The 72,089-nt window shown below is 37.7% G+C and overlaps 2 long non-coding RNA genes across 2 annotated transcripts; both read left to right on the forward strand.

The window, feature by feature from the left end:
- The first annotated feature begins 923 nt into the window (after positions 1 to 923).
- LOC132346735 (uncharacterized) lies at positions 924 to 6,453 on the forward strand. Its single transcript, XR_009496651.1, has 3 exons — positions 924 to 1,111; positions 2,250 to 2,376; positions 6,357 to 6,453. It is a non-coding gene; the product is annotated as an uncharacterized lncRNA (long non-coding RNA).
- A 5,513-nt stretch (positions 6,454 to 11,966) lies between these two features.
- Positions 11,967 to 54,108, forward strand: LOC132346734 (uncharacterized). The gene is made up of 6 exons (XR_009496650.1): positions 11,967 to 12,738; positions 13,615 to 13,665; positions 14,565 to 14,690; positions 47,034 to 47,120; positions 51,362 to 51,603; positions 53,803 to 54,108. It is a non-coding gene; the product is annotated as an uncharacterized lncRNA (long non-coding RNA).
- Positions 54,109 to 72,089: the final 17,981 nt, after the last annotated feature.

A 72,089-nucleotide genomic window follows, 5' to 3' on the forward strand; every position in this document is an offset into this window, starting at 1 on the left:
CCCAGCATCAGAGTCTTTTCCAATGAGTCAACTCTTCTCATGAGGTGGCCAAAGTACTGGAGTTTCAGCTTTAGCATCAGTCTTCCAAAGAAATCCCAGGGCTGATCTCCTTTAGAATGGACTGTTTGGATCTCCTTGCAGTCCAATGGACTCTCAAGAATCTTCTCCAACACCACAGTTCAAAAGCATCACTTCTTTGGCTCTCAGCTTTCTTCACAGTCCAACTCTCACATCCATAGATGACCACAAGAAAAACCATAGCCTTGATTAGACAAAACTTTGTTGGCAAAGTAATGTCTCTGCTTTTGAATATGCTATGTAGGTTGGTCATAACTTTCCTTCCAAGGAGTAAATGTCTTTTAATTTCATGGCTGCAGTCACCATCTGCAGTGATTTTGGAGCTCAGAAAAATAAAGTCTAACACTGTTTCCACTGTTTCCTCATCTATTTCCCATGAAGTGATGGGACCGGATGCCATGATCTTCGTTTTCTGAATGTTGAGCTTTAAGCCAACTTTTTCACTCTCCACTTTCACCTTCATCAAGAGGCTTGTTCCTCTTCACTTTCTGCCATAAGAGTGGTGTCATCTGCATATTTGAGGTTATTGATATTTCTCCCGGCAATCTTAATTCCAGCTTGTGTTTCTTCCAGTCCAGGGTTTCTCATGATGTAGTTCGCATACAAGTTAAATAAACAGGGTGACAATATACAGCCTTGACGTACTCATTTTCCTATTTGGAACCAGTCTGTTGTTCCATGTCCAGTTCTAACTGTTGTTTCCTGACCTGCATCCACAGTTTATTGTGATCCACACAGTCAAAGGCTTTGGTATAGTCAATATAACAGAAATAGATGTTTTTCTGGAGGATGAGATCCTAATAATAGGCTAACTGCCCTTTTAAGAATTAAGAGACCAGAAATCTAGTCCTTTCTCTTCATTCTATGAGGTCACAGTAAGAAGACAGCTTCCTGCAAGCCAAGAAAGGCGCTCATCAGGAACTAAATCAGCCTGCACTCTGATCTTGGGGATCCAGCCTCCAGAACTGTGAGAAATCAATGTCTACAGTTTAAGGCACCCAGTTTACGATATTGTTACAGAAGCCATTAACAGGTAACGTTTATCTGGCATACTACCTGTCCACTTCTGTGACACTTCTCCACATTATAAAGTGTTTATATTAAAGTATCTATTTATTGCTTTAGCTGTATTTCTTTGCTTAGTCTTGCAACACCGCTTTCATTGCTTTTGTTTTTAGTCTTTACTACCAGAAAGGACAGATTTTTTACATATATATGTAAGAATATTTACTTCTTAATACATACAAAATTTATCATTTTAATCTCATTAAGTTGCTTTAAAATAAGGTGTCTTTCTTAGAGCATAAAGTAAATAGCAGTAACAAAATGTCCCTTAAGTGATTTTTTCTTAATTTAAAACACAGATTTCAAAGTATCCCATTACATAATATGCAGTGGGAAACAAAAACAACTGATTGACAGGCAAAAACGTGTATTTTATTCAGGAAAAAAAAATCTTCCAAAGGCTCCATTCTTTTTTTTTTTTTTTTTCATTCTGTTGTTGTGGTTGCCTAGAAACCAGGACTAGGCTCATGATTTAAGGGAGTGCAGTTTTATGTCTTTTTTCCCTCTAATACAGAAAGAACACTGCACTAAATATCACTCAAAATTAACACCATTTCATTAGAACTTACTGACACTTCCCTCTGGGTGGTTGTACAGGCAGACCTGCTGCTGGCTATCTTTAAAACTAAGGACACAGATGTTTGTTAACTGGCCAGCAGTGGGTAGCCAGTTTTCTGCCCTCTTCTAAACCAGAGTTGACCCTCTTCTATTTTTCAGGCCCCCAGTCTCCGAAGTTTTGTGCCTTGCAAATCTGCAAGTTATAAACTGTTTTGCAACTTTCTTTACAACCACAGCCTTATGGGTTGGACTGTTGCAAATTATTTTTAAAACAGTGTCTCTAGTAACAAAGAAAAATGGCAAGGACTACACAGTGAAAGGTGAATATCATTCCATTTATCTTTTCCTATGTACCTGACTTCTTATCAAAGTATAACTAAAGGTACACTGTTCAGAAAACTCAAGTCCAAATGTGCTGGTTATGAAGAGCTAAACATAATAACATTGATAACAATTCTATAGAGGACGTGCTATTTGGATTCATGTGAAGGACACGTGATCTGTCATTTAGTTCTATTGTGTTCAAGTGCTTTTTCTTCCTGTTTCAGATGATGCCAGAGATTAAATTTAACCAGGCTTTAGCTCTGTCCCCAAGGAAAGAATGATTTGTGTTTGAAATGATCTGCTGGTACTGAGGACCTGGAATGGTCCAGCTCTGAATTGCTAGTTACAAAGGTGTGTTTCAAATCAAATGGGACTTGATAAAGCCATTTGACAAAGAGAGATTAGCATTAAATCCGAATGTAAACAGCTTAGGCAAAGAGTAAGACAATGGAGGGCAGAGGGAAGCTGATTAGTAATTCAGATTTTATCTTGGCTGAAAAGAGACTGATAGCTAGAGTCCTGGCAATCTTCACCTTGTGTTGACCATCTGTACTGTGAGTTCCCCAGCAGAGAACCAGCTCATTTGGGGACAGGAGAGCAGAAGGGCATAGCTTCTCATAGGAGAGAGAAACCAAAAGCCACGCTAAACGCCATCAATTAAAAGGCATTAGTCCTGTGGGAGCTGCCCATTAAGAGTGTTGAGCATGCACAGATGCTGTTGCTGAGTGCATGACACCAGTAATTAGGTATCACAAGTGGGAGGACTTCACACACTATTTAGCAAAAACACTGCACTGTTTTTGCATAAACTTTTGCAGTAACTTTAATTGCAGTGAATTTTGCCAATGTTGGTCAAAAGAAATATCTCCATTTTATAACAGCCAGGACTGTTGCTTTCTAATTAGGTTTAAAACACATCACAAAATAGATGAGATTACCAAAGAGAAGAGTGGCAAAAAAGAGTACTGTGCTATTGTAAGTGCATTAGTTATGATAAATGTCTATCCTCAGTCCAGAAAAATTAAAGCCCAATTTATTCTTATACATTTTCATGTTCTTTGTCATTGCTGGCTGATGGCTTGTCTTTTGAGTGCATCTTTAACGCTTTAAAAATAAATAAAACAGAACTTGAATCTGCATCTCAATTGCTGCAGTGCATTTTTAGCACTACTATAATATGTTCAAGAAATTTTTTTTTCATTTAAGAAACTGATTCCTTTTCTCATTTTTAGTATCTCCCTCTCAAATTCTCTTTCTCCCTCTAATATAGTGTTGTGGTGTTGTTGTTGTTTTTACAAAATTCAGAGGAAAAAAGATAAAATTATTCTAATTGATACAGAATCTATGGAATCTATAAAAATGGGTTATTGAGAATAGGCCTTCTGTGGACTAACCTCATTTTTCTGAGAAGCATCACACATACAAAAGACCCTTTTCTTCCTTCCCTGATGTCTCAGGGAAAAGGTAATGAAAGGGTAGAATCCTCATCCTATTCCTGAAATCAGGGCTGTATAAATACAAATCTGACCATCCTAAACAGGACACTCCAAACCTCTCAAGGGAGTAGGACGTGTAGTATGCAGATTACCAGAGACAGGCAGAGTTCATTCAGGCATCCCCGATGCTTCCTTCCTGCTTCCCACGCGTCTCTGTAAGAGTACGTTACCCTCATTAGAACAATCTGTACAAGCCCCTAGGTCTCTTCGGAAGAGCATCACAGTAAGGGAACAGAAATCAATGGCAAAAGCTTCAAGAAGACAATCAGGCAGTCCCTAGGACAGTGAGGAGGCAGGAAAATAACAGCTTGTAAAGCTTGACAAGCTCGAGTCAGATGCAGCTTCAGGACTCCTGTTGCTTGGTGTCTGCATCCTGAAATAAGAACATTGTTCTTAAGGGATGGCCAGGGCCCTGCTGTCTTCATTTAGGATGCATAAAGCTGCCCAAGGTAGAGGCCCAGGGTGATTTAGAGAGTACATTTCTTATAGAAATGAAAACCAGACCTTTGGGAAGACTAAATATAAAATAAAATAAAATACCTCAGAATCTGCAGGTGTATGTGCATGTAGAAGTGAGTGCATGTCTGAGTCTGTGTATTGGGACCCATTGATGAGCTGGGTGTAATCAATAATCTAGCAGCCTTGCACAGAGCTATTTAGCTACTAGTCTAGGAAGAGAAAAAGAAAGTGGACTGTGCAGGCAAGAGATAAGTACAGCCCGTGATTTTATTTTTTTATCTATTTTATTTTTTTTATCTATTTTATTTTTTTATCTATTGTTTTCCAAACTAAAATTATCTTGCTTTTAAAAATTGCATTTCAAATTTTATGTACTTTGAGTCCTTTTTCAGAAATTAAGATTCAAAACTTTTCTAATATATATAGTGTATATTACTTTGCATATATATATAAACATTTCTAATATATATATAGCATGCATGAATATATATTACTATATGTTGCATAATATGTATTAATAGATATATATTCAAAAACATGAAAGGCAGTCTACAAATTCCTAATTCAATAATAAAAGATTGCAAATGATGTTCCAAAATTTCCTTCTGCAAGTTATGAGTACAGAACAGAAATTGAAGTGCAACCTAATTGCTGTGAATACAAACATATTATTTAATTGACTTGGTATTTGTCTAATGATTAGTCTTCTCACCAGTTGAAAGAAGCTATCAGCACTAAAGAAACAAAAGTATTTTTGATCCTATGAGGCACAAGTTACTAAAACTATTCCCTCTTGGGAGGAAAGTGCTTGTCCATATGAGGTAAATTATCTCTCCAAGGGAGCCAAATAATCATAATGCTTTTCAGAGGCCAAGTAATAATTCAGAGACAAGTAAAATTTTTTCATGGCAAATATGAGTTTAGGATGTTGATAGATTCCCCCAAGCCTTTCACACTAGAAATGTAGCAAATGGTCCAATAATTTGATATTTCTAAACAGAAATGAGTTTACCCAACATGTAGCTGGTTATTAGAGATCATAACAGTCTTGGTGATAGGCATTTGCTGGCTCTGTAGGTGTGCACACAGAGAGGCTTACTGACAGCATTTAAAATTTTAAAACCTAATATATTAGGATATGAACTACTCAACATCATGTATGCACATGCATACACACTCTGATCATTGAGTAATTGCACACATGTCATACACAGCCACTCCCTCTCAAGGGCACAGCTAAAAACTCTCCCATCATTTAGTCAGAAGTGTTGCCACTTGTCATCAAATATCTTTCTTTCTTTTCTGTCATGGAGCTAACTACAGTGGATGCTGAGGTGATAATAGAAGAATATTTGGTTTTCCAGCTTCTTTCTTAGGGTTATTTATTATTGGATCAATCTCACTGTCAGGCCTTCCAAATACATTTACAGATCATTATAAGACAGGGAGGGCTGGCATGCTGCGATTCATGGGGTCGCAGAGTTGGACAAGACTGAGCGACTGAACTGACTGAATCGATAGGGCTGATGGGCAGTTAAGTCAGTGGGCAGTGGGTACCTCAAATGGTCACTGAGTTTTCTCAGCCAGGACATTTGGTTTCAGTGCAGTCAGTGAAAAAGAAAACATAGCTGAGTCTTCAGTAAAACTCAAGACACAGTCTTCCTTCAAAATTATACTTTGATTGAAATGAAAATGTTTAAAGCCAAAAAAGCCAAATATATAGGAGAGAAAATAGTCCATGTTCTCAAGTAAAGAAAATATATCAATTTATCACATACTGTTTATTCTTCTGGTTTGACTTCTATTTTTTATAAAAGTTAAAGAATTTATAGACATTTTTCAAAGCAACCTGAGAAATTATTGCAAATTCATCTTGGGCACTGGCCCTGAATGTAAAATAAAATTTAAAAAAAAAAAAAAAAAAGGAAATGTATTTAAATGAGTAGTAGCAGAGAAGGCAATGGCACCCCACTCCAGTACTCTTGCCTGGAAAATCCCATGGATGGAGGAGCCTGGCAAGCTGCAGTCCATGGGATCGCTAAGAGTCTGGACACTACTGAGCAACTTCACTTTCACTTTTCACTTTCATGCATTGGAGAAGGAAATGGCAACCCACTCCAGTGTTCTTGCCTGGAGAACCCCAGGGACAGGGGAGCCTGGTGGGCTGCCGTCTATGGGGTCGCACAGAGTCGGACATGACTGAAGTGACTTAGCAGCAGCAGCAGCAGCAGCAGCAGCAGCCAGCAAATGCATGATTTTTATATTAAAACTTTAAAAATGCTATAACATCATTACGAATTATTATAGAGTTTTTCTTTCTTACTAATTAATTTATTTATGCCTAATTTATTCATCCTTAATTTTCTTCTTTTGCAGGTCCTTGTATAAGAGGATTGAAAACTTAGGAAACTTACCCTCTTTATTGGACAAATAGTTAAAATCAGAAGAAATCAATAAATTTTAGAGTATTGAAGAGATTGTGAAATTTTTCCTTAAAGCTTCTTAGCAGATCATCATGTTATATCACATTTATAGTTTCATCCTGATTTACTATGCTATACTTCCACTAATTTGGGGAATATGAGTTCACCATCAACTTCATCTTATTTTCTCATCCTCTCCAAATAGCATTTTCTTGTAATTCAAAAAATCTCTTAAAATGTTAATAGTTCAAAATGTTCTGGAATAAACTCTTTTTTGATAAAATGGCACAAATGATCATCCAGAATAATAAACTTGTAAGAATCATCAGGAAAAAAAAATGAAAGAGTAATGAACATGCATATATTACCAAATATTTAGAAAGTATTGCAAAGTTTTAATAATTGAGAGTGTGGTGGTCCTGGTATTGTGACACAGGTAATTATAAAACTAATGTAGAACAGTTGAAGCATTTAAATTTAACAGAAAATGGTAGTAACTTAATAAATGATGTAAATATGGTGGTTGTAAAAGTTGACCAGTGGTGTCCAACTCTTTGTGACCCCATGGACTGTCCTTGGAATTCTCCAGGCCAGAATACCAGAGTGGATAGCCATTCCTTCTCCAGGGGATCTTCCCAACCCAGGAATCAAACTCTGGTCTCCTGCATTGCAGGTGGATCCTTTACCAGTTGAGCCACAAGAGAAGCCCAAGAATACTGAAGTGGGTAGCCTATCCCTTCTCCAGCAGATCTTCCTGACCCAGGAATCGAATCGGCATCTCCTGCATTGCAGGCGGATTCTTTACCAACTGAGCTATGGTGGTTAGCCATTTATATAAACAATTCAGCCAGTTTCTTCACCTTACTTTTCATAGGTTTATAAAAAGCCATGTGATTCAATGATATAGAGGTAATTTCAGTTCAGTCGCTCAGTTGTGTCCGATTTTTGCAACCCCATGAATCGCAGCACGCCAGGGCACCCTGTCCATCACCAACTCCTGGAGTTCACTCAAACTCATGTCCATCAACTCAGTGATGCCATCCAGCCATCTCATCCTCTGTTGTCCCCTTCTCCTCCTGCCCCCAATCCCTCCCAGCATCAGAGTCTTTTCCAATGAGACAACTCTTCTCATGAGGTGGCCAAAGTACTGGAGTTTCAGCTTTAGCATCATTCCTTCTTAAAGAAATCCCAGGACTGATCTCCTTCAGAATGGACTGGTTGGATCTCCTTGCAGTCCAAGGAGTCTCAAGAGTCTTCTCCAACACCACAGTTCAAAAGCATCAATTCTTCAGTGCTCAGCCTTCTTCACAGTCCAACTCTCACATCCATACACGACCACTGGAAAAACCATAGCTTTGACTAGATGGAACTTTGTTGGCAAAAAAATGTCTCTACTTTTGAATGCTGTCTAGGTTGGTCATAACTTTCCTTCCAAAGAGTAAGCGTCTTTTAATTTCATGGCTGCTATCACCATCTACAGTGATTTTGGGGACCCCCCCAAAAAAGTCTGACACTATTTTCACTGTTTCCCCATCTATTTCTCATGAAGTGATGGGACCAGATGCCATGATCTTAGTTTTCTGAATGTTGAGCTTTAGGCCTACTTTTTCACTCTCCTCTTTCAGTTTCATCAAGAGGCTCTTAAGTTCTTCACTTTCTGCCATAAGGGTGGTGTCATCTGTGTATCTGAGATTATTGAGATTTCTCCCACCAATCTTGATTCTAGCTTGTGCTTCTTCCAGCCCAGCATTTCTCATGATGTTCTCTGCATATAAGTTAAATAAGCAGGGTGACGATATATAGCCTTGACTATTTTGAACCAGTCTGTTGTTTCATGTCCAGTTCTAACTGTTGCTTCCTGACCTACATACAGGTTTCTCAAGAGGCAGGTCAGGTGGTCTTGTATTCCCATATCTTTCAGAATTTTCCACAGTTTATTGTGATCCACAGAGTCAAAGGCTTTGGCATAGTCAAGAAAACAGAAATAGATGTTTCTCTGGAACTCTCTTATTTTTTCATGATTCAGCGGAAACTGGCAATTTGATCTCTGGTTACTCTGCCTTTGCTAAGACCAGCTTGAACATGTGGAAGTTCACGGTTCACGTATCACTGAAGCCTGGCTTGGAGAATTTTGTGCATTACTTTGCTAGCATGTGAGATGAGTGCAATTGTGTGGTAGTTTGAGCATTCTTTGGCATTTCCTTTCTTTGGGATTGGAATGAAAACTGACTTTTCCAGTCCTGTGGCCACTGCTGAGTTTTCCAAATGTGCTGGCATATTGAGTGTAGCACTTTCACAGCATCATCTTTCAGGATTTGAAATAGCTCCACTGGAATTCCATCACCTCCACTAGCTTTGTTCATAGTGATGCTTCCTAAGGACCACTTGACTTCACATTCCAGGATCTCTGGCTCTAGGTGAGTGATAACATCATCATGATTATCTGGGTCATGAAGATCTTTTTTGTACAGTTCTTCTGTGTATTCTTGCCACCTTTTCTTAATATCTTCTGCTTCTGTTAGGTCCCCACCATTTCTGTCCTTTATTGAGCCCATCTTTGCATGAAATGTCCCCTTGGTATCTCTGATTTTCTTGAAGAGATCTCTAGTCTTTTCCGTTCTATTGTTTTCCTCTATTTCTTTGCACTGATCACTGAGGAAGTCTTCTTATCTCTCCTTGCTATTCTTTGGAACTCTGCATTCAAATGGGTATATCTTTCCTTTTCTCCTTTGCTTTTCGCTTCTCTTCTTTTCACAGCTATTTGTAAGGCCTCCTCAGACAGCCATTTTGCTTTTTTGCATTTCTTTTTCTTGGGGATGGTCTTGATTCCTGTCTCCTGTACAATGTCACGAACCTCCATCCATAGTTCATCAGGCACTTTTATATATATATTTCCTCTTTTAGAAAACCATCAAACATTTATTTTAAAATAGGTTAAGCATTGATAAATTCTTTTGGCTTTGACCTGTCTGAGAAGTTCTTTATCTTTCTTTGTGTTCTAAATAATAGTCTTGTTGGATAGAGTGTCCTAGGTTTCAGATTTTGCCTTTTAACCCTGAATATATCATGCTACTCTCTTCTGGCCTGCAGTTTCTACAAAGAAGTTAGCTAATAGCCTTATTTGAATTTCCTTATATATAATTCTGTGTTTTTTTCTTGTGGCCTTTAGAATTCTATCTTTATTTTCAACTTTTGCTGTTTTACTTACCATATGTGTGATATGGGTTTGTATGGATTCATCTTTTTGGGGTTCTCTGTTACTTCTACTCATCAATATCTATTTTCTTCTTCAGATACGGGATGTTTTCAGTCATAACTTTTCTCAAATATATTTCAATCCCTTATTCTCCCCTTTCTACTTCTGAGACATCTCGTATGAGAATGTTGAAACATAAGGTTATCCTAGAGATCTCTAAAACTCTTTTCACTTTTTAAATCTGTTTGTCTGTCCACTGTTTTGATTGGTTGGTTTCCATTATCTTCTAGATTACTTATGCTTTCTTGTGTATCATTTTATCTGTAATTCATTCCCTCTAGTGTGTTTTTTTTAATAATTTTAGCTAGTGATTCATTAATTTCTAATAAAGTCTTTTTAATATTTTCTATTTCCTTCTTAAAATGTTCATGGTGTACCTCTATTATTTGCCTTAACTCAGTTAACATTTTTTTTTTAATTATTGCTAATGCTTTGAATTCTTCATCTGATAAATTGTTTATGTCTGTTTTATCATTTATTTTTTCATGGCTTTTCTTTTGTTCTTTTGATTGAGAGCAATTTCTCTGCCTTTTCATTTTGCTTAACTTTCTCTGCCTGTATGAATTAGGTGAAACAGTTACCTCTTGCAGTCTTGAAGGACTGCTCTTATGTGGGAGCATCTTATGTGGGAGACTGTGCATGCCCAGTGCTTTTGGTTGGAGGGCTTGATTTGATGTGGACATAAGTCACATCCTCAGGATGTGGTAGAAGCTACTATCTTGGTAAGAGGTGGGGCTGGAGACAGAGGAGCTAGAGCTGAAGCCTGGGATAACACAAATTTCCTCTCTTCTCAGTGGCTGTCACCACCCTAATGGTGGTTGGATGTGATCCCAGATTGTGAGCAGAAACTCTGGGACTGGGCCTAAGCTGACTCTATTCAAGTATAAGCTTTCTCCTCCCCACACTGGGACCATTTGCTCCAGAGGAGGGGAGAGCAGGATCAAGTAGATCTCCTGTGGGATCTCACCTATGTCAGCCTGCAGACAGAGGTTAATACTCTGCCTGGGCAGTACCTACAACTATTTCCCTTCTCCACTCAGGTGCAGCCTCCCTTGCAAGTCCCCTTTGCTTCTTACAGAAAACAACTGCTTCCAGCCTCTGATACCCTACCCTGTTATGGAGCCACACCACAGAGCAGGTGAACTGTCTCTGTGTGTTGGGGCTCAGTGGTCAGCTGCGGTGGAGCAGCCACTGTCTGAGATTTGGGCTGCTTCCTACACACTGCTTCAGTCAGGGCCAGCAGTGGCCATTGCCATTCATCTCAGCTCCAAGCTGGGGCTAGGTCTCCTGTATGTCCCACAGTTGAGACTTATTTCGGGTTGCAACTCCCTAGATCCAGTGTGGTGCTGTGACACGGAGTGAGAAATGTTGGAGCACTCACTTGTCACTGGCTGGGGCATGCTGGAGGGGGTTGCAAGAAACATGGCAACTGGCAACCCTAGAGTACCCTCTACCCACTCTCCTTTGGGAACAAGTCAGCACATGCATGCTCTTCACAAGCACAGTCCAGTTTCCCACAGTTCTCCCATTAGTTCCCATGGTCCTCCAACCAGCCAAAGGGGCTCATCCTGTCTGTGTTAGTACTCAGTCTATGGCTCCCACTGCTCACTCTCCAAGGCGGATGTCTGCACATGTATTCTCTTTTTCCCTCTGGGTCCCCTCCCTAGGGCACAGGTCCCAACTCAATCACTTCCCTTCTCGTCCTACATGATTGCATAAGTATCTTCTCATAGTCTTGGTTGTACAGCAGTCATTCTGCCAGTTTCTAGCTATGTGTCAGCTATGTTCCAGCTGTTTCCATCACCCGTTTCAGTGATGACTGTTTCACATGGAGATGTATTTTTGATGTACTTTTGGAAGGAAGGTGAGCTCCACGTCCACTTACTCTGCCATCTAGATAATAATTCTGAATCTTTTCAAGTAATTTCAAGCTATGGAATATATCTATTCACTCAGTAAATTTGATTTACCCCTTTTGAATATGAAGATATCCAGAGATGCTGGAAATATGCCTCTGAAAGTCCACCAAATCTATTAAAAAAAGAAAAAAAGAATAGTTCATTATAGAAAAATTATATCACATGCAATATGTTCTAAAGATTGACTTAATTGTTCTAATTATTTTAAATTATTTTTAAATACAATTTTAAAAATTAATTGTGCTTTTTAATGAAAATTACATATTATTTATTAGAATGTCTCACATGACAGCTTACTCATTGAAGAGAGTCAACTGCTCAGAATTTGCAACACATATGTTATTTAATCATTTTCTCTTTAATTAATTTTGGTTATATTAATCTCCTGTTATTTCAAATGAATGTCTGAATTTCCATTTCAAGTAAGCTTTCAAATGATAATGCATTTGTTAAATAATCTCAAGCAATTTGTAAAATTTATCTATAGATGACTCTTGTATATCCATAGTAGCTTATTAATCATATAAACATAATAGCTACATTTAGACAAGATGAGAAACCTTGCCTTGGTTGTCTATTTTTAGCCAACACAATGACTTAATTAAATCACTCTATAGTTCATTCAACTGACTGACTTGATGTAGAACATATACGGTTGAAATAATGAACAGATAGGCTGAGGCCAAAGTAAACATTGGGGATGTTTGTGTGAATGCATGTGCCTGTATAAATGTGTGTTGAGTACATGTCTTCATATATGTGTATAGTCTGTATCAACACAATTATGCAAAAAGTTACTGGAAAAGATGTATGTTCCTGTATTGATTTATTTCAAGATTCCACCCTATGATTAGTCATATATTCTCTTAGTGATTCATGATAGGATAAAAGATTGATATTTATCCCCACTGCAATTTTTCAGAAATGTTATGTACTAATATAAAATGTCTTGTTACCCATCAAGGTTTGAATGTCACCTCAACCTGTTTCTGGCTGAAAGACAGTACTTAAAATCCCACTATCAGTGATTCATTATTTGAGTTAACAGCTTTCTCCTGTTAAAATAAGAACACCCTTGTGGAAGAGAAACATGCTTTACAGTATCCAGCTATTAATAAAATGGATAAAAATATCTTTGATTTCTATATAATATCCAAAAGGTCAGTTTATCAATATTCTAAACTTATAGCAAGTAATAATGGAAGACAGTGTTTATAGTTTTTGTAAGAGAGAGGCTAGAAAATCACAGAAATGGGTGGAAAATTGACATGAATGGGGCATGGAAGTAAGAGGGTGAGATTACTTGGAGGTAATGTTTAAGGGGAACAAGGGTCAAGGTTGGTGGGTGGCAGTCAGGTGTATAGTCCAGACAGCTAGAAAAACAGGTTATAAAGCTGGAGGAGAGAATGCCAAAAGCCACAGTAGCATATTTATTTAATCTAGTACTATCTTTGCAAGACTGCATACCATGATACTTAGGGAAGGAATAAACATAATTATTAATATTATTTATATTCTGCTACTCTCCCTGAGAAATTGGTAGATTTGCAAATGTCTTCTAGCAGGAAAACATAACCATTAGAAAAGCTAATTAAAGTCTGAGATTTTATTTGGCTTGAAACCTTCACAGGTGTCAATCTTTCTTAATTAGGAATACAGTGAAAAAAAGCATCCATATTACTCTAAGCCATTTCATGCACTGTGAAATTGCTTTTTCTTCTCAAGAAAATGTGAAGTTATTTCTTTTTCTTAACACATATTCCAGACATTTTAAATGTATATTTCTTCGAAGAGCTGCAAAATCCACAGCAGATTTCCTTGAAGTGTTTTCAGTTTTGTAAATAAGTAGACAAATAAAAATGCAAATCTATATTTGTGTGTAAATATGTTTAAGGAAAGTTTGTATAAGGATAGATTTAATATTCATGACATATATATAGGAATCATCTATGTGAATATATATGATATATACATGTAATGTGCACACTATTTTTTTTTTCTGTTGAAATATCACTTATTTTTGTTGTTTCTCTAAGGAGCTAAGATTACTTTATGAATATGTAGTTAACCTTCAGTATTTTTTCAAGGTAAGCACCATTAATTTCATACTTTTTATGTTAAGGAAAGAAAATCATCAAATATATAATAACAGCACAAGCTGTTTATCGTCAACCAAACAAAGGACATTTTTACACACTGAACATACAAAGTTCACAAATAACATAATGTGATACACACATTTCTTATGTGTGTGTGTTTATATATATAGACTGACTTTTAGCACTGAAATACGTCTGTATTTTCAAATATAAATTTGTTGACAAGGTCTTTAAAATTATTGAACATTAGAGATTAACCACATTTTTGTGATACCATTCCTATTTTCTGTTATGTATGTAACCATGTCTTGGAATTTTCTGTTCTTTGCTCTGAATCAAAGGGGAAAAGTCAAATTGGTGAAGAATTCTCAGTGGGCAATGAAACTTTACAGCATGTGTCTGGAAGTTTGCAAAATTAGTCTGTAATCCAGTAAGATTATAGTTATGGACAGAAGCCAGCCATTGGTTTTGAATTAAAGACAGTGCAAGCAGAAAAGATAACCTTAGGTCAGAAGTCTGGCAGAAGCAGGAAGAATTTCTCACGAGCCTTGTCTTCCCCAACAGCCTGTGCTCCCTACTCCCTGTAGGTTCCACCTGAAACTATGTCATTCTAAGCCTTTATAACTCCATTAGGAAGAAAATCAGTCTGGTGAGAGATTAGTGAAGAGTACATAGATTTTGTAGTGACAAACAAAAATCTGAATTTTTTACTACCACTTGCCAGTGGAGAAATACTACATAAATTATTTGGATTCTTGCCTGCAATACCAAGATGATAATATTTACTTCATATGGTCACTATGGAAATTTGATACTATAATTCACATGAAATACTTAGCACATAACAAGTTCTGAAGAGATGTTATTTTTCTCCCTGATTCCTGCAGAAGAGAAGAGGAGGAAAACCAGTTTTTCATCAAATGAACTGGACAATAGAATATGGACGAGGGAAAATGATTAAGCAGCAGGCAAATACAAAATAAGAAATGCTATGAGTGAATGTATGAGACTGGGTAAGTCACTTCAACTTTTGCAGTCACAATTCTCGGGTTGCATTGAAAATTTCTTCTACCACTAATCCAGTGAGCCTGGAATTTGTGAAGATAGATGGGCAAGAGAGAAGAAGGAAATGAAAGATGTTTGTTAAACTCCTTCCAAGTGAGAAACAAAGTGCTAGTTATTTTATTCACAATAATTATTGATATATTTAACAATATTTCAAGTATATTCAATGGCTTGTGTAGTCACATGTCTGGAAGGTATGAGGGCTGAGATTATAAATCCAAAGCTCTCAATTTCTAAGAAGGTGGCTTTTCTTAGGGGCATGCAGCAGCTTCATCAGGAAAGATTTTCAAAATGTACCTGTCAATGCTGTACACAAAATGCTTAATTTTGTATTCTTTGAGGTGGGAAGCTTGATATAGAAAATGTATTTAAAGATGACCCCTTCTGACTCTGATACTTCAATATTCATCTAAGATAAGCAAATATAAATGATAAGGCAAATTAGGAATATTGGGTGGTAATCTGGAAGGTCAGAGGGTTGAATTGGCTCAGTCCTAGTTAGTGGCTGGGAGGTAGCAAAGAATAGTGTTCTGATGAGACAACATAAAAATAAATTGATCAATATATTTTATATGCATAATCATGAGCACCAGTCAGGTATATTCCTAGTTATAAGGCCAACAACCCATAATTTAGAAGAAACTATAAAATTTCATTTATATTTTTAATATTGATGACTTTAGTTAAGCAGAATAAATTAAAATTAAAAAGCATTACTTTAAAATATTTAGATAGTGAATTTAAAGAGCTATACAACATTATATTTTGATAGCTTGCTTTCTCATTTTAACTTTAGTATGCAGAATCCCTGGATCAATTGACATTTGTTTATTCAATTAACAAAAATTAGAAGTCAATCAGGTAGATAAATATGAATTTGCCTGTGGATATAGACTGAAATGTGAGACCAGGAAGGTGACAAGTTTCATCCTGTGTGCAAACTTGATTAATTATTGATGGCTCTGGAGCAGTCAGTTAAGGAATAATTCTGGGACTCCTTGGCCAAGCTGGAGTGCAATGATTGGTTCGTAATATCTATTCAAGCAAGTAAAAGTTGGTGGTTTGTTTTATTTAAAACCTCGTCTAAACTCTTACTTTTATAACTTGACTTATATGTATGTATGTAAGTAAAGTTTTCTATGTCAAATGAAGAAAGTGATCAATACAGATATAATATCACTTGCCCTCTGCATTTTGGATGAGGAAAAGGTGTATTATGTGACCAATATCTCACATGATAATGAGGAAAGCAAATAAAGATCCTATTCAGATCTGATGAAGTATGCAAAATTAAGAGCAAAACAAACAGCAGTTAATAGAGCACTGATGCTTACATGAAGGCCAGGAAATGATGATAATGGTGATGAAGAGTACTACCAACAATTACTGAGATATTTCTATCTGCCAGCCACTGAATTAAGAAGATTTAAATAAACTGAAAATCATTTTATTTAATACTTACAGGGACTTCTTGAGTTACTGACAAGTATGCTCATTTTTCAGGTGAAGAAACTGAGATTTTGAAAGTTTAAGTTAGTTGCCTAAGGTTCACGTTATATTTAAATAACTTGTTCAAATTTGAAAACAGAGCCTGGCTCCAAATCTCTTATTTATTTAGAATTCTATTTAGATCAGAAAATTCAGTGTTCAAAAGTTTAAGTTGTCATTTAGATAAAATATTGCAGAGTTTTAGATAGGATATGGATTCATAGTTTGGTTCTGGCATATATTAGCTTTGTCATTGTGGAGCTGGCCAACTTTTTAAGTCTCCTGACTCTTCAATAATAAGAAGGGTACAAAAATATCCATCTTATGAGGATGTAATAAAAATTACATGAAATGAAATTGTTGAAAGCATGTAGCATAATCCCTTATATTTAATAAACACTGACAAAAGCAATACAAATTTTAGCATAATTGTACAATTGATTAAGTATAATTTGTCATAACCCAGCTAGCTTAAATCATAACCTGCCAGATGAAACTAGTGGTGACCATAATTTTCTTTACACAGCCCTCCTTTTTAAACCCTTAATGACTTTAACTGAATATGTAAAGACCTTTAAAACTGGTCTTCAGTCTCTTGATCTCAGAATTCAACAAGACTTTTTTTTAAGTGTTCATAATCAAAAATTTCTATGAATTTTGATGAAAAACATCAGTTTTCTACTTTTTATTAAATAATAAAGATTTATTTTCAATATAATGGCTAGCATATTTATCTTGCTTATTTTTTATATCTGGTTGATTGAATCACAATTTATTTACTAAAACCTGTCCTGATTACAGATCTACTCAAAATTATATTGCATTGAAAAATTAAGAGATATCATCATTAATACTGACCTCCCTGAAGACACAACATACCAAGGTGTTCCTAGCATACTGGGTCAAATGTGTCTTTGCTACTATCTGTAATGCACAACTTCTTATGCTTATTTATGAATACGTCTTGGACTGATGTTTCTGTTGATGTCTTTGCTAGGAAATGGCATGCTATTTCTATCAGGAAACTGTTTCAGTTGCTACTTATCAATAGCTGAATTACAAATTGATTCTCCATCTAACCCTAGGTAATAAAAGGGTGTCCTTATGCAGCCCCTTTAATGAAAGATTTCTAGTGAGCAATTAATAATGTGATTTTCAAGAAGATAATTGACTGTAGTCTAGCAGATGGAATTTACAATTTTTTCTGTCCTACTTATGTTTGACTTGGCCGGACATCTTGGTTAGTATTAACATAACTCCTCAGGGTTTTTTAACATATTGTAATATAATCTATATTCTATATTTTAAATGTAGGTTTTTTCTTTTTTTGAAAGTGCCAGCACATAAAAAGAGTGAATGTTAGACTAAACCATAGTGATAAAAATGACAACAGCAAGAAATGCTACCTATATAAGCAATGTACTCAACTTTGCTCTTCACTGATGTGTTTGGGTCTGCGATGTAAAATCTGGGAGTGTGTGTGTGTGTGTGTGTGTGTGTGTGTGTGTGTGTGTATGTGTGTCTTGGAACATTCAGACTAGTATCATTTGGAGGTACTGAGGAGTAACTATAGTGACAGAAAGGTGCAGAGTAAGAGCTTCTTCTCAGTCTCTAAAATGCCTGCACATGTACAAACATCAGCAAAACATGGTGCAAATATATGGTTACAGCAAAATAGCGTTAAAATAAAGACAAGGATATAAAACTTTTCATGTATTTGTTTTCACTATGTCTGCATTACTAAGTAACTGAAAGGAGAAAAGAATGAAGGTGTAGAGAAATCAGCTACTACGTATAAGACAACAGAGATATCAGCAAATCACATTAATCCTGACACGGTCACGTGACTGTGTCTTCTGAACCAAAACACAAATTGCATCAACAGACTCAGATTCTTCCCCTAAGCATCCTAGCCCCACAGGGGACAGAGGGATCCTAACCTTTCTCATCAAGCTTTGAGATTGAATTTTCCAAGATGTTCATGTTCCTCCAATCAGAATTTCTTTTTTTCTATTCTATGCTAAAGCACTCTTATCATATGCATATTATTGGACTTAATGTAAATGTCTTATTAAATTGTAAAATTTAAAAAGTTGCTTTTTTACAATTTTCCACGAATTTTTCACCTTTATAGGCAAATAAACTGAGGTTTTGACCTAGAATTTATTTTAAAATATCCAATGAAAGAGCTTATCAAAGCCCCATTATTTATTAGAATATTCTAAATATCCTGAATTTCCAAATGGTTGATTTCCCACTTTGAGCAAAACTGTATGTCTGTTTTTCCTTTTTTTTCTTATATTTCTCATGCAGAAATTGGTACCTTGGTCAGATATAACAAAATTCTCATTTGCCTCATGATTTTATAAGATATTTGCAAAGTGAAAATTTCCCTTTAAGTTGTTAATGGGTAAATCCAAAGAAAGACAAAGCAATTTAGTAACATTGTTACAATCAGATAAAAATTTGCCTCTGATTCAATCCCTTCAAGCATTCAGTTGAATCTCCATATATTACCTTCTAACTGCTATTTTATTTTACTTACTTATACCTCAGTTTATTCCAGAAAGAGTTTTCAATGGCATTCAATCTTGTGAATCCTAAATTGTATAAACAGAAAATTTAGTTTGCCCCTGTACCTCTCTTAGACTATCTGAAAAGAAAAGGGAAAATAAGAGAGAAGCTTCTATGAAGTAAAATTTATCTGTATTGCTCTTTTTCTGTCTCATAGTTGCAGATCTTTTTTACATAGCCCTTAAGTCACCCCCTTGGAGAAGGAAATGGCACCCCACTCTAGTGTTCTTGCCTGGAGAATCCCATGGATGGAGGAGTCTGGTGGGTTAGTCCATGGGGTCGCAAAGAGTCGGACACGACTGAGCAACTTCACTTTCACTTTAAGTCACCCAGCCTCCCAAACAAGGTGGTTTGCTCTCAGCAGAGACAAAAATAAATCTTTTTTGAGTAAGATAAAAACCTAGGAAAGCCTCTAAAACCCATGGGGATTATGATTTCTCAAGATAATGTAAGCATGATCATCACAGATAATGTACTAAATATCTGTAACTAACTTCGGAGAACGTTACTTTTTTAAGTTATTAACTTTAGAGAACGGGTTGAGATGATGAGAAATACTGTAAATCAGATTATAATTTGATTTGCATAGGTAGGAAATAAAATATAGTAGTCAAAGCTGAAAAGTTAAATAATAAAGAAACAAAATATAAATATGTGATATTATTCATATTGATTAGCTAATAAATGCTTCCTGATGAAACAAAGAATTAAGTGTATGACCATTCCTATCTTCACTAGACTTCAAGACTCAATAACTCAAAGCTCCAACAGGGCAAGGACTGTGTTTACCTTGTTGAAAATCCCAGCCTTAATTGCTCATCCTACCCCAGGCATCTATCTAATTCTCAAGAAACGTCTTGTAAGTGGATTAATCAACACATTCCTCACCCACTTTCCCTCTTTTTTCTTCTGTTTATATATATTTTTGCATATTATCTAACTTCTAGGAGCTCATTTTTTAAAATCAATACCTTCCCGCTGACTGATATTGCTAAGGATTGCTGGAAATCATTAACCAATTGTGAATTGGGGTCACTACCAACTCTTAGTCTTTAACCTAAACTGGAAAGCCTTTGCAACATCCCCATTGAACTTCCTTCCCACTGAGGCTATTTCAAATTCTAGTGATCTTCCTCCAGCTCTTCAGATCCCTAATAGCCCTCACTATCAAAAGGTGACTTCTCCCCCTTCTTTATGGGACAAAATAAACACCAACATATACAAACTTCAATATCTCGACACCCATGAGCATTGTTTCCATTCTATCTCAATCTATTCTATCATGATAGAATTCCAAAGCAAAACAAGAAAAGCAGAAAACATCAACTAAACATTTTCTGACATCATTTTCCCCTTGTCGAGTTATCAATCTTTCATAGATAAGCTTCTCGAAGTAATCATTAAATTTATTTGTTTCATTTACCTTTTCTTTACTTCCTGGCCATTGAAGTACTCTCCTTAACCTTTCAAAGAAATTCTAGTCGAAGAGATTTTTTTGACTTAACCTTGACTTCTCCGCTATCTTTGGTTTCACTAGCAGGGGATTTTTTTTCCCTTGAGACACTTTTTATATTTTATTTTAGTGACTATATGCATTACAACTTATCTTCCTATTTTCCTGATGTCTCATGTTAATCATATATTTATATTATATATAACATATATTTATATTATATATACATACATATATAGATACGTATGTATTATATAGGCTTCCCAGGTGGAGCTAGTTGTAAAAAACCTATTTGCCAAAGCAGGAGGCACAAGAGACTTGGGTTTGATCCCTGGATCTGGAAGATCCCTTGGAGGAGGGCATGGCAACCCATTTCAGTATTCTTGCCTGGAGAATCCCATGGAGAGAGGAGTCTGGCGGGCTTCAGACCATGAGGCTGCAAAGAGTCAGACAAGACTGAAGTGACTTAGCATCACACATGCAGCATGCATGCACACATACACACACATAATTCCACTTACATTTGTATTTGATGTCCCCTGATCACTAGATATACTTAGTGAATGCCCATAGTCATGTCTTCATCTATTACTTGCACGTTGATCATCCCAAGATCCATCTTGAACTGCAAGAAGACATTCTTTGCCCCCAAACTGATTTGCTCAGATGTCTCACATTACCTTAGCCTCAAATGTTGAAAAGCAGCTCCCCTTTGCACTCTAAACTTGCACCTTTTGTCTCTATTTTCATTTGATAACAGTATACAAATAAGAAACCAGGGGCGATCTTGAGTCTTCCTGGTTCCATATTTCCCTTGTCCAGCCAACAAATCACTTTGATTCTACCTACAAACTACCACTTGAGTTATGAATATAACTAGTTTTAATATTCTCACTGTTGCCACCTTAATTTCAGCTCTGACCTTGTCTTGTTTGGATTCCTGTAACAGCCTCCTGGCTGGATTCCTTCTTTCTAGTTTTACTTTCCTCTAATCCATTATTTACACTGCTGCCAGAGTGAGCTTTCTAAAATGCAAATCTAATCATGTCTTTTCCTTGCTCCAAAATCTTATAATGACTCCCATAGCTTTCATGATAAAGTCCAAACTCCTTAGCACAGAAATATAAGGTATTTTATGACTCTTGAGAGATATTGGTATTTTAAGACTCTTGAGAGTTCCTTGGACTGCAAGGAGATCAAACCACTCTATCCTAAAGGAAATCAGTACTGAATATTCATTGGAAGGGTGGATGCTGAAGCTGAAACTCCAATACTTTGGCCACCTGATGTGAAGAAATGACTCATTGGAAAAGACCCTGATGCTGGGAAAGATTGAAGTCAGGAGAAGGGGATGACAGAAGGTGAGATGGTTGAATGGCATCACCAACTCGATGGATATGAGTTTGAATAAGCTCTGGGGGTCAGCGATGGACAGAGAGGCCTGGCGTGCTGCAGTCCATGGGATTGCAGAGTCAGACACGACTGAGCGACTGAACTAAACTTTTTTCTCCCTGACTGTCTTGTATTGAACAAAGGCCGTTCATAAGAAGGGTCCCCCCTGCTCCAGCCTTCGCCGATCTATGACTTGACGGTTCCCCACCACTCAATTTCCAAGTAGTTTTCATTCATCTTTCAGAATCCAGTTTAGGGCATCCCTCATCCCAGAAGGCAAGTTGTCTTGATTCCAGTCCAGTTTAGAATAATTTCCTTCTTTCTTTTCTTTTTTTTCCTTCTTTCTTTTCATTGTATAATGCTTAGCAAGCTGTTGAATCATATCATATTTCTGGGACATATTTTTACTACTTGAAGACAAGATGTGAAATGTATAGAATATAGCTTATTTTTCTCTCTTGTATCCTATACATATTTAATGAAAAAATGAAAGAATGAAAAACTCCAGACAAGTCTGGTAACTACATTTACATATCTGTTAGGGAGCCAAAGGAGACATTCAAAGGAAACATTCCTAGCTCTAACAGTTACCAGTTGTGTGACTTCAGATAGCTACAGAATTTCCTGAAACTGCAGTTATTTCATAGAAATAGCCCATCATTCCTAACACATAATGGAAGCTAAAATGAGGTAATTCAGAGGAAGCTCTTATGACTGTGCTTTAAAAAATGCTGACTCACAATCCTCACCATCCAGTGGTTACATGGGCAGATATGTTTGGCCATAGTGGTTGGTAAGTACAGATGGACATAGTTTTCTGATATAAAGACAAACTTCACAAAAGTTTTACGTTCCCTATAATCAAACAGCTGCCTTGTGAAAGTAGTGCAAATGTACAGTAAGGGAGACAAAAAGTGTCACAGTGTATCAAAAATAAGAGATTTTAAAGGACAGGAATTCAGTGTGATTTAAAATGTGGTATGGTGAATAGAAAAGGAAATTATGACTTAAAGGAATATCAGATCTAGAAAAAGCAATGATAGTTCAAGTTATACCATGTTTATCAACCTATACCTGGAATTTGCAATCCACTCTGAATTTAAGTGAGAGGAGAGGAAAAACATGTGGATGATAAAAATTACAAAAACCATTGAGGTGAAAAATGCTGAAAGGGAACTGGGAGAGTTCAGCGTGGATGGAGGAAGGCCACAGGTGAAAATTACAGCTGTTTTCAGAAATTGTAATGTGATGTGTGACCTTAGGGGATGGGATTTTAGTTCTGGCTTACTGATTTATAAGCAATGTGAGCTTGAAGAAATATCAAACATCCCTAAATTTAAATTTCCTCATTTGTAAAAGGGGAAAAGAATAACTGTTTTTTTTATGTTGTTGGGAAGGTGGAATTAGATAATATATCTAAAGTTGTTATCTTGGTGACTAGCATTTAAAGAATGGCAAAGTTTGAAAATTATTTCTAACAAGAACTTTTAAGCTTATTCTCCATTAAACTATAAAATCTCCATCAAAAGAGAGATACCGGTTTTACACAAGGTAGTGTTTTCCAATTGCTGGAGGTGAGAGTGCTGACTTTGTTGTTATAACTCAGTAATTACTTCTTCAGGGAAGCCTTCTTTCAAATATCAGTTCCCTGTGCTTTTCCTTCATAGCATTTTAACTCAGTTGTTGTCTCTTATTTATGAAGCACATCTCTGCCGTTTAGGTATAATCTTCCATGGAGAAAGGATTATTCATACTTCATTTTACTATTGATTTCCCAGAATCTTACACGTGAAGGTTTGAAACAGGGTAATTTTTAAGTAGTATTTCTTGAAACACTGAACAAAGGGTGCATGAGGAAATTAATACACTCATATTCAAGTAATATTTCTTGACTTAATGAATGACTGAGGTGAATGTCAAAGCTATTGTAGAGAGGATTTAAGAATTTGCGAGTGGTTAGACAAATTACTTGCTCAATTCTTTCTAACACCAAGATTCATTTAAACTTGAGTGAGCTGCTATCCTTAGAAATTTCCAATAAGGCTTGCTCTACATCCATCAGAAATAATTTAGAAAAGAGTCCTTCACTGCTTAAAAGGTTGGATTAGGTGGTCTTAAGTCCCCTTCCAACACTGACATCCAGTGAATTATTTCATGATTACTTTAGCCATGAATTGAAAAAAAAAAAAAAAATTCTACAAAATGCAGGAAGAGCTACCAACAAAGAGTAAGCATGTTCACAGGTTTAAATAAAGATCTGAAATAAATGTCTCTCTCTCTTTCTCAAGTGGTTTGATTAATTTTAGTTCTGAGATATAATAATTATTGTGATAGCTTTTGCTGTATAAAGACTGGCATCTTAGGAAGTTGATCATCTAAGTAAATTACCATTTCAGAAATGATAAATTAAATCTACTAAAATTTTTCATTAAGTCAGAAATAAGAGGTAGCTGTATCTGGTCACTTTCTACTTGCAGTTAATGTAGGACAAGCTCAGTAAAGTTGATGCAAACTTCTTGAGCCTTGCTACAATTCTGAAATAATCCCAGAAGGGGGATGTTTTAAGTAGATGACTTTTGTTCTCAAGACTTTTGGTCTCCACCTCTCCCATTCTCCCCTCATGCTTCAGGAAACTGGCATTTCTATATAAATGACTTTATGCTATCAAGAAAATATCATACATGCTGATTCCCTAGTTCTTATGTTCCCTGAAGCTGAAATCTGTGCTGCATGTAAGCAGAAAAATATTTTAAAAAAGAGAGTCTGTGCATATAAATTAAGTGGAAGTAAACAATTCAGCTGTCACAGAAAAGTTTCATGTATGATTACAGAGATATCCTGTGAAATCCAGGACTCACATTCATGAGTTAGGCTGTACACTTTTCTCCAGCTTGAAATTATTGAATTTTGAGGCTGGATAACTCATTGCTGTGGGGGACTGCCCTGTACGTTGTAGGCTGCTCAGCAGTATCCTCAGCCTCTTCCCATTAGATGCCAGTAGCATCTCCTCCCCTCAGTTACGACAGTCAAAGCTGACTCTAATCTCCATAGATGCTTCCCAGAAGACAACGTCACTCCCAGTTGAGAACCACTGTTTTAGAGGAATGGAAAGAATTCCCCAGTCTAGGATAGTTCCCAGCATTAAAGCTGTAACAACATTAAGGACTATCTCTGATATAAGCAAGGAAGTGCCCTAGGTCTAGTCTCCCACTCTGAAGCCCAGTGGTTGAAAGTAACTCCACTTAATTTCTCAAGGGAACCAGATCCAAATATCAAATTATAAAGAAACACTATGAGTTTTGATAACAATTCCCTCTTCTGACACCATCCTCCCCACCAAAGGCAAAATCAGCTTGTTTGTATTTAAGTATGGTATACTTTACAGTTTTAAGTCAGAACATTCGTAACAATTTTTATAAAGTTCTTATTTTTTCCCATGCCAACAAGAAAATGTGAAAGTTAATAGAATACAATGGTCCAATTTCTTTCTGACTAGGGTTCTCTGGAGTATGTGTGTGGTTATGTGTGCATGTGTGTGTGTGTGTTTATTTAACGTAATTTTGAAAATGAAAATGGTACCCACTAACTTCCTTTTTTTTTTTTTTCTAACCTATTACAACCAAGTGTTTGCTTCTGGGTTTCTCTCATGAGGTAGTGAGTGGATTAGGGGAAGATTTAATACATTCGTTGCATAGCACTTGTATTTGCTTATGTCAGATAACAAAGGAAAGGTTTCCTAAAGGTAGTTGGTAAATGTCCCGTGTCAAAAAACTCCACTATAAACATTCTGCAGTTTAATTTCACATGCTACTCTATTCCATATGTGCTTTATTACTCTTTCAAGGAGTTCAATACCAGACATGAATTCTCTGCAAAAGGCTAACCAGTAAGGAAAATAAAACTGACAAACAAAAGCACTGAAGCCTTAAACAATCAGAAAAAGTTTAGATTCTTCTTATTTTTAGTGAGATTTGTAAACAACTTCAGATTTTTCCATACTCAGCCTCCTTTGAGGTTTGTGTCTTCCTTACATAATTATTCTTATAAAATTCTGTTTATGTTATTCTTTTATATATCCAAGATGACCTTGACTAATACCAAAAAAAGAATGTTGTTTAGTGAATGTTTGTTATGCTTACTATTGGGGAAGAGAAAATTCCCAGGGATGCATAGACCATAATCAGTATAAATTGGGCTTCCCAGGTGGCTCAATGGTAAATAATCTCCTGCCAATGCAGGAGATGCAGGTTTGATCCCTGAGTCTGAAAGATCCCCTAGAGGAGGAAATGGCAACCCACTCCAGTATTCTTTCCTGGAAGATTACACGAACAGATGAGCCTGGGGGGCTACAGTCCATATGATCGCAAAGAGACATGACTGAGCATGCATGCCCACAGTGTAGATTATATACCTTGTAGGTGATTTGGTACATAAAACAGGCGATTTATATTTTATAATTACTTCTTTACAATAAAATTTGTTTTGTTTTTATGGAAAAAGTGAAAGTTTCAGTTACTCAGTCGAGTCGTGTCTGACTCTTTGTGACCCCATGGACCGTGTAGCCCACCAGGCTCCTCTGTCCATGGAATTCTCCAGGCAAGAATACTGGAGTGAGTAGCCATTCCCTTCTCCAGGGGATCTTCCTGACCCAGGAATTGAACCCAGGTCTCCTGCATTGCAGGTGGACTCTTTACTTTCTAAGCCACCAAGGAAGCCCTTCATAGAGGACATATTCAATTTATATTTTTCTCTGATCCATGTACCTATTTGGCAACTCGGAAGGAAAATCAGATGGCAAATCCTGCAGCACTTCTGTGTTACGACCTGGTGCCCCTAGCAATTGACCCTCTTGAGTGTAAGAGGCAAAGCAACACATTTTGTGAATTCTTCTTGCTCGGATTATTGGTTCAGCCTTTCTCTGCAAAGTTCAATGAGGTTCATTAGCTTATCTGAAGAGAATGGAACCAGTCCTTTCGAGACAGCTCCTCTCTGTGACTTTTCTAATTAAACCCCTTCCATCAGATGAAGAGCTGCCCTTTTTACTTGACAAACATTTGTTCTAATTTGGCCTTGCTTGATTTTTCAGTGCTTTTAAGTCCCTCTCCCCTTCTCTATACCCATCAGCATCTGTTAGTCAGAAGATCACTCTGGCTGACATTTACCCTGAATGTGCTTGCTTATTAAAATATTTCAATGTTAGACAAGCTTATCAGTTGAAAAATACAATATAGTTCCTGGACACTGGTGGAGCTCAATTTAAAGAAGGATTTTGTTGTATAGATGCATATTTCTTATTTTTTATGAGGTAAGATTAAATGTATTCACTCATACACATAGAGTCTATGGGAAGCAGAGAAATAATATATTTAGTAATACAAACTGCAACCTCTCCCTCCATTTGATCTTACGTGGAAGAGTTATAAGTTGTCTAGGTAAACATAGGAAGTAAGCCTATGATTAAAAGGAAAATAACCTAAAGCAAAAGGACAGATCTTATTTGAAACTAAAACTAAATAATCAGGATGGCATCTGACCAACCTGAAAGGAGTTGAAAACTTTAAACTGAATTAAAAGTTAAAAAAACATTCAAATTCCCAGCATTTTCTGCAAACCTCGAAAATACTAACAAAAGTACCCAGATATCTGGGTGACCTCTGGCTAATTCTTCAGAAAGACTCTTCTTCATAGACAAAATGATAGTATGTAGAGTTAAGTGCTTACCTAGGAGCAAGTGAACAGCTGGGGCTTTGGGTGTTCACCCTGGACTTCAGAAAGATATACTCTGTCAGTGACAAGCCTTGCTACATTCAGTTTATTCTCCTATTTTCTTTAACACTATCCAGTGCTATTAGCTTGCCAGCCATGTAGTCTGTAAGTAATAGGTTGCAATAGCAGCTGAAATTGACAAGTGCTTAGCCCAGAGCATGGAGTGAATGTAATTCATAGGGTTCCCGAGTTAATTTCCAATACCTATTTCATCAAGTCACACTGATAGATGGCTGCCAGCATCTTTTGGTTTTATCTGTAAATCCCTATGTCTTTTACTGCCATCATCTCATTTTTTTAATACATTCCGTCCCTTGCATTTGTTCCTCCCCATTTCCATAACTTCAAATGGAGCTTCTCTCTAGACACATCAGTCATTTAGGTTAGAGGCCCTTGCAGCTAAATGCAAGACCTTCAAATGTTATTGAAGTGTATTTTTCCATGTGGCCCTGTTTAAAATGATGTTTCTTTAGGGACTACAGGGTGAAATATGAAGTTATCTGGGAGAGTAAATCTGAGATGTTGGACAGATGGTGAAGCATCAGTGCATCCACAGAAATGCATTTCATTTTTATACAGGGGACACTCTCAATCAATTTTGGCTTGAGAAAACAGTTGCTGGTATTGCATCAGTGATTTTCTTTTATTTTTCTTTAACAGATCAATAGTGAAGCTTAGAATTCTCTAATATATTTTAGGTAAATTCTTTAAATAAATGTGGAGCAAATACAAAATGGGAAAATTTCTTAAAGATTAAGAATTTATTGAAAATGGAACATAGGTTACCACTGAAAGATCACATGGAGCGATTGTTGGTAAAATGTAAAACTCTGTTACTCTATAGGATGGGAATTTTCATTTCTCACCTAAAATGTGCTGTGGGAACAACATACCTTTTCTAAAGTTCTTATTTAAACTTGGTAAAATGACTTTTTTCACTGACGTTCCAAAGCTTCCATTTACACTGCATACATTTGACAGCCTTTAAATTACCCATCTCAATCTTCTTCTATTTCCTTGAGTCCTGCTCCAGCTGCCACAATCCTCAAGGCACTGGTTACATCTAGCATTTGCAAAAGAACATTTAGAATATTAGATATCTTATCTATTGTGAAACAGCTACTTAAAATTTTTCAAATGAGAATCCAACAATATTTTGGTGTGTGCCATTCATTTATGGTCAATGTCCCAGACAATGTCTTCTGTGCTATGGTTATGATTTACCATTTAACAAACGCTTGATAGATTAAGCTAAAACTGATTTCCTCAGTCAATAGAAAATATAAACAAACTTGGAAAAATACATCAAATATATGTATATATATATGGAGTGTATGTAAAATTCAGAATCATTTGAATTATTCAAACATCCATTCATATCACTACAATTATGTAGTCTCCACAATTGTATGAAAAATGTGCTAAAGTGCTATTTCTAAAATTTAAGAAAGACTAATTCTTTATGACTCGTTGCTCTGTACTTTGGGAATTCCAGTGAAATCTGTCTACAAGGAGAAACATTGCTTTGGTGACAGTATTGGGTACTAGAGGGGATAACTTAATGATGTAGTTGCTAGAGCACAGGTTGGTAAATTTTTTCTGTGAAAGGCCAGATAGCAAGCATTTTCATCTTTGTGGGCCATGTGGTCCCTAATCCAGCTACCCAACTCTGCTGCTTAAAGCCCAAAAGCAGCCATAAGCAATTCATAAACCAGTGGGCATGACTGTATTCCAGTTAGACTCTTGAGAGTCCCTTGGACTGCAAGGAGATCCAACCAGTCCATTCTGAAGGAGATAAGCCCTGGGGTTTCTTTGGAAGGAATGATGCTAAAGCTAAAACTCCAGTACTTTGGCCACCTCATGTGAAGGGTTGACTCATTGGAAAAGACTCTGATGCTGCGAGGGACTAGGGGCAGGAGGAGAAGGGATGAGACGGATGAGATGGCTGGACAGCATCACTGACTCGATGGATGTGAGTCTGAGTGAACTCCGGGAGTTGGTGATGGACAGGGAGGCCTGGCATGCTGCGATTCGCAAAGAGTCAGACATGACTGAGTAACTGAACTGAATTGAAGTGAATATAAGTAGAGGAGTGAGTGTTATAGTCTGAGTGTTTGTGTTCCCCCAAACTTCAGTGTTGAAATCCTAATGCCTGATGTGATGGTATGAGAAAGAAGGGCCTTTGGTAGGTGCTCACATGGTGAAGGTGGAGCCTTCATAATGGGATTAGGGCTCTTAAAGAAGAAATCCCACAGGGCGCCCTAGCCCCATGAGGATACAGCAACCCATAGGCAGTCAAAGGAGAGGAACTTTGCCAGAATGTGAGCATGCTGGTGCTATCAGCTTGGAGTTACCAGTCTTCAGAAATGTAAGAAATAGATTTCTGTTGTTTAGCCACCCAATCCATGGCATTTTGTGGTAACAGCTCAAACAAACTAAGATTAAGGATTTCCTACACACTGCTTTAGAATTCAGGTGGAATCACACATACCGAGATTTGAAGCTTAACTTTCTCATTTACTAGTGTAAATGAGACTTGTGTGATTTATGGAAAATTCCCTCACACTTATCAGCTTCTTCCTCTGTACTATGAAGATAAAAATAACACCCAGGATGTAGAGTTTTTAAATGAGAAAGTATCTTAATGTCTGTAATATGTTGTTAGTGGTCATAAGTGAAAGACATTGATGCCAGATGAGGGTAGTGACCATCTACTTCGGGGACATTGAAGATCCAGGGAAGAAAGAATGGTTCAGAATGACACATGCAGAGGGATCCATTTGGATTTGCTAAGGATAGTCCTGGGAGCCAAGCAAAAAGATCTCCACAAAAGTCAGCAGCTCCTATTTAATGATTTTAGAATTCTGTAATGAGAGACCCGTGGAACTCAACATTGATGTGGGAAGAATATTGCAATACTTCACTCATTCAGAGTAATTGAGGTGGAATCCTTTCTGGATCATTGCAAAGTCTGAATTATATGATGCTTTTTATAGAAAGAGGTTTTGTTGTTTTTCAGTACATACAACAATTGGCAAAACATCCAAGAAAGTATTGCCAAGTAGACTTCCTGCTGGCATGTTTAAGTGGAAAACTGAGATTCATTTAAAATTAGCATAGCATTATGTGTGTATGAAAATGGCCCAAATAAAGTTCCTGAAATCAGTTTGTTTTCTTAGGCTAGTTAGATATTCTCCATAGTTTATTATATGACAAAAATAAACAAAAACAGGCAGTTTTTAATCTTTGTGCTTCCTCAGTGGGATTCTTTTCCCTGCACATTTAACTTGTTTTGACTTGAACTAATAGCTAAAACATGTCCTTGGAATCCCAGCATTTCTCAGGCAGCTCTTGCCTTATTGGCACGTGGAATTCCTTCCCATAATTCAAAATAGACTGGCAAGCCGTTTTGAACGGAGACCTACTTCTTGCTAAGTGTGAGTGTTCATAATAATTGCAAGCAAGTATTGTGTTAAGAGTTTAATAGAGTGTATATCTCAAACCTTATATAAATCATTATAGATAGCTGTTCTTGTCATTCCTCTTTCTAGTTTGTAATATCTTTTTACAGGCATTCAATTTTAAAGGAATTATTCTAGGTAAAATTTGACCTTCTTATGGCCCAGATTGGTGCTAGATTTTTTTCCTTCAAGCTCGTTAAAAGCTTTAAATAAATGGAGACTCCATTCAGTACATATTCATTTAGTCAATAAAATTTTGCTGAGTCACTATCGTGCCACTAGGGGCCAGGTATGGAGAATATAAGAATGGCTACATATTTTTATTTTCGGTGGGGTTTTCCTTGAAGGCATGGGCTGTGTCATTTTAAGCCTTGGGGACCTCTCTGGAGCCACTTTAACTAGAAGGTTGGAATACTCCTCTAACAACTTCTGCTCAATGATCCCTACCTTCACTGTTGCTAATTTTCTCCCTGTATCCCACCAAAACGAAAATCTAGGTTGACTGTTCTTGTGTGAGGATGAAACTATCCTTCTAGTCATCACTACTATAGCAAATAAACCAGCTTCCTTGGCACCCTAACTCTATGGTCCTTGGTTATTAGTTTTCTCCTTTCTTCTTTGGTCATTACACTTAAAAATATTCTTATCATAATTTTTTGTCTCATTGTAGGCCATACTGTCTTGCATCTAATTCTATATTTCTCTTTTATGATGGCCACTTTTCACTTATGTCTGCCTCCTGAAGTAAACAGTTTTTTTGACCCAGCTTTATTTGCCAACAAAGGTCCATCTAGTCAAGGCTATGGTTTTTCCAGTGGTCATGTATGGATGTTGTTTTCATTCTCCTATTGCACATCCTCATGAGACAGATGTTACAGTTGCATTTTACTTTCTCTTGGTTCAAGTTTAGAGAAAGAAAGAAAACACCTCTTCAAGGTACTCCAACAAAATCCCTGGGATAGGCAGTAAAGGGGCCATTTTAACAGTAAACTGTACGGCCAGAGTAAAGGAATGCACTGCCCTACCTAAGCCTAAGCTGCCTTCCATTCAAATACTCCACTTGAAAACTGGAGCTAGGTGTTGACAAACAGAGATCACAGGCTCTTAACAGCAATAAATGGGTGACTGGATACTAATGTTAGACCACAGACAATAGACAGCCACTAGGAGAAAACTGATTGCAAATTCATGAATTATTTCATACCCTGATCATTAAAGATAACTGAGTAGCAATCATTGACAGGAGAATGCTGGATCCCACCAAAAAAAGATACCCCACCTCCAAGGGAAAAGGAGTAGCCCCATCAAGATGGTAGGAGGGGCAAAATCACATTTAGAATCAAACCCTGTACCCTCCAGAGATGCTTGGAGGGCTCAAAATCTTGTGCACATCAGGACTCACCACTCAGACTGAGCTACACCTGCCTTTGAGTGTTTGAACATCTCCTGTGGAGGTACAGGTCAGCAGTGGCCTGCTGCAGGGGCAGGGACTCTGGGTGCAGCAGACCTGGGTCTCACACAGCCTGTGGCATGAGCCCTTTTGGAGGAGGTCACCATTTACCCCACCATAGAGACTCCAGGACTTATACAGGACTGGGGCAAAAGAAGGTTGAAGGGCAGAAATAAAACCTTGTGTGCACCAGGACCCAGGAGAACGGAGCAGTGACCCCACAAGAGACTGACCTAGACTTGCCTGTGAGTGTCCAGAGGTCTCGGGTGGAAGCTTGGGTCAGCGGTGGCCTGCTGCAGGGTCGGAGGCACTGAGTACAGCAGTGCATGCACAGGACTTTAGAAGGAGGACTCAATCATCTTCATTACCTCCACCATAGTTTGGTCTCAGGTCAAACAACAGGGAGGGAACACAGCCCCACCCGTCAACAGAAAATTGGATTAAAGATTTACTGAGCATGGCCCTGCCCATCGGAACAAGACCAAGATTCCCCCTCAGTCACTCCTTCCAATCAGGAAGTTTCCATATGCTTCTTATACTTATCCATCAGGGGGCAGACAGAATGAAAACCACAATCACAGAAAACTAGTCAAACTGATCACATGGACCACAGCCTTGTCTAACTCAATGAAACTATGAACCGTGCCGTGTAGTGCCACCCAAGACGGACAGGTCATGGTGGAGAGTTCTGACAAAATGTGGTCCACTGGAGAAGGGACTGCAAACCACTTCAGTATTCTTGCCTTGAGAACACCATGAACAGTATGAAAAGGCAAAAAGATATGACACTGAAAGAGGAACTCCCCAGGTCAGTAGATGCCCAACATGCTACTGGAGAACAGTGAAGAAATAATTCCAGAAAGAAAAAAGAGATGGAGCCTAAGCCAAAATAATGCCCAGTTGTTGATGTATGTTGGTGATGGAAGTAAAGTCTGATGTCATAAAGAACAATACTGCATACAACCCTGGAATGTTAAGTCCACGAATCAAGTTAAATTGGAAGTGGTCAAAGAGGAGATGGCAAGAGAGAACATCAATATTTTAGGAATCAGTGAACTAAAACGGACTGGAATGGGTGAATTTAACTCAGATGACCATTATATCTACTACCATGGGTGAGAATCCCTTAGAAGAAATGGAGTAGCCATCACAGTCAACAAAAGAGTTGGAAATGCAGTACTTCTGGAGACAATCTCAAAAATGAAAGAATCATCTCTGTTCCTTTGCAAGGCAAATCATTCAATATGAGAGAATCGAAGTCTATGCCCCAAACATTAATGCTGAGGAAGATGAAGTTGAATGGTTCTCTGAAGACCTACAAGACCTTCTAGAACTCACACACACACACACACACACACACACACACACACAAAGTTGTCCTTTTCTTTAAAGGGTACTGGAATGCAAAAGTAGGAAGTCAAGAGATACCTGGAGTAACAGGCAAATTTGGCCTTGAAGTACAAAATGAAGCAGGGCAAAAACAGAGATTTGCCAAGAGAATGTACCGGTCATAGCAAACACCCTCTTCCAACAACACAAGAGATGACTCTACACTTGGAAACAACCAGATGGTCCATACTGAAATCAGATTGATTATATTCTTTGCAGCCAAAGATGGAGAAGCTCTATACAGTCAGCAAAATCAAGACCGGGAGATAACTGTGGCTCAGATCACGTACTCCTAATTGCCAAATTCAGACTTAAATTGAAGAAAGTAGGAAAACCACTAGATCATTCATGTGTGACCTAAATCAAATTCCTTAGGATTATACTGTGGAAGTGACATGTAGATTCAAGGGATTAGATTTGATAGAGTGCCTGAAGAGTTTGGATGGAGGTTCGTGACATTGTACAGGAGGCAGTGATCAAGAACATTGCCAAGAAAAAGAAACGCAAAAAGGCAAAATGTTTGTCTGAGGAGGCCTTACAAATAGCTGAGAAAAGCAGAGAAGCTGAAGACAAAGGAATAAAGGAAATATATACTCATTGGAATGCAGAGTTCCAAAAAATAGCAAAGAGAGATAAGAAAGCCTTCTTCAGTGATCAGTGCAAAGAAATAGAGGAAAACAATAGAATGGGAAAGACTAGAGATCTCTTCAAGAAATCAGAGATACCAAAGGAACATTTCATGCAAAGATGGGCACAATAAAGGACAGATATAGTATGGACTGAACAGAAGCAGAAGATATTAAGAGGGGCAACAATACATAGAACTATACAAAAAAAAATCTTCATAACCTAGACAACCATGACAGTGTGATCACCAACCTAGAGTCAGACATCCTGGAATGCAAAGTCAAGTGGGCATTACGAAGCATCACTATGAACAATGCTGGTGATGGAATTCCAGATGAGCTATTTCAAACCCTGAAAGATGATGCTGTGAAAGTGCTGCACTCAATATGCCAGCAAATTTGGAAAAGTCAACAGTGGCCACAGGACTGGAAAAGATCAGTTTTCATTACAATCTCAAAGAAAGGCAATGCCAAAGAATGCTCAGACTACCACACAATTGCACTCATCTCACACACTAGCAAAGTAATGCTCAAAATTCTCCAAGTCAGGCTTCAGAATGTGGACTGGACACAGAATGTGAGCACAGGATGTGAACTGTGTATTTCCAGATGTTCAAGCTGGATTTAGAAAAGGCAGAGGAACAAGAGATCAAATTGTCAACATCTGTTGGATCATTGAAAAAGCACAAAAGTTCCAGTAAACATCTACTTCTGCTTTACTGACTACACCAAAGCCTTTGACTGTGTGGATCACAACAGACTGTGGAAAATTCTTCAAGAGATGGGAATACCAGACCACCTGACCTTCCTATTGAGAAATCTGTATGCAGGACAGGAAGCAACAGTTAGAACTGGACATGGAACAACAGACTCCAAACAGGAAAAGGAGTACGTCAAGGCTGTATATTGTCACCCTGCTTATTTAACTTCTATGCAGAGTACATCATGAGAAACGCTGCATTGGACGAAGCACAAGTTGGAATCAAGATTGCCGAGAGAAATGTCAATAACCTCAGATATGCAGATCACGCCACCCTTATGGCAGAAAGTGATGAAGAACTAAAGAGCCTCTTGATGGAGCTGAATGAGGAGAGTTTAAAAACTGGCTTAAAGCTCGACATTCAGAAAACTAAGATAATGGCATCTGGTCTCATCACTTCACAGCAAATAGATGGGGAAATAATGGAAACAGTAACAGACTTTATTTTGGGGGGGTTCCAAAAATCACTGCCTATCGTGACTACAGCCATGAAATTAAAAGACATTTGCTCATTGGAAGGTAAGCTATGACCAACCTAGACAGTGTATTGAAAAGTAAAGACATTTCTTTACCAACAAAGGTCTGTCTAGTCAAAGCTTTGGTTTTTCCAGTAGCCATGTTGATGTGAGAGTTGGACTACAAAGAAAGCTGAGGGCCAAAGAATTGATCCTTTCGAACTGTGATACTGAAGAAGAACCTTGAGAGTCCCTTGGACTGCAAGGAGGTCTAACTGGTCAATCGTAAAGGAAATCAGTCTTGAATATTCATTGGAAGGACTGACGCTGAAGCTGAAACTCCAAACTTTGGCCACCTGATGCAAAGAACTGACTCATTTGAAAAGACCCTGATGCTGGGAAATATTGAAGGCAGGAGGAGAAGGGGGCGACAGAGGATGAGATGGTTGGACTGCATCACCAACTTGATGGACAGGACTTTGAGCATACTCTGGGAGTTGGTGATGGACAGGAAATCTTGTCATGCTGCAGTCCATGGGGTCACAAAAAGTCAGACATGACTGAGTGACTGAACTGTACTGAGCATTTTTTTTAATTAATTAGTTTTTTATTGGAGGATAATTGCTTTACAGAATTTTTTTTTTTTCAAACCTCAACATAAATTAGCCATAGGTATACATATATCCCTTCATTTTTAAAACTCCCTCCCATGTCCTTCCCCATCCCACCCCTCTAGGTTGATACAGAGCACCTGTTTGAGTTTCTTGAACCATATAGCAAATTCCCCTTGGCTATCTATTTTACACATGGTAATGTAGCCATACACAAAGGTACACGCTAAATGGATCAAAGACCTAAATGTCAGACCACAAAATATGAACTGAACTTTAGCACATCACTTAACCTCCCTAGTCCTTAGTATTTTCCTTTTGGAAATATGATTAAACACAATTGGTGATAGCATTGTCTTAGGTAATAAAACCACATACATGAAAATACTATGTATGATGAATTTACGAATTTATTATTATTAGTGGTAGTATAATTTATGCCAAGATGATTGAAATACTTAAATTTCAGAAATGGAAAGAAGACCCAACCAGCAGAATTTTACTGGAAGCATAAATAAGAGGTACTGGTAATTTAACACTTAGACAAGTGGTGAGGTTTAGATCCAAAGAGTTTTAGTTTGAAGGACATTGACAATATAGTATGGAGAAAGGCATAAACTCAGAGTAAAATAGATAAGAAAGTACAGGGCAAGGCCATGTGGTAAAAATTTTGGAACTTGCTTTCAGAAGATCAACACAGAATCATGAGAGAAAGTAATCTACTAAGCAGACTTTATCTTTTAAGACTCAGTGCATTGAAACATGTATAATGTCATGTATGAAACGAGTCGCCAGTCCAGGTTCAATGCACGATACTGGATGTTTGGGGCTGGTGCACTGGGACGACCCAGAGGGAGGGTATGGGGAGGGAGGAGGGAGGAGGGTTCAGGATGGGGAACACAGGTATACCTGTGGCAGATTCATTTTGATATTTGGCAAAACTAATACAATATTGTAAAGTTAAAAAAAAAAATTAAAAAAAAAAAAAAAAGACTCAGTGCAGGTATCGTGCCTCTCCACTGTCTCTATCTGTAGTTGGGATATGTCTTATTGTTTTCTCTGTTTTTTCCACATCTATCTATCTCTCATCTCTCTCTAATCCATTAACTTGGACTGGCATAAGAGATTACGACATTTTGGGTGGCTTAAACAATAGACATGTGTCTTCTCTGTCTGGAGGCTAGAAGTGCAAGACCAAAGTGCCGTCAGTGCTGGCTTCTGGAAGGCCTCTCTTGCCGGGTTGCATATGGCCACCTCGATGCTATGTCCTCACATGGCCTTTCCTCTGTGTGTGTGATGAAAGAGAGGTCTTTGGTGTCCATTCCTCTTCTTATAAGGACACTGGCCCTATTAGATTTAGGCTCACACTTACAACTTTTTCTGCTGCTGCTAAGTCACTTCAGTCGTGTCCAACTCTGTGTGACCCTGTAGATGGCAGCCCACCAGGCTCCCCTGTCCCTGGGCTTCTCCAGGCAAGAACACAACTTTATTTAACCTTAAATGCATTCTTAAAGGTGCTACCTCCTAATAGAGTCACACTGGGGTTTAAGGTTTCAATATAGGAATTTTTGTGGGGCAGGGTTAGGGGGCATGAACAATTTAGTCCCTGCCACTATCTAGTATCTGTCTCTTTTCTCCCTGTAGTTCTTAAAACTACTTTGTAATTGATTGCTATTCTCCTATTTTCCTAAAGTGTATTGACCTTATCTAACTCTTTTTATATTTTTAACTCATAGTATATTTCTTGGTATGCTGTGGTGTTCAATTAAAAAAAAAAAGCTGGTTGGTTCCTTGACTTGAATTGATAATACATAAAAAGCTAACCACAAGAATTCTTTCACTTTTGTCTACTAGCGTGAGAACTGATATTGGCCTTGCTGATATACCTAACCACCCTTCTCTGTTATCAGGCTCCTTCAATATCTCATTCAATAAACTTGATGGATTATAATATTTCCCCTGGGAAATCACACTCTGTCTTCCATTAGAATCTGAAAGTATTTTAAAACCTAACATATAATTTTGACTCTTTCTGGCATAATTCTTCACATTTTGTAGAGGTAGAAAGAAGTAAAATTATTAAAAAATATATAAAATAAATTTATTCAGTAAAATTGTATGTTTCAGAGATCTCTCTCACACACATACACACACATTTTAACCTACCTAGAATTTTTCAGACAGGAATTCCAAATTAGAAGCGTCAGATTCAAATAAGCAAAATTCTGAAGCACTGAATGAGTAGGCAATCACATTCTGGTAATCTTTTAAGCATCTGATACTTGTGAAGTGTAGTACTATGCTAATCACTTTTCACATTGTGAATTGCTCTTTTCGTTAGACAGTAAATTTAGAGACTTTTTTCCCCTAACCCCCCAAATAGTTTAAATTTCTTTCAAGGAAGCAATGAAATCATACTTAAAGACTTATACCGATATTTGGTTTGTCAACATTGAGTTAAGCCACTAGATTATCTAACCCTTTAGATTTCTGTTTGTTAGAAGGGTATGTGCAACCCACTTTTAAACATATGCAACCGGAATACTTTGGAGGTTAATTACGTTAAAAAATCTGCAAATTGCTTGGGGTTGGAGGCTATATAAATATAGCTGTCATTCTTTTCCTAGGACCTGACCACACTCCTTTTAAAAGCAAAAGATTTTCATCTTGTTTTCCAGAAGCATGACCTGTGTTAGCAGTCATGGTGCTTTATAGCATTGATGCAGCTGCCTACTGAACTGTTCAGAGCACCTTTCGATCTGGAAACTTTGATTACATTTTATGATCACTCTCCTAAGGTCAAAGAATTTGATTTGCATCCATCAGGCAAGAAGAAAGAAAAAAAAAAACTTTCTGAAGCATTATCACCAGCTTATCTTAGGTGAATTCTTCCAATAACGTGCTTCATACACATTCAGATTTTCATTACTTTGAATGTAGATGTTTTGTGTTAATATTTTTAGAACTAACTGACGTAAAATCATGAACTTTGTAGAACCTAGAATTAATACAGAACTTCAATGTTACACGGCTTTAGGTCTTGGAGAGCCATTGACATTTTGAAATGTTTCAGAAAGCAGAAGTACTTGTTTGATAAAACCATGTAGCCACACATCAGACAAGCATTATGTAAAGGGCATGGAGCTTGGTGGAGACAATATAATTTAGGCTGCAGATGCTGTGCTAACTTCCTCCTAAGATTTGGAGAATCATTTCGGGAGCCATACCAGAAGCTGTCTACCAAGCCACATGTGAGAAAACTTAAAACAAATTAAGTCTTGGAACCACTTAAATCTAATGCTCTTCACTAACTTTATTAGACCCGAATGGAGAAATATTTGCTATTTGAAGCCTACCACAGATATAATAAAAACTGGAAAGCTATGGAAGTCAAAAGGTATCAAGCCCTGCTTGCAACTTGACAAAGAAACAAACAGGAGAGGGTCAGCAGCTATTTCATGCCCTAGGAGACAGAGAAAAGATGGAATTTAATGTATGAAGGATGGCTGTTCACAAAGTTTCATTTGACTTGATGCAACTCGATGTCAAATTGTGGCAAGAGTAAAGAATGTCAGTAAAGCTGAATTTTATCTAATGGTTTATGTAGTCTCTTTACAAGGTCACCTTAAGTTTCACTACAGAATTACCAAGCTTTCCTATTTTGTCAGAATACCATTACCACCTCTTGCAACATCTATAACATTTTTTTTTCAGAAACAATTTTCTTGGGAGTATTTATGCCACAGACCTCCATATTTAATAAAGATGTCTCAGTAAACTTCAAGGCATTTCCCAACCCTTCATTTTGGTTGGCTTATTCTACAGTTAATTGGCAATCAATCTCTGTCAAGATAAGCAATTTGATCTACCTTAATGGAGTAGCAAGTTCAGTTGGGAAGTGATAAAAACTCATTTCATTTTAATATGACCTACACTGCAGGTATTGTATGGGTTAGCACAGACATTCTGTTTGTTTTTATGATACAGAGAAAGAAACGCCCAGGCTTATCATAAATGTTCTGATACTATATTTACATATAAAATGTAAATTAGCATGGTATATAATTACATATTAATTAAAAATCATTGGTCTAGCATTTATTGATGCCTAGAACCATGCTATAATGTGGTGAGTGTCTGGGATTTTAACAGATGAAAAGGCTATGCTTACTTGTCAATCAATTCAGAAGTCTCCATAGGAAAACAAAGGGGACATGCTCTGGGATTGGTAATGGCCAAGACAACTTGAGAGTCTGGATAGATAGCAAAACTAGCTGCTGTGGCATAGTTATGACCCCTGAAACGTAACCAAACATACCCACTTCCTCCATACTGCGACTTAATTGATTTTGTTACAGGAATCAGTTTCTTCACGTTGCATGAGAGGAAACTGTTTAGGTGACAGTCAAGAGAATATAAATATAGCCCAAGTGCAGCCTGAAAGGATAAGAAAACAATGATAATCAAAAGACTTCTGTGACTTCTCCACTCTTCTGGCAGTTAAGGTTCCGAGCTTCCACTGCAGGGTCACCAGTTCAACGCCTGGTCTGGGAGCTAAGATCACACGTGCCACATGACGCAGAAAAAAAGAGAGAGAAAGAAAAAAAATATTTGCCTCGACATAGAGTTGTTCCAAAATAAAAGAAGTGAGAGGCAAAAGTCATGAAGAAATTGGTTAGTGTGAAATATGCAGCTCTGCTGCTGCTGCTGCTAAGTCGCTTCAGTCGTGTCTGACTCTGTGCGACCCCATAGATGGCAGCTCTGAGTGGGTATTAAATATCGAGTTCTAGAGAAAATCCTATTATATCACATTGTGAGTTGAATTACTAGGGATGAAATATCTACATAGTCAATAAACAAAGTAACTTATGGATATCATGTATGCACGTCACTTAAAGACTCCTGTTTGGTATATGTGTAGGTATGAACTTCATAGCCAGGAAGAATGACTAGGTATCTAGTGATTTATGCAGTGCCAAAAATTATAGTTGCATTTTTGTTTTCTTCTTATGCTCTTGGTAATTATTGTGATGCATTTAATGTATTTAATATTGAGTCCATGATCAGGAATACAATCTATACCTTATTTATTTATTTAGAAAATTTAATGCTAGTTGAATTATTAAATGTAAATGACTCTCAGAAAGGCATAGAGTCATTTGGTTATATTGGGGGGGTGTGTGTGTATGTGTGTGTGTGTGTGTGTATATGAGAGGGAGAGAGATGGAAAGAGTTTGTGTGCTGTGCTTGTGTTTGTATTCATATCATTTGAGGTTAATAGCAGGTAACAATCCCAAGTGTTTGCATTTGTGTAATTTTAGAATATTTAGAAACAGATCAAGCAATCAAATTAAATTATCTCTGTCAGAACAACTAACATACAAGACTGTAGACTTGGCATTTTGGATTAGTTTTATTGAAACAATAGTTAGGGTCCTGAGACTTTGTACATGTTCAGCTTCATAAATTGGCTTAGCAAATCAATGGCATAAATTATTAATTTTACAGTTTTTCCAGTCAACCAGTGATTCTTCATCTGTGTTTTGCTACATGCAAATCCTCAATAAATTGTTTAATTCCAGTGTAAGAGGATTCTTGTATATGCATAAAATGCAGGAGACTAGCTCTTTAAACTGAGTTAAATAACTTTATTTTGTTTTATTGAAATACTTTCATAAACAACAAAACATGTTTTCCTTCTTCAAACTCACTCCAGAAAAACAATTCAGCTTTTTGACTTTTTAAATTCTGTACCTTAAAATTATTTTATATTAAATAACATATGAAAGTATATAGCATATCATATATAATAAATTAGAAGGTATTCCTATTATTTGATTTTCCTATTTTAATTATTATTTCTAGCTTCATCAATAACTATCCCTCCAATTTTGTATACTCACAAGAATAAACTTAGTCCTGATTTATTTTTTCCTGTATGGCTCTTTTCTTAGCAAGTCTTACCAGTATTGTGTGGAACACTTTTTCCATTTTCCTTTTGTTTTCATTATCAAAATCACTGGTTAAACTCTAACTGCAGCAGGTGTATGCATTTTCCCTATCCTTTCAGAATATTTAACACAGAGTCCTTTATAACTTTCATCCTTGTATTAAGGTTCTCTAGAGAAACAGAACCAACAGGAGATTTGTTGAGAGGAATTGGCTCATACAATCATGAAAGCTGAGATTTCTCACAAACTGGCTGTCAATAAGGTGGAGATTTAGGAAGACCAGTAATGTTAATTCAGTTCAAGGGTGGAGATGTGAGAACCGGAAGCCTGGCATGCTGCAGTCCACAAAGTCTCAAAGAATTGGACACAACTTAGCTACTGAAAAAGAACAGAAAGTGGAGAGTCAGGAGGACTGGCGGTGCTAATTCAGTTCAAGTGTGAACACCTAAGAACCAGGGGAGCTGATGATTTAAGCCCCAATTTGAGGGTCAGAGAAGATAGAATAATATGTCTCAGCTTTCCTCCTTCTGCCTTTTGTTCAATCCAGGTCCTCACTGATAGAATGATGCCTACCCACACCCTGCAGTATGCAATCCGCTTTATTGAATTCATCAATTAGAATTACCCTTAAAGACAATGTACAGAAACAGTGTTTAATCTGAGCATCTATCACCCACTCAACAACATAAAATTAACCATCAAAAACATATCTGCTTTTTAACATTTTACCCAGGTTTCCCCTTAAGTATAAATTTCAAATTTCCTCTTATGACTCTTGTTGAATAGCTTATTCATAATCCATAAATTGTAAGTGACGATTTTTCCATGAAGCACTCCCTGCCTTGAATGAAATTCAGTTCAGTTTAGTCAGTTCAGTCACTCAGTCATATCCGACTCTTTGCGACTCCCATGAATTACAGCATGCCAGGCCTCCCTGTCCATCACCAACTCCTGGAGTTCACTCAATCTCACGTGCATTGAGTCGGTGATGCCATCCAGCCATCTCATCCTCTGTTGTTCCCTTCTTCTCCTGCCCCCAATCCCTCCCAGCATCAGAGTCTTTTCCAATGAGTCAACTCTTCGCATGAGGTGGCCAAAGTACTGGAGTTTCAGCTTTAACATCATTCCTTCCAAAGAACACCTAGGGCTGATCTCCATTAGAATGGACTGGTTGGATCTCCTTGCAGTCCAAGGGACTCTCAAGAGTCTTCTCCAACACCACAGTTCAAAACCATCAATTCTTCGGCGCTCAGCTTTCTTCACAGTCCAACTCTCACATCCATACATGACCACTGGAAAAACCATAGCCTTGACTAGACGGACCTTTGTTGACAAAGTAATGTCTCTGCTTCTCAATATGCTATCTAGGTTGGTCATAACTTTCCTTCCAAGAAGTAAACATCTTTTAATTTCATGTCTGCAGTCACCATCTGCAGTGATTTTGGAGCCGCCCCGCCCCCCAAAAAAAGTCTGACACTGTTTTCACTGTTTCCCCATCTATTTCCCATGAAGTGATAGGACCAGATGCCATGATCTCAGTTTTCTGAATGTTGAGCTTTAAGCCAACTTTTTCACTCTCCTCTTTCACTTTCATCAAAAGGCTTTTCAGTTCCTTTTCACTTTCTGCCATAAGGGTGGTGTCATCTGCATATCTGAGGTAATTGATATTTCTTTTGGCAATCTTGATTCCAGTTTGTGCTTCTTCCAGCCCAGCATTTCTCATGATGTACTCTACATAGAAGTTAAATAAGCAGGGTGATAGTATACAGCCTTGACATATTCCTTTTCCTATTTGGAACCAGTCTGTTGCTCCATGTCCAGTTCTAACTGTTGCTTCCTGACCTGCATATAGGTTTCTCAAGAGGCAGGTCAGGGGGTCTGGTAATCCCATCTCTTTCAGAATTTTCCACAGTTTATTGTGATCCACAAAGTTAAAAGCTTTGGCATAGTCAGTAAAGCAGAAATAGATGTTTTTCTGGAACTCTTTTGCTTTTTTCGATGATGCAGCGGATGTTGGAAATTTGATCTCTGGTTCCTCTGCCTTTTCTAAAACCAGCTTGAACATCTGGACGTTCACAGCTCATGTATTTCTGAAGCCTGGCTTGGAGAATTTTGAGCATTACTTTCCTAGCATGTGAGATGAGTTCAATTGTGCGGTAATTTGAGCGTTCTTTGGCATTGCCTTTCTTTTGGATTGGAATGAAAACTGACCTTTTCCAGTCCCGTGGCCACTGCTGAGTTTTCCAAAGTTGCTGGCATATTGAGTGTAGCACTTTCACAGCATCATCTTTCAGGATTTGAAATAGTTCAACTGGAATTCCATCATCTCCACTAGCTTTGTTCATAGTAATGCTTTCTAAAGCCCACTTGACTTCACATTCCAGGATGTCTGGCTCTAGATGAGTGATCACACCATTGTGATTATCTTGGTCATGAAGATCTTTTTTTGTACATTTCTTCTGTGTATTCTTGCCACCTCTTCTTAATATCTTCTGCTTCTGTTAGGTCCATACCATTTCTGTCCATTATTGAGCTCACCTTTGCATGAAATGTTCCCTTGGTAATCCTAATTTTCTTGAAGAGATCTCTAGTCTTTCCCATTCTGTTGTTTTCCTCTATTTCTTTGCATTGATCGCTGAGGAAGGCTTTCTTATCTCTCTTTGTTATTCTTTGAAACTCTGCATTCAGATGCTTATATCTTTCCTTGTCTCCTTTGTTTTTCACTTCTCTTCTTTTCACAGCTATTTGTAAGGCCTTCCCAGAAAGCCATTTTGCTTTTTTGCATTTCTTTTTCATGGGGATGGTCTTGATCCCTGTCTCCTGTATAGTGTCACGAACCTCATTCCATAGTTCATCAAGCACTCTATCTATCAGATCTAGCCCCTTATATCTATTTCTCACTTCTACTGTATAATCATAAGGGATTTGATTTAGGTCATACATGAATGGTCTAGTGGTCTTCCCTACTTTCTTCAATTTAAGTCTGAATTTGGTAATAAGGAGCTCATGATCTGAGCCACAGTCAGCTCCCGGTCTTGTTTTTGCTGACTGTATAGAGCTTCTCCATCTTTGGCTGCAAAGAATATAATCAATCTGTTTTCAGTGTTGACCATCTGGTAATGTCCATGTGTAGAGTCTTCTCTTGTGTTGTTGGAAGAAGGTGTTTGCTATGACCAGTGTGTTCACTTGACAAAACTCTATTAGTCTTTGTCCTGCTTCATTCCGTATTCCAAGGCCAAATTTGCCTGTTACTTCAGGTGTTTCTTGACTTCCTACTTTTGCATTCCAGTCCCCTATAACGAAAAGGACATCTTTTTTGAGTGTTAGTTCTCAAAGGTCTTGTAGGTCTTCACAGAACTGTTCACCTTCAGCTTCTTCAGCATTACTGGTTGGGGCATAGACTTGGATTACTGTGATATTGAATGGTTTGCCTTGGAAACGAACAGAGATCATTCTGTCATTTCCAAGATTGCATCCATGTACTGCATTTCGGATTCTTTTGTTGACCATGATGGCTACTCCATTTCTTCTCTGAGATTCCTGCCCACAGTAGTAGATATAATGGTCATCTGAGTGAAATTCACCCATTCCTGTCCATTTTAGTTCACTGATTCCTAGAATGTTGACGTTCACTCTTGCCATCTCCTGTTTGACCACTTCCAATTTGCCTTGATTCATGGACCTAACGTTCCAGGTTCCTATGCAATATTGCTCTTTACAGCATCGGACCTTGCTTCTATCACCAGTCCCATCCACAACTGGGTATTGTTTTTGCTTTGGTTCCATCTCTTCATTCTTTCTAGAGTTATTTCTCCACTGATCTCCAGAAGCATATTGGGCACCTACTGACCTGGAGAGTTCCTCTTTCAGTATCCTATCATTTTGCCTTTTCATACTGTTCATGGGCTTCTTAAGGCAAGAATACTGAAGTGGTTTGCCATTCCCTTCTCCAGTGGACCACATTCTGTCAGACCTCTCCATCATGACCCACCCATCTTGGTTGGCCCCACAGGGCATGGCTTAGTTTCATTGAGTTAGACGAGGCTGTGGTCCTAGTGTGATTAGACTGACTAGTTTTCTGTGAGTATGGTTTCAGTGTGTCTGCCCTCTGATGCCCTCTTGCAACACCTACCGTCTTACTTGGGTTTCTCTTACCTTGGACGTGGGGTATCTCTTCATGGCTGCTCCAGCAAAGCGCAGCTGCTGCTCCTTAACTTGGATGAGGGGTATCTCCTCACTGCCACCCATCCTGACCTTGAATGTGGAGTAGCTCCTCTAGGTCCTCCTGTGCCCGTGCAGCCACCACTCCTTGGACGTGGAGCAGCTCCTCTCTGCCACCGCCCATGGCCTCGGGCATGGGGTAGCTCCTCCCGGCTGCCACCCCTGACCTCCTACTTGGGGTAACTCCTCTTGGCCGCCGTCCCTTGGGCACGGGGTCCCAATTAGGTGTTACCAATTCAGTCTGTGTAAATATATATATGTATGTGCGTGTGTGTGTGTGTGTGTGTACTGTTCACAGATGACATGATACTATGCATAGAAAATTCTAAAAAGAAACACAAAAATATATATATTAGAGTTTGTCAATGAATTTGGGGTAAAGTTGCAGGATACAAAATTACTGTACAGAAATCTGCTGTGCTTCTATAAACTACCAGAAAGAGATATTAGGAAAGCATTCTCATTCACAGTCTCACTAAAATAATAAAATATGTGGAGATAACTCTGATTAAGGATGTAAAAACCTATGTTCAAAAAATTATAAGATACTGATGAAAGAAATTGAAGATGGCACAAGCAGATGAAAAGATATACGGTGTTCATAAATTGAAATGATTAATATCGTTAAATTGACCAGATTTACAGACTCAGCACTATCTCTAGCAAATTAACAGTGGCATTTTTTTTCCCACAGAACTGGAACAATGATTCTCAAATTTGTATGAAAACAAAAGAACTCAAAAGGCCAAAATGATTTTGGGAAAGAAGAAAAAGATTGATGGTATAATGCTCCCTGATTTCAAACTCTACTACAAAGCTAGAGTAATCAAAACAATACACTTCTGAAACCAACACAGACACATAGATTAGTAGAATTAAATAGGGAGTGTAGAAATAAACCTAAACTTATACAGGTAATTAATCTCTGACAAAAGAGGCAAAAATATACATTCGGATCCATCTAGTACTCTTGCTTAGAAGATCCCATGGACGGAGGAGCCTGGTGCAGGTTACTGTCCATGGGGTCGCAAAGAGTCAGACACGACTGAGCGATTTCACTTCACTTCAGTGGAAACTATGTTTTTTCCAGTAGACATGCATGGATGTGAGAGTTGGACTATAAAGAAAGCTGAGCACCAAAGAATTGATGCTTTTGAACTGTGGTGCTGGAAAAGACTCTTGAGAGTCCCTTGGACTGCAAGGAGATCCAACCAGTCCATGGTAAAGGAAATCAGTCCTGAATATCCACTAGGGCTGAGGCTGAAGCTGAAACTTCAATCCTTTGGCCACCTGATGTGAAGAACTGACTCAATGGAAAAGACCATGATGCTGGGAAAGATTGAATGCAGGAGGAGAAGGGGATGACAGAGGATGAGATGGTTGGATGGCATCACTGACTTGATGGACATGAATTTGAGTAAGCTCTGCGAGTTGGTGAAGGACAGGGAAGCCTGGCTTGCTGCAGTCCATGGGGTCACAAAGAATCAGACATGACTAAGTGACTGAACTGACTGACTGAACCTCTTCAATAAATAGCATTCAGAAAACTAGATAGCTACATGCAAAAGAATCTGATTGAACTTTTTTCTCATACCATATATACAAATAAACCCAAAATGGATTACTTAAATGTAAGTTTTGAAATCATGAAACTTCTGGAAGAAAGTGTACACTTTATGCCCTTTGACACTGATCTTTGCAATATTTTTTTTATATGTCTCCTCATGAAAGGGAAACAAACAAAAATAAACAAATGGACTATAGCAACTTTAAAAAGATTTGCACATTGAGAGAAACTATCAACAAAACAAACTATACTTACTGAATGGGAGAAGATATTTGCAAATGAAATATCTGATAAGGGGCTAATATCCAAAAAACACGAAAACTCATACAGTTCAACATCAAAGAAACAAACAGTTTGATTACAGAATGGAAAGAGTACTTGAATAGACATTTATCCAATGAAGTCATTTAGACAGCCAGTAGACACAGGAAAAGATGTTCAATGTTGCTAATCATCAGCGAAATGCAAATTCCAACCACAAAGAGACGTCACCTCACGCCTGTCAAAGTGGCTATTATAAAAAAGACCACAAATAACAAATGTTGGTGACAATGTGGTGAAAAAAGATGTGCTGTTGATTATAATGTAAATTGATACAATCACAATGGAAAGCAATATCTAGCTTCCTCAAAATACTGAAAATAGATCAAATGAGCAACTCCAGTCCTGGGTATATATCTAAAGAAAACATAAACACTAATTCAAAAAGATATATGCATCTCAATGTTTAGTGCAGTATTAAATAAAATAACTAAGTTACACACTACATATTTTTCATCCACTCACATGCTGATGGATGCTTAGATTGCTTCCATATCTTAACTATTATAAATAATGCTGCATAAATATATATATATACATGTTTGTGTATATTTGTATATACATTATATACATATATATATATATATATATGTATCTCCAAAAGTACTGCAGATGGTGACTGCAGCCATGAAATTAAAAAGACGCTTACTCTTTGGAGGGAAAGTTATGACCAACCTAGATAGCATATTGAAAAGCAGAGACATTATTTGCCAACAAAGGTCCGTCTAGTCAAGGCTATGGTTTATCCAGTGGTCATGTATGGATGCGAGAGTTGGACTGTGAAGAAGGCTGAGCGCCGAAGAATTGATGCTTTTGAACTGTGGTGTTGGAGAAGACTCATGAGAGTCCCTTGGACTGCAAGGAAATCCAACCAGTCTATTCTAAAGGAGATCAACCCTGGGATTTCTTTGGAAGGAATGATGCTAAAGCTGAAACTCCAGTACTTTGGCCACCTCATGGGAAGAGTTGACTCATTGGAAAAGACTCTGATGCTGGGAGGGATTGGGGGCAGGAGGAGAAGGGATGAGATGGATGACATGGCTGGATGGCATCACGGACTCGATGGACATGAGTTTGAGTGAACTCCGGGAGATGGTGATGGACAGGGAGGCCTGGCATGCTGCAATTCATGGGGTCACAAAGAGTCGGACATGACTGAGCGACTGAACTGAACTGATATGTGTGTGTGTGTATATATATATATATATATATATACAGTCTTCCCTGTTGCCTCAGTCAGTAAAGCATCTGAAGTAAAGTGAAAGTTGCTCATTTGTGACCCCATGGACTATACAGTCCATGGAAATCTCTCGGCCAGAATACTGGAGTGGGTAGCCATTCCGTTCTCCAAGGAATCTTCCCCAACCCAGGGATTGAACCTAGGTCTCCTGCATTGCAGGTGAACTCTTTACTGTCTGAGCCACCAGGAAAGCCCAAAGACTCTTCCTGCAATGCAGGAGACCAGTATTTTTGCCTGGAATATTGCATAGACAGAGTAGCTTGGAGGGCTAAAGTCCATGGGATCACAATAGTCAGATACAGCTTAGTGACTAAACCACCACAAGTACATATATATACACACACAATGGAATATTACTCAGTCACAGAAAAGAAATTTTAACTATGTGTGACAACGGAGATGGACTTAGAGCATATTTTGTTAAGTGAGCTAAGTCACAGAAAGGCAGATAATGTCTGATTTCACTTGTATGTGGACTCTAAAAACAAAACAAATGAATATAACTAATCAGAAATAAAGCCACAGATACAGAGAAAGACAGAGGGGAAAGGAATGAAGGGAGGCAATGTATATTTGAAGGAGATTAAAAGGTATAACATTTCAGATCAAAAGGAATGAGTCATAGATATGAAATGTACAATGTGGGGAATATAGTCAAGGATTATATAATGTCTTAGCATGACCAAAAAAAAAAAAAATAATAATTTCCTTACTGCTTTGTAGTTTTTATTCTCATGAGGGAAGCTATTTAGACAATAATTATTGACAATAAGTAATGTATAAATTAAAAAAAATAAGGCTCTGATAAATACTATAAGAGAAATACTTAAGATATTGTGTAAATATAAATCTCCTACAGACTGTGTGTCTAGGTAGGGAAGCCCCCTGAGACATTGAACTTGGAGCTGATATTTGCAAAGTTCAAGAGTCAGTCACTCAGAGGTCCTTAAAACATGATTCTAGGAAGGGAATGTGGCAAGGGCAAAGACCCTGAGGTGGGGACAATTTTGAGACTTAGAAGACCTGCATGTTATGGGATTATAGCAAAAATGGGTAAGAAAGCATCACAAAGAATCAGAAATAGGAAGAGTTCAGTAGTGTAGGCTCTTCTAGGCCCTGGGACAAAGTTTGGATTTTATTCTAGTGCAACAATAAATGGAGTAATAGGTTGATGTGCATTTCCCAAAGATCAGGCTGTTTGTTTCTGTATAGGAACAGGTATACCATGTAGACTTCTACTTCATTCCTCTAAGCAATAACAAAAGCTAGCACCATGCAAATTGTGTCACCTCACATTTTCTATATAAAAGGACAGAAGAAACAAGAGAAAGGAGGGAGGTCAGAAAGAGAAGCTTTTTCTAAAATAGTTAAGTATGCACACTTTTAAATCATTTTATAATCTTTTGTAAAGGATAAACATCAATTTTACTGAAGGAAATAGCATCAGTATTGCTAATATTCATCACTATATTTTAATCACTTATTGTGTTAAGTCTCTTCAGTTGTGTCCGACTCTTCAATCCTATGGACTGTAACCTGCCAGACTTCTCTGTCCATGGGATTCTCCAGGCAAGAATACTGGAGTGGGCTGCCATGCCTTTCTCCAGGAGATCTTCCTGATCCAGGGATTGAATTTGCATCTCTTATGCCTCCTGCATGGGCAGGCAGATTCTTTACCACTAGCGCTACCTGGGAAGCCAACGGGTTTTATCCTGAAGCAAGAATAAAGCAGCCTTTGGGTAAGGAAGTACTCACTGCACTTCCTAGAACAGCATCTGGTTGGCATATGCTATCATCTCACCATAAAAATCTAGTACTGCAGTGTTCATAACAGCCTTAGATGTTGTGATAATATTAGTAGTTTCTTTTCTAAGACCAAGGTTCTGTATTCCAGGGCCTACTCTCATCCTCCTTGAGTCATCGTGGTTGCCAAGAAGTCGAGAGGTAGAAATGTGGTCTCAGTGGTAGATGAGCCAAAGACTGCACAGCCCACCTGTTCAGTGGTCCATGTAACCCTCAGAGCAGCTGAGTAACTTACCTGCACTCTACCTAAGGACTCATTTTCTCAGTTTAAAAATTATTTTGCAAGATATATTTAATATATCTATGATTTCTTAACTATTTTTTGTGTGCCAGGTAATGTGCTAATTATTTCTATAATATTATCTTAATTTTCAAAATAATCCTATGATATGGGTATTACTAACACAATTTAAAACATTAAAGGAAGAAAGAAATCAAATTTTCACCCAAAGTGATAGTTTGCAAATATTACAACAATTAAAATCCAGATCATGTTGGTAAGCAGAGATCTCTTGACTCCAAAGATCATCCTCTACAGTAATATATTATCCTTTTATGATAGCTAAAACACTTTATTTCAAACAATTGCAATAGATGATTTTGTGTATATATATATATATATATATATATATATATATGTGTGTGTGTGTGTGTGTGCATCATATTTATTTATAACATATATATTTATATAGAAATATGGTTTTGTCCTCATTTAATCACTAAGTCATATTCCATTCTTTCATAATCCCATGAACTGTAACCCACTGGGCTTCTCTAGCAAAGGGGATTTTCCAGGTAATTATACTGGAGTGGGTTGCCATTTCCCTGCCCTCCAAGAGATCTTCCTGACTCAAAGACCAAATCAGGTGGATTCTTTACTACTGAGCCACTAGGGAAGCCCAATATAGAAATATATGTGCATATAAATGAATATATTTAAATTTTTGGTGTGATTTTAAATATTGAAGCTACTTGCCACTTAAACAATCTCAATTTTATTTCTTTCAGATAGACCCTTAGGATAGTTGTTAAAAATTTTAGTTTAGGTAAGCTTAATATGTTAAGGTAGTTTCAGATAAAATTAAGTGTAAGTAATATTTATAATAATTACTCATACTTTGCCATAGATCATTTTTCATCTTAAATATCCCATAGGTGTGCCATACCCCACTCTAAGAATGCTGCCCTAGGGAAGAAATGTGTGGATTCTTGATATCATTTATCCCATAAAATTTAGTCTTCATTCACTTAATTGACTTACTAATACAAAATTATAAAGTTATATGACTTTGAATGCCTAATTCAACTCACAATGAAATCCCTATGTTGCCAAGATGTAGGAAAAAAATGACTAAATCCTGTGTCACACACTTGGTGTGATTACCAGACGTACATCAACTGTGTGAAATGAAAGAGGTTCCTTCAAGCACTGGATTCTCAATTGTGACCTCTGCTCTCTACAAATTCTTCATGGGAGGACGATGTCACTTGATGACCCTCCCTTTTTCTTTGTCTCCAATCTTACACAGATCAGCATTCTTTCCCCATGTATATTTACTTTCATCTACACTCATGTGAAAAGTAGAAAGTTAAAGTGAATAAAAAAACAAACCTTTTCAGCCACACTACCTTCCATGAGCCAGATATCGTTCTTGCAAATTCCTTTCAATGGACAATGTTGATGTATAATATCAGGTAGTAAACAGAGCTTTCTTTAAGTATCTCTGTGGGTGATATTTCTTTAAAAAAATCATTCACATCTCACACTTCTAAGAGATGAGGCAAACTTTCTGCTAGGACAAGTGAGCAAGTTAATGAGGATGAAAACGGTAGCTGAAGAGGAAGATGGACAATCTGACACCTGTCGCTTTCATCTTGCTGTAATCTCAAGTTTGTACTCACCCATGGGGAAATTACAAGGGGATAGCAATAAACCACCACCTGCTGACAAAGCAGAATGCTTTGTGAAGGCATTCCAACTTATTGACAAATACATGGCAAAGTGTTTAATTCATCAGAGTAAATCGTAGTTCATTTCTCATTCGAGGGTCAGTCTGACTAGATCTGAAGATGCATATCAAGATCAAACTGTATAAAAGCAACAGATAGAGTTAATAGTTGATATTTACATAGTTCATATTAATATATACATATGATTTACATATTATTTATATAGAACTTTTATTTTATTTTTTCATAATTAAAATCTAGCCTAAATCTTATACAATTTCACCTGCAGGAAGAAAGGAGAACCATGAGAATTTAAGAGCAACATTGATGTTTGTATATATAAAGGATTTCCTTTGTCTGTTTCCTATTTTTCTTAGGTTAAGGCTAGCTCCTAAGCTTATTCCTATCCTAAGAAAAGTGTTTTAAGTAAGTTTTATTCTGTCCCTCTTCCTCTTGTGTTACCACAACATTATAATTCCAAGGTATTTAATTGATGTAGAATGTAAGGAAAGATAGGAACGTGTTATGATTTCAATTAAAGTGTAATACCTCTTTATCTTACTTTCATATATTTTTATTTAGGAATATAATATCAGGATCCAAGAGAATTCAACTACAACATTTCCCAAGAAGTAAGGCAACTTCTGGTGTTTTTGGAGCCTTTTCCTCTTTCTACCCAGGTTCACTTTGGATTCTATGAGGCCAACAAGAGTATCTAATTTCTTTCAATTGCTTCTCAAGTTTCACATAGTTACAGAAAAATATTTGCTTTCTATGTACTTAAATGTACCAATTAATAAATATTTCAGTTCAGGCAACTCTTTTAAAGATTAACCTGTTTTCTAGGAAATAGACAATATCCTGGAAGTACTAAGATGAATAAGAAGTCTCCTTATGATAAAATGTTTAAAATCCAGTAAGGAAGTTGGACACAAAAATATGAATTAAAAACATGGGGTTTTGTGGGGTACAAAATCTATTTATAATCTAAAAGATGTCAGAAAATTATGTAGTGAAACAGTGATGTTTGATCTATGTTTTTGATGATGAGTAACTGTCCATTTCTGCTTTGTTGGGTCCATACCATTTCTGTCCTTATTGAGCCCATAGTTGCATGAAATATTCCCTGGGTATCTATAATTTCCTTGAAGAGATCTCTAGACTTTCCGTTACTGCAAAATTCAGACTTAATTTGAAGAAAGTAGGGGAAACCACTAGATCATGCAGATATGATCTAAATCAAATCCCTTATGATTATACAGTAGAAGTGACAAATGATTCAAGGGATTAGATCTGATAGACAGAGTGCCTGAAGAACTATGGACGGAGGTTTGTGACATTGTACCGGAGGCAGTGATCAAGACCATCCCCAAGAAAAAGAAATGCAAAAAGGCTAAATGGTTGTCTGAGGAGGCCTTCCAAATAGCTGAGAAAAGAAGCTAAAGGCAAAGGAGAAAAGGAAAGATACACCATTTGAATGCAGAGTTCCAAAGAATAGCAAGGAGAGATAAGAAAGTCTTCCTCAGTGATCAATGCAAAGAAATAGAGGAAAACAATAGAATGGGAAAGACTAGCGATCTCTTCAAGAAGATTAGAGATACCAAGGGAACATTTCCTGAATATTCATTGGAAGGACTGACGCTGAAGCTGAAACTCCAATACTTTGGCCACCTGATGTGAAGAACTGACTCATTGTAAAAGACCCTGATGCTGGGAAATATTGAAGGCAGGAAGAGAAGGGGACAACAGAGGATGAGATAGTTGCACGACATCATTGACTCAGTGGGCACGAGTGAATAAACTCTGGGAGTTGGTGATGGACAGGGAAGCCTGGCATGCTGCAGTCTATGGGGTCGCAAAGAGTCAGACATGAGCGACTGAACTGAACTGAGCTGTCCACTGGGCAATTTGGAAATAATTAGAGTGTGTGTGTTGGGGCCGTGTGTGAGGTGTGAATCAGGCACAGGTGCCTGGAACAGTCTGTCCCAGTGGGGAATCTGTAAGGGATGGGCAAAGTAAAGGGATGTAAGCAAAGAGGAATTTGAGGCCATAGGATAGGGGCCACATTAAGGAGAGCCTCCTGTGTCATACAGAGGACTTTTTAGTAGTCCTGTAGTAAACAGGGAATCATTAAAGGGTTTTAATCAGTGGCAAACATGATTAGATTTGCATTTTAGAAAAATCAATCTGGCAGTAAAAGCCAGGTGCATTGTGCAAGACTGGAGGCAAAAACTATTTAGGAGCATATTATTATAAATCAGGCTGTGGTGAGGGTCTGCACAAGGGTAATAGCAGTAGCGATTAGAAAGGAGAGACCAGATACAAGGCAAGTTAAGAAAGTACAGTTGAGAGAAACTGACAATTGATTTGTCTCCAATACAGTGGCAGGAATGATAGACACGGTGGAGGAGTTAATCATTCAGTTTATGGGCTTGAAGATTCATGGGGGAAATTTGGAAACCAGACATCTAGTATAAAGGCAGGTGTTGAAGAATTAAACGTGGTTAAGATGACTCAGAATTTTGACTAGAGAGAAAAGCCCAAAGATACAAATACAGGGAAGACAAACCAATACATAAAGGAGAAGCATAGGAATTGGAGCCAGCAAAGAAAACTGAGAAAACATGGTTAGTAAAAACTGAAAGGACCTTGGAAAAAGTAATATTATAAAAGGCAGTGGAGGAAAAGTTTCCAGAAAATAGCTCATTCAGCAGAAATGCTGAAATGCCTTGTAGTGGTGAAGAGGAGGACTAAGAAGGTTCTTTGGATTGGTGATTGTAGATGGCTGTCACTCTTTTCAAAAAGTAGACTCAATGAAATAAGGGCATGGCCAGGGATGGCAATGGATGAGCATAATGGACAAGATTGGTATCACGTTATAGTGGAATGTTTTAGTGGGAATTGAAAAATATAATTAAGGAAGGATGTATACAGAGGCCACATGTGGTGCTGGTATAAAAATAACAGCAACTTATAAGTTTTTACAGAATGAGACAAGAAATGAGTTGAGAGAGAGAGGTTAAGAAAACACTAATCATTGGAGACTATAAATAGTGTTCTTAACAATAAAGCAGTAGATTATGTTGATATTTTGCAAATGTTTAATTTCATTTTTTATGAAAAACACCTAGATAAGAAGTAAATTTGAGATTGAGGATTTTTGTTTTTCCTTAAATGAAATAATATAAAGAAAACATTCCGGTAAAAGGACACCTTAAGTGGGTGCAGATTCAATTATGTCTGACTATTTACAACCCCATAAACTGTAGCCCACCAGACTCCTCCATGTAATTTTCCAGGCAAGAATACTGGAGTGGGTTGCATTTCCTTCTCCAGGGCATCTTCCTGAGCGAGGGAAGCACAAATTGCTATTAAAAAAAAAAAAAAAAAAAAATCTGTACTCTATTTGTAGAAATTATAATACAAAAGTCATGAATGAGACTTCTTTTTGGTAGATTTCTAAAACCCATTTATTTGCATGCAGGATGTCATTGATCTAACAAATTTATGCATACAGATTCTTCATACTGGGTGTGTCATGTCATTTTATGATCATCTATTGCTTGAAGGGAAAGTGTGAAACTAATGACAGTTCTGAAAAGCATAAATATTGAATGTCCTGCTATCATAAGATTGTAGAACTGCTAGTCTCCTTACTAGATTATGTGAACATGAAAGGTTGTTGCTGAATCATGCAAAGACGCTGGGATTCTTGGCATCCAGAGGAGAATTCAATTCAGGGCCAGAGACAAGGCTTGATCGCTCAGAGCTTTTGTGTAATAAAGTTTTATTAAAGTATAAAGGAGCTAGAGAAAGCTTCTGACATAGACATCAGAAGTGGGTAGAAAGATTACCCACTTGCTAGTGTTAGCAATGGAGTTATGTACTCTCCAATGAATCCAAAAAATGTCTGGAGGTTGTAAAGATCTCATCAGACCTACTCCCATAATTTACATTTAAAGATAACAGGATTAGCTAGAAGGTTTAGTCCAGAGACTGCCTTCAGGCAGGATACATTATTGTTATATAATCCTTGTAAAGATCAGACCTACTCCCATAATTTACATTTTAAGATAACAGGATTAGCCAGAAGGTTTAATCCAGAGACTGTCCTCAGGCAGGATACATAATCCTAAGGAACATAGAGGGAAAAAAAAAAGTTGTCCTTATTCCAGACCCTTCTCTCCTTGGGGACCCCTAGACTTCTTATCAACCTGCCTAGGAAATGACTCTCTCAAACAGTGAGTTATTTTATCCTAAAATTATTTAATCCACATTCATTAATTGTATCCCCTCAGTGAGCAATAACACTCATTTGTAAAATTTTCTGAGTGGAGTTTGTGAAGGGAGGACAAACTGTGCAGTGAAACTTGGAAAGATAACTGATCCATGCAGGGATTAAACCTGTGGCCTTGGTTTTATTAAAATTTGTCCCAAACAATCATGCTAAGCAGCCTAAGGCATCAAAGCTAATATAGCATTGGTGGCTAATAAACAATATCAAATGAAAACATGCAGACATCCCTAGTCTGAAATAAGATTTTCAAATTAAAAAAAAAGTGATAATAATAAATTAAAGAAACTCTAGAATTTAACTTTTACTCTCCAAGCAATGATTGAGTTTAAAGAAGCTTATTCGTGAATGTTACCTGAGGTTATTTCTGGTTGCAGATTAGTACATGTGTATGGCATTTGAATACTCATGATGAGGATAGTAATGACAGCAGTTCATTAACTTCACTAACATATGAAAATGGTATGAGTTGGTATCAAAACAGGCAAGATGAGAATTAGGCTGAATCAAAACTTAGAATCAAAACTTAGGCTGCAGTTTTAGAGGAGCCCCACACTTCTGGAGGTTTACTTCTAGGAACATCACCAAGTTCTCAAAACAAAGATTGTAGAAAGATGACCTCTGGCCTCTGGCAGGGGAAGGGAAAAGTAGATATTGTGAACTATACCTATAATTTTTCTGTAACAGATGTATATTCTCCAGAAGGGGCAGGGTGAATAACAGAGCCTTTCCCACCTGGAGAAGCTTATCCCTCCCAAATGAGTCCCTTCCAGACTTCCTATATTTCTTAAATGTAGGAAGAAGACTGTACTAATGGAGAAATGTGTTCTGAGGCACAGATCACTCAAGGCTGAGATTTAATCGTAAAGTTAAAGAATATGCTCAGTCACTCAGCCGGGTCTGACTTTTGTGACCCTATGGACTGTTGGCCACCAGACTCCTCCATCCATGAGGTTTTTTCAAGCAAGAATACTGGAGTGGAGCCAATTTCCTCCTCCAGGCCATTTTACCATCCCAGGGATTAAACTCACATTTCCCGAATCTCCTGCATTGGCAGATAGATTCTTTATCACTGAGCCACACAAGAAGCCCAAGATTAAAGAATACTTTTCCCCCAATCCTAAGTAACAAACTAAATGGACTGGTATAAACATAGAGGATTGCAGGTGATAAAAACAGGAATAACTAGACAAGCCCAAAGACGAGAGATGAGAATAAAAAAAAAAGAACACTGATGCTTTAGTGTTTAAACATACAGCTATAGCAAACACTAACCACAACCCAATTTCTAGCTGGATCAGTATGAATCCTCAAACCCCACTTATCTTAGTCCCTACTGTGCTATGCCCAACTTTCAACAAATAATTACAAACTATGGCATAAAGGCAAGAAAAAAAACAGTCTTAAGAGGCAAAGCAGGCCATAGAATTAGACTCAGATATGACACTGATGTTGAAATTATCTGATAAAATTTTAAAAATAACTATGATTTATATTATTAGTCATATATATGACTAATGAAAGTGTGAACAATATGTGTGAATAGATGAGTAATGTAAACAGAGAGATAGAAACTCTAAGAAAGACTCAAAAGGATATGCTAGAAATAATAATAAAAAACCTAACTATACTGAAGAATACTTCTGATGGGTTTATATGTAGCAGGGACATAGTTGAGGAAGAAACAAGTAAGTGAGTTGGAAGATAATCAATCACAATTTCCCAAATTGAAACACAAAGAGGAAAAAAAGGAAATGAACATTAAGAACTGTATGGTAGTTTTAGAGATATAGCACATTTGTATTTGGAACTTCAGGACAAGAAGAAAGAACAAAAGAGAAGACATTTGAAGTAATGATTTCTGTGAACTCTCCAAATTTAATGACAGATCCAGCAAGTTCAGGGAACACAAACCAGTATAAATTCCAAAATAAATAAATGAACCACAAACAAACAAAAATCCAACATTACCTTGGTATATCACGTTCAAGGTGCAGAAAACCAAAGGCAGAAAATAAATCTTGAAGCCATTCTGTAAGGCCATCCTAATTTCAACACCAGGAAAAACAAACAGACAAAAAACACCTGTGGACAAATATCTCCCATGGACGTCAATGTAAAAATCCTCAAAAATGTTAGCAAATCAAATCCAACAATGTATGAAAGTTTTATATACTACAATGAAGTGAGATTCATCCCAGATGTACAAGCATGCCTCAAGATTCGAAAATCAATGTAATCACCATATCAACAGATGAAAGATGAAAACCTGTACATCAGTTAATGAATGAAAAACATTTGATGAACTCCAGTGCACATTATAATAAAAACTTATCTCAGAAAACTAGGAATAGAGGGATTCTTCCTCAGATTGACAAACAGCACCTACAAGAAACCTATAAACTAACGTATTTATACAAGATGTGATGTGCGCGTGTGCTCAGTCGTGTTCGACCGTTTGCCACCCCATGGATTGTAGCCCGCCAGGCTCCTCTGTCCTTGAGATTTCCCAGGCAAGAATACTGGAATGGGCTGCTATTTCCTTCTCCAGGGAATCTTCCTGATCTAAGGATCTAATTCACATGACTTGAGTCACCTGCATTGGCAGGTGGATTCTTTACCACTAGCGCCACCTGGGAAGCCCCTTATACAAGATAAGGAACTGAATGTTTTCTCCCTAAACCTGGGCACAAGGCCAACTGTCCTTTCTCAGCACTTCTATTCAGTCAACATAATGGAAGTCCTAGCTAAGCAATAAGACCAGAAAAATGAATAAAATGTATATGTATTGGGAAAGAAGATATGAAACCTTTTGTTCACAGATGACATAACAGTCTATTTACAAAAAAAAAAAAAAAAAAAGAGTGTTGCTGAAAACTTTTGAGACTAGCAAGTGAGTATGTTGTGTTTACAGGATAGAAGTTAAAAACATGCCAATTGTTTTCCTAAAATAAAAGCAATGAATAAGTAGACTTCAAAATTACACCACCATAAAATTGAAATACTTTTGAAATACTTACATGTAAGTATAACATAATATGAACAAAATTTATATGTCAAAAATTTAAAAACTCTGATAAAAAAATGTTAAAATCTCTTAATTGGCATCTGCATATATTTGTCTATGTGTGTATGTGTGACATGTCCTTTCCGATCTCTTGCTCATTTTTATTGGATCTTTTCATTTTCTTATTGCTGAATTTTACAAACATTTTTGGTGCATTTTGCTTATAAGTTCTTTATCAGGTATATGTTTTTAAATATTTTCTTTGTATGTGAACTGCTCTTTGATTTTACTAACAGTATCTTTCTCAGGGCAGAAATTGTTAATCTTAATAAAGTCTAATATCAACAGCATTGTACCTAAAATCTCATACCAAATCCAAGATAATCCATCTATCTATCTACCATATTTTCTTTATCCATGGAAATCTACTTGGCTTCCATGTTTTGGCTATTATAAATAATGTTTATATGAACAACAAGGTACATGCATCTTTTCTAGTTATAGCTTTCTCAGAATATATGTCCAGAAGTGGGATTGCTGGATCATACGGTAGCTTACTCAGTGGACATGAATGTGAGCAAACTCCAGGAGATAGTGAAAGACAGGGAAGGCTGGAGTGCTGCAGACTCTATTTAGAGACTAAACAACAACAACAATAGCTCTATTTTTAGCTTTTTAAGGCGCCTTCAACTGTTCTCCATAATGGAAGCACCAATTTACATTCCTACCAACAATGTAAAAGGGTTCCCTTTTCTCCACACCCTCTCAAACATTTATTGTTTGTAGACTTTTGATGAGGGCCATTCTGGCCAGTGCGAGTTGAAATTTCCTTGTGGCCTTAATTTGCATTTTTCTAATAATTAGCAATGTGAAGCATCTTTCCATGTGCCCGTTGGCCATTTGTATGTCTGCCTTGGGGGAAAAATAATGTCTATTTAGATCTTCTACTCATTTTTTTTTTTTTAATATCAAGCTGTATGAGCTGTTCATATATTTTGGAAATTAATTCCTTATTGGTCTCATTTTTTGCACATATTATCTCCCATTCTGTAGGTTGTCTTATTTTGTTTATAGTTCCTTTGCTGGGCTTCTCTTGTGGCTCAACTGGTAAAGAATCTACTTGCAATATGGGAGACCTGAGTTCTATCCCTGGGTTCGGAAGATCCCCTGGAGAAAGGAAAGGCTACCCACTCCAGTATTCTCACCTGGAGAATTCCATGGACTGTATAGTTCACAGGGTAGCAAAGAGTCTGACACGACTGAGAGACTTTCACTTGTCACTTTTTGCTGTGCTAAAGCTTTTAAGTTTAATTAGGTCACATTTGTTTATTTTTGTTCCCATTACTATAGGAGACAAATCTAAAAAAATATTGTGATTTATGTCAAAGAGTGTGCCTCTAGCCATAATATGTTTTCCTCTAGGAGTTTTACATTATCAAGTCTTACATTTAGGTCTTTAACTGACTTTAGTTTCATTTTTGTATGTGATGTTAAAGAATGTTCTAATTTCATTTGTTTATATGTAGCTGTCCCAGTTATCAATTATTGAAGAGACTGTCTTTTTTCTGGGCTTCCAGGTGGCAAAGAATCCGCCTTCCAGGAGACATAAGAGATGTGGGTTCCATCCCTGGGTCGAGAAGATCCCCTCAAGAAGGGCATGGAAACCCACTCCAATATTGTTACCTGGAGAATTCCATGGACAGAGGAGTCTGACGGGCTACAATTCATAGGGTCGCAAAGAGTTGGACAAAACTTAGTACGCACATCCCATTGGATAATCTTGCTTTCTCAGCATAGATTAATTGACCATAAGTCTGTGGGTTTATGTCTGGGCCTTCTGTTCTCTTCCACTGATCTATGTGTATATTTCGTGCCAGTATCATACTGTTTTAATGACTAGTTTTGTAGTATAATCTGCAGTCAGTGACTGTAATCTCTCCAACTTTGTTCTTTCTTGGTTTTATTTTGGCTATTCAGGGTCTTTTGTGTTTCCATAAAAATTGTAAATTTTTTGTTCTAGTTTTATGAAAATTTTCATTGGTAATTTGAAAGGGATTGCATTGAGTCTGTAGATTGCCCAGGGTAGTATGATCATTTTAACAATATTGATCCTTCCAATTCAAGAACATAGTATACCTTTCCATCAGTTTGTGTGGTCTTCAATTTATTCCAACAGCATTTTACAGTTTTTGAAATATAGTTCTTTTGCCTCCTTAGGTAATTTTATTCCTAGGTATTTTATTATTTTTGATGCAATGGTAAATGAGATCACGCTCTTAATCTCTCTTTCTGATACTTCATTGTTAGTGTATAGAAATGGAACAGATTTCTATATATAAATTTTGTATCCTGAAACTTTACCAAAGGTATGGATGAGCTGTAGTCGTTTTCTTTTGTCATACCTTTAGTATTTTCTATGTATAATATCATGCCATCTACAAACAGTGAGTTTTACTTCTTCCTTTCCAACTTGGATGATTCTTCTTCTCTGATCACTGTAGCTAGGACTTTAAAACCTATATTGAATAAAAGTGGCAAAAATGGGCTTCCTTTTCTTGTTCCTGATTGTAGAAGAAATGCTTTTCACTGTTGAGCATGACAGTAGCTGTAGGTTTGTCATATATGGCCTTTATTATGTTGAGGTATGTTTCTGGATGGCTGGCTATGGGGTCAGGGGACCCAGGTGGTGAGCAGGGTAGTTCCTGACATGGCTGGTTGAGGGGTCCAGGGTATCTAAAATCTGGGTCTGCCCACTGGTGAGTGGGCCCAGGTCTCAGATTCACTGGATGAGGGCGTCAAGCTTTCCTGGAGCTGCTGTCTGTCTCCTGGTGGGTGGGGCTAGGGTCCGGGGTACCTTGGGGGTAATGCTGACACACTTGTGAGCAGAGCCAGGTCCTGAAATCTCTGGCTGCTATACCCAGGGCATCCTGGAGCTGGTCTGGTGTTGTCTTAGTGATGTGTGAGGCTGGATCCTTGGTCTGCTCTCTGAGGTGCCCAAGGCATCTCACAGCTGGTGCCAGCCTGCTTGTGGATGTACTGGGTTTTGACATGTGCAGGCTGAGGGTCTGTGATGCTCCCAAGACTGGTGTCCACTTGCTACTAAGTAGGACAAGTTTACTGTGCTCATTCCAGCCCACTGGTGGGTGGTCTGGTTCAGAGGTCTGAGTTGTGAAGAATTGGTTGTCAACTTCCTTGTTGGGAGGGTTGGGACCCAAGTGTTCCCAGGATCAGCGCCAGTTCTCTGGTGGGTGGAACTGGATCTCAGCATCTCTGACTAAGAACCATAGTGGTCCCGGAGTTGGTGTTGACTTGTTAGTAGGTGGAGCCAAGACCCAAGTGTCCTGGGGCTGGTGCTTATCAACTGGTGGATGAACACAGATAATGCTAGCTACTGGTGAGATGAGCTTTCTCAGGGTCTCCAAGTGCTGGGGCCTGAGGTCAGAGACTTGTGCACGTACATTGGTGGCTGGGGCTGGGTCACAGGGCTTCTGATGGGTGGAGAGAGTCTGCGGGCAGTCATGGCATCAGGGATTTCTAAGGCAGCTGGTGTGCTAGTGGGTGAGGTTGGGTCCTGGGGTGGCTGTCTGAAAGGGCTGGTGTGACCTGGGGCTGGGGCTAGCTCATCGGGGGTTGGTAATCTCTCTATGCTAACAGTCTGCTGGGAGGACCCCATAGCGGCACTTGACAGCTCAGGTACCCTTATGACAGAATGCGTTTCCCAAAGTGGCCGCCATGAGCGTCTGTGTTCACCGGGTGGATTCCAGTTTCATCCTTCTTCTTGGAAGCCTCTCCAAGATGAGCAGATGGGTCAGGCCCAGTCTCATTTTGAATCCCTGCTTCTGCTCTGGGTTTGGAGCATGTCAAGTTTCCTGGGCATTTTTTAAGAGAGCAGTCTCTCTTTCCCACAGCCTTCCGGCTCTCCCAAAATTAAACCTCCTGGCTTCAAAGCCAACATTACAGGAGCTCCTCCTTCCCACACAGAACCTCTGGACAGAGGGCTCCAGTGTGAGGTGCACTCCTCGCTTCTTGAAAAGATACTCTTCCATGTGTGGGTTGCCCACACAGGAATGTTGTTCTTTACCATCCCATGTCTCTATTCCTCCTGTGCTTCTCAGTGTGGAAGATCTTTTCCAGCAGTCTTCAGGTCTTTCTTATCAATAGTTTCTCTGTATTCTGCTTAAATTTTGGTAAGTCTGTGGGATGAAGTGAGTTCAGGGTCTTCCTACCCTCCTTCAAAAATGTAACATTCAAAATATATTATATTATATTATAATAATCTTAATAATGTTAACATTGGAAATGCTTTTTAAGCGCTAGTGTACAAAACATTGGGTACTATAGTGAGAAATAAAGATAGATTTCCTTTAAAAGAATGAACAGTGCAAATCACTAATTATAAATACAAATACTAAATATTTTTCTAGTAAAAAAACAGAATTTCTAGGTAAATGCTTTGTGACTACATAGAAAAGAAAGCCATGAGCACAAGAAATATGATCATTCTAAGAACAATCTGTGCTAAATTGAAATTATTAATTTTTAGATACAGATGATGATCAAAATATATTTAAATATCACTTTCTTAAAGAGATGGAAATACCAGACCACCTTACTTCCACCCTGAGAAACCTGTATGCAGGTCAAGAAGCAATGGTTAGAACTGGACATGGAACAACGGACTCATTCAAAATTGAGGAAAGAGTGTGTCCAGGCTGTATATTGTCACCTTGTTTATTTAACTTATACGCAAAGTGTGAAATGCCAGGCTGGATGAAACCCAAGCTGGAATCAAGATTGCTGGGAGAAATATCAATAATCTTAGATATGCAGATGACACCACCCTTCTGGTAGAAAATGAAGAGGAACTAAAGTGCCTTTTGATGAAGGTGAAAGAGTAAAGAGAAAAAGCTGGCTTAAAACTCAACATTCAAAAAATGAGGTTCATGCATCTGGCCCCATCACTTCATGGCATATAGATGGGAAAAGAAAAGACACTTTGAAAGACTATTTTCTTGGGGTCTAAAATCACTGTGGATGATGATGGCAGCCATGAAATTAAAAGACGCTTGATCCTTGGAAGAAAAGCTATGACAAACCTAGACAGTGTATTAAAAACAGAAACATTACTTTGCTGACAAAGGTCCATCTAGTCAAAGCTGTGGTTTTTCCAATAGTCATATATGGGTGTGAGAGTTGAACCATCAAGAAGACTGAGCGGCAAAGAATCGATGCTTTCAAACTGTGGTGTTGGAGAAGACTCTTGAGAGTCCCTTGGACTGTAAGGAGATCACACTGTCACTCCTAAAGGAAATCAACCCTGAATATACATTGGAAGGACTGATGCTGAAGCTGAACCTCCAATACTTTGGCCACCTGATGCAAAAAACTGAATCATTAGAAAAGACTCTGACGCTGGGAAAGATTGAAGGCAGGGGGAGAAGGGGATGACAGAGGATGAGATGGTTGGATGACATCACCAACTCAATGGACATGAGTTTGAGCGAGCTCTGGAAGATGGTGAAGGACAGGGAAGCCTGGCAGGCTGCAGTCCATGAGGTCAAAAAGAGTCAGACATGACTGAGTGACTGAAATAAAAAGAAAAGCTGAGTGATGATGTTATATTTTATGAATTGCATTAAAATTAGAGTGAATCTTAGCAACGAAGAGTCTGCTGAGAGAGTTTTATGAGAAGCAATTGAAGGGATTGGATTTCTTATCTAGGATTTAAATACAAGAATTAGATTATGCATTAGACTTTTTTGATAGAGTTATTACTGTTTTTTAATGGAAGGGAGAAGGAAGTTGTACTCTACATAACCTTATTAGGTCAAGTAGGAAAATACAGTTCCAGCTAAAACAAAAAACTTTTAGTTGAACAAAATTTCAAAAGTCATGTGATGAGTTTATGTCATTGGACACATTATAGCAAAAGCTATCAAGATAGTTTTTCAACATTGTTTCATATAGTTTCTTGTCTTTAAAAGATATTAACACAAAGCTTCTAAGTTTCCTTTCAAATCTAACACATGCCCAACTTGGACATAAAGTCAGTAAAATACATACAAAACGTGTGTCCAAACATGTACAATTTGACAGATAAAATTTTAAATACACTGACTAGTGAGTGGAGTAAAGTGGAAGTGGATATTTGTCAGGGAACAAAGGACACAGTTTGGTGCAGATATAAAGGATGTGTTGATAGCATGCTACAGAGCCTGATGACTGAATTTAAAGAGGAACTTTCCCTAAGCTTTACCCTGAAAAATGTACACAGGTAACTGTGGGATTTGTTAATAAATATATAATTAAATAAATGTAGTGATAAGGAGTGGAGAAGGAAATGGCAACCCACTCCAGTGTTCTTGCCTGGAGAATCCCAGGGACGGGGGAGCCTGGTGGGCTGCCGTGTCTGGGGTCGCACAGAGTCAGACACGACTGAAGTGACTTAGCAGCAGTGATAAGGAGTAATGGAAGAGACAGACATTAGAATATATTTGCTAAATTAACTCTTCTTGTGCACAAAATGAGAGGAGAAGTCAATGTAAGTTTATGGGGGCAATTTGATAGGAGGCAGCAGGAACATGCTCCACTCACAAAGATCCCTTGGAGGAGGGCACAGCAACTCAATCCGGTATTCTTGCTTGAGAATCTCGTGGATAGAGGAGCCTGATGGGCTACAGTCCATGCGGTTGCAAAGAGTTGGACACGACTGAAGTGACTTAGCACAGCACGCAACAAGAACTTTAAAATGGGAACAGAGATTATCTTGAAGAGGAAGAAGGTATTGTGGTCTTTTTCTTCTTCATATATTAAAAATGTTTTCCAAATATCCTATAGAACAGTCTTTTGTACTTGTGGGAGAGGGAGAGGGTGGGATGATTTGGGAGAATGGCATTGAAATATGTATAATATCATATATTAAATGAGTCACCAGTCCAGGTTCGATACATGATACTGGATGCTTGGGGCTGGTGCACTGGGACGACCCAGAGGGATGGTAAGGGGAGGGAGGAGGGAGGAGGGTTCAGGATGGGGAACACATGTATACCTGTGGCAGATTCATTTTGATATATGGCAAAACCAATACAATATTGTAAAGTTAAATAAAATAAAGTTAAAAAAAACACAAATATCCTGTGGATATATTACTTTTACATGCTAAATAAAAATGGTAAAGTAGTTTTGCAAATATAAGAATGAAGAAATTGAAATTACAGTGTAAATTCTTCTGTTAGTGAAAGCCAAGCTATTTGTTCATCTCCAAACCTTATGCAGAGGTAGATCACTAAGCAGTGATTGTTTAATAATGACTCCTCTGAAAACATCATTTTTCTTATGTGAAGAGCCACGTGGAGCTCTTACTGACACTTGGGGTCCTTCTAAGTAGCCTGGGTTCAGAAAGGAAATGTTGAAGTAGCAGTTGTTCAGTTGACAGTAGCATTGCAGAATGGCTCCTACTGAAGACTATATAATTGGCCGAACTTAGTTGCATGAGAAGCTTTTCAGTTTACAGCTGTGTGCAGATGCCCTTCTGCTGGATAGAAAATGAACGCCAGGTATGGTAAAGTTACCAAGCAACCCCCTACCTTGTCAGGATAGGTAATGTTTCAGGACATGTTCACTTCCCTCTCTTGGTTCTTTGCTTTGGGGAGGGGTGCCCCTTTTATTTCAGTATTCTTTCTATTGTCACCTTTTCTGTCTTGCTCCTGCTCTTCTCCAAGTGTCCATTTTTCTTTCTTTCCATATCCACCCTCTCCTCTCATCTTTCTAAATGGCATTATGAAAAGCACCAATGCAGAGCAAAATAACTTTGGATATGCAGATGGGTCCCTAACTAATAAGTTACACTTTTACTAATTTTAGTAAAAGCTTCAGAACATGTTAATCTCTCTGGGGCATCTGACCTTCCACTGATCTCCGGGGTTGCCATAGATCAGCAGACTAGCACCTTTCCGATGCTGGGCATTCGTTCCAAGGGCATTCCGAGATAAAGAATCTTTAGTAAGATGAATCCATCATTCTTTAGTAAGATGAATACTGTTGGTCTTAAAGAGAAAAGAGTTTAAAGTTTCTAGCTCATTCCCTTTCTCCTCCAATTATCACAATACCCATCACCACCACACTTTACCACCACCAAAGAAAAGTGCTAATTGGATGGATCAAAGGACACTAATTAGATGACTTTTGTTGTGGTGTATCATTAGCTGGAGGGTAGTCTATACTGGGGAAGAGATAGCTTTTTTCCTTTGGAACTTTTTAATACAGGCAGAGTGATAAAGTGGCTTGGGCTTCTCCTTCTCATTTCTCAAAAACTCTCTCTTTCATCTCACACTAAGTGTCTGTCTCTGGGTCCTTTTCACTGTCTCTCTCCTTTTCTCTTCAGTGAATCTGGAGAAATGTGACATAACCCATTCCTTTGTGTGTGCGTGAGCAACCAGGGTAGATTTTTTTGAAGGTCACTGCCATGTACATTGCCCCATTCTTAAAAATCTTTGTTAGAGGACTAGACACATTTCCCTAAACAGCAGGAAAAGTTCTTTGCTTTCTGAGGACTGATATGATCTAGGGCTGCCTTTCCTTGATGCTGGAAGAGGAGTCTGAACATGGATGTGAAAGGTGAAAGCTGAAAGGGCAGGCTATTCTGCAGCTACACTCTCAACTTAAGGTATCTTGTGTTGAAGCAAAAAGAAATTTCTCTTCTTCCCAGTATAGCTCATTAAATTTTCACACTTGGGTTTGGAGCCCATCTTAATAATAATATGACTCTTTTGAACTGCTAAGAGGAAGGGCTAACTGGTACCTGATAAGATTCAGGAATTTTTCTGTTCCCTCTTGCCTAAAATCCCACTTACATCATTCTATCAATGCCTATAACAAACTGTATGCTCACTCCTTTCCTCCTCTGTATCCTCACTAAAGTCTCTAGACTGTAACTTCTGTTACATCTGAACCAATTGGAAAAAAAAAAAATATATAGATTTCCCTTCAGTAAAAAGATTTGTATCCTCTGATGCATTATAAATATTATAATAAACCTGAAACTTGAGTTAACCAAAATTGTTACACAGTCAGCTTTTTAGGAAAAAAGTCAAATGACCCAAAAAAGGCATAATAAACCAAGTTAATATCAGGGCTTTGGTAAAAATGCAATTTCCAGAGTTTTACTTATACTCACTAGAGTTGCTGTCTGATCTATGCCCATAAAATGAGGATTGATGTTTAGAATGATGTCCCTGAGGCATTGAGGATTCTGAATCATGAAAGATTCAATTACCTTCAATAAACTGAACTTAACCATCTCAAGGAAGGTGATGAATACAAATTAGAAATATCATCAACAAGCAGTGCTGAAACACAGAAGTTTTTTGATTAAGTATCAAGTAACTAGCATTTCTGATTTATTAGAAACTATATTCTCTACATAGCCTAGAAAACTGAAATTTTCTATGTGCATTTCACTGTGGTTCAGCACACTGTGGTTCAGCACCAATTATATTTATACCATCAAATAAGTAACCATAGGTAACAAATGACTACCCAAATACCCCAAATATTTTGAGTTAATCCTACTCCATCTCCTTTGCCACACTATCTTTGACCTGGTTCCCAAATTAGTCTTTTTGCTTCTTCTTCTCCATATTAATCACTTGTACCACAGATATTATTTTTAACTGAATTAACTGCTTTTAGTTTATTTTAGAAACATCTATAAAGCACTGTGTAATCTGATTTTATCTTCTTATTGAAATTCAGTTAATGTCACTCTCTCCCTTCTCACTCTGGTACTGACAAATAGGATAACTCAGTGTCTTCAAACTATCCTTCAAAGGGAGTGTAGAAATGGATCCTTGTATAGATGAGGACGGAGAAGACAATGGCACCCCACTCCAGTACTCTTGCCCGGAAAATCCCATGGATGGAGGAGCCTGGTAGGCTGCAGTCCATGGGGTCGCTAAGAGTGGGATACGACTGAGTGACTTCACTTTCACTTTTCACTTTCATGCATTGGAGAAGGAAATGGCAACCCACTCCAGTGTTCTTGCCTGAAGAATCCCAGGGATGGGGGAGCCTGGTGGGCTGCTGTCTATGGGGTCGCACAGAGTCAGACACGACTGAAGTGACTTAGCATAGCATATAGCATAGATGAGGACATAATATATAATGCTGTTTCCAGTCAGGAGCACTGTGATTCATTGCTCAATAATACTGACACAAATGGATAGGTGTTTGGAAGAAAACAAAATTAGGTTCTATCCTAGAGAATATACATCACAAATTCCAAGTTAATTAAATATTTATGTGTAAAAATAATAATTATAACACTATAATGTAAAAAAAAAACTATCAGTGTAAAAATAATAGGCATAACAATGTAGGAAAATCTAGTTAAATAAATGTAAAATCAGGTAGGGAAATCCCAAAACCCATATTCAAATATGAAAACTGAATTTGCATGGAGAAAGTCCTGTAAATTAAGTTAATTGAGAAAAATCAGATTTATGGAAAATATTGGCAATATGGAGCATGGAAAATATAAGAACTACTTAAAGTTTGATAATATGGAAATTAACAATATAAAAGGAGCAATGACGAAAAAATATATTAACAAAACAGGCATTTCACAGAAGAGCAAACCCAAATTGCAGAAAATTATGAAGAGATAGTCAAGCTTAATGGTCATCAAGAAAGTAAAATTAAAGTCACCTCATGGTATCACGTTTACTTATCAAACAGACAGAATCTTAAGTCTAAAAGTGTTTATCTGTGTCACCACCAGTGATGCAGATGAGAGAGTACTTTCTTCATTGCTGCTTGAATATGAGTTTTGCATCCTTTTTAGAAAACAGCTAGGTAACAACTACCAATAAAATAATAAAAACTGTTTGACTATGCAACTAAATGAGGGCAATTTTCCCCACAAGGAACTTTAACCCAGCTCTAAAACGTATATGCACACATGCCTGCTTGCAAGCACTCATACGATTTCAGAAGTTTTTTTATAGTGGCAAAACCCTGAAAAATGAATATATGTGCTATGTATATAAGAAATTAAATATGGAATAAAATGTATTAAATTATGGTCAGGGGAAGAGATAATGGGAAGAGAAAAGGCAAAAATGAAAAAATGAAACAAAATGGCAAAAAGACTGATTTAAAAATTATTCATACAGGTGTTTATATGAAAGGACAAGAGGTTTTTGTTTTTAATGAATAAAACTAGAATTCTTCAGAATCAAAAGAAAAATTTCTGAAAGCAAAATATATTGTCAGTATTATCAAATAATATACCTAAAATTAGTGTATTTTTATGTAAATTCTTTTCTTGAGAAAGGTAGTTTCAAAAGAAATAACCTTCACCTGGTAATGTGTACCATGCAGAACTTGCTCCCCTGGCATCTCCAGGCCAGAATTCTTTCCTGCTTTGTGTGGCTGGCTCTCTTCCCTCCAAACACCCTTTTTTAAGTGATCACACAATCCCACTTTTCTTTTTTCTTTTCTTCTTAGTGCTTAGCACATTAATCATCTATATATTTATCACTTTTCCTCTCTACCAGAGAAGAAAGTTCT

This window comes from Bos taurus, chromosome 12 (genome assembly GCF_002263795.3).
Source record: "Bos taurus isolate L1 Dominette 01449 registration number 42190680 breed Hereford chromosome 12, ARS-UCD2.0, whole genome shotgun sequence".
Taxonomy (NCBI): Eukaryota; Metazoa; Chordata; class Mammalia; order Artiodactyla; family Bovidae; genus Bos; species Bos taurus.